Source organism: Nicotiana tomentosiformis, chromosome 11 (assembly GCF_000390325.3).
Source record: "Nicotiana tomentosiformis chromosome 11, ASM39032v3, whole genome shotgun sequence".
Classification (NCBI taxonomy): Eukaryota; Viridiplantae; Streptophyta; class Magnoliopsida; order Solanales; family Solanaceae; genus Nicotiana; species Nicotiana tomentosiformis.
The window spans coordinates 79,408,935-79,481,023 of record NC_090822.1 but is presented as its reverse complement, the minus strand read 5'-3'; the positions used below and the strand labels follow the sequence as shown (position 1 = coordinate 79,481,023).

At 40.1% G+C, this 72,089-nt stretch overlaps 2 protein-coding genes and 1 long non-coding RNA gene across 5 annotated transcripts; all 3 read left to right on the top strand.

The window, feature by feature from the left end:
- Nucleotides 1-38,336: 38,336 nt before the first annotated feature.
- Nucleotides 38,337-39,572, top strand: LOC104111735 (nudix hydrolase 17, mitochondrial). The gene is made up of 5 exons (XM_009621492.4): nt 38,337-38,521; nt 38,603-38,690; nt 38,810-38,893; nt 39,001-39,129; nt 39,234-39,572. Exons 1-5 carry the CDS (start codon nt 38,451-38,453, stop codon nt 39,360-39,362), a joined length of 501 nt encoding a protein of 166 aa, XP_009619787.1. The 5' UTR covers nt 38,337-38,450; the 3' UTR covers nt 39,363-39,572.
- Nucleotides 39,573-50,643: 11,071 nt separating this feature from the next.
- Nucleotides 50,644-57,294, top strand: LOC138900703 (uncharacterized). Its single transcript, XR_011411876.1, has 3 exons — nt 50,644-50,787; nt 51,113-51,214; nt 56,990-57,294. It is a non-coding gene; the product is annotated as an uncharacterized lncRNA (long non-coding RNA).
- Nucleotides 52,027-68,762, top strand: LOC104120967 (uncharacterized). 3 transcript variants are annotated; one of them, XM_070188067.1, is made up of 3 exons: nt 52,027-53,108; nt 53,295-54,365; nt 68,369-68,762. In XM_070188067.1, the coding sequence occupies exons 1-2, from the start codon at nt 52,448-52,450 to the stop codon at nt 53,732-53,734; spliced, it is 1,101 nt and encodes a 366-aa protein (XP_070044168.1). In that variant the 5' UTR covers nt 52,027-52,447; the 3' UTR covers nt 53,735-54,365; nt 68,369-68,762. The 3 variants fall into 3 exon arrangements, 1 of the variants encoding a protein (XP_070044168.1); XR_001966834.3 differs by lacking the exons at nt 52,027-53,108; nt 53,295-54,365 and adding exons at nt 67,169-67,469; nt 67,561-67,805; XR_011411875.1 differs by lacking the exons at nt 52,027-53,108; nt 53,295-54,365 and adding exons at nt 67,169-67,490; nt 67,583-67,805.
- Nucleotides 68,763-72,089: the final 3,327 nt, after the last annotated feature.

Here is a 72,089-nt window from a genome sequence, read left to right as displayed (position 1 = left end):
TTGGGTTTAGAAGTAGTTACGGAAAAATCAGTGCTATTTATTGGTTGCTCATCAACCGAAGATGGAAGAGGCCTGGTACTCAGCCTCACAGTACCGGGAGAAGCGACTAGAACTCGGAAGCGAGAGTTGGCATCTTCTAATATATCACACTCCCAGAGCGCCTGGTCATCGTCCTCAGTTGGTGTAACTAGCTTAGCAGATTGAGCATTTTGTTGAGCTGATGAAGGTCGTCGTATTCTATGTAGAGAAGCCCCTTCATCATTGGCTCCCCCATCATCATCGATCACCATAGTGTCTGCGACTGGCTTGGGTGCGACGCTCTTCACCTTTTTATTTTTACCCTAAACCATAGAGGAACGTCGCCTTTTTTATTACTTGTGCTCTGGTTGGGGACTCCGAGAGGAAGCACTTGCACCGGAAGCAGGTCCGATGGCACCCGTTCGGGCAAAGGCCTCCTGTAGAAACCTCGTCGCGTTTGCGGTATAAGCCAAAACGTCCTCCTCGGGGACGATAACAAAACCCTGAGGAAGACCTGAATTCAACAAAAAGAGAAGTTAGTCAGTTTTCTTATACGCAAGGTAAAAACAAGATTAGTTGGAGAATCAACTTACAATGATATTTGGCCTTCCATCCGTATTTGAGGGACAATTGTTTTCACCGGTGGGTCTCAGGCGTAGTAACATCCAAATTCTTCTTGACCCACTGGTCCAAGCCTTCAAGCCTTGGTGATGTCCATCGAGTTGCTGAAATAGTAAAAAGAAAAGAATCAGTAACAACATGAAGCGATATGTAATCGGAGAGAAGATAGACGTTGAACTTACGTGTACGATTCCATGATTCAGGAAAGGATGGAGTTGTGGCCAGGATGATATCCCTGGTGGCAACTACAATGAACAACTCCATCCATCCACAGTCTTTGTCATCATCTATGCTGGTGAGTAAAGCATGGTGACCACGCTTGTTGAAGTTTATCATTCCCTCACGGAAAATCTTGGCGTGGAACCAGAGATAGACGGAAAGTGAGATAGGTGGGAACCAAGACCGGCGGAAGCAACTTCGGTTGGCACCGGAGAGCCCCCAAAGGGAATATTGCTAATGAAGGCAAACAAGTGTCTGCCACTCGGTAGCATTTAATGAAGAATATTCTACAATATTAAATACATAGTTCGTTATAGAGAATTATGGCATTCATAACCTGCTGTTACACATTCTTTAGTGGCTCACATTATTGTCATTTAAGAGAGGCTTGATCCTTGGACCTTGTTCCCTAGGTGCAACTATAAATAGTGATTTCAACAGCCATTGTAGGGACACGAATTTTCTGATAAACTTATGCTATATACTGTTCAAAAGTTCAATAGTATTCCATTTTTGCTTGTTAATATTGCTATTACTACCTCTAGAAGCTCCGCTCCGGGAATCAGGATATTCACTGTCTTATCTCAATTTCAACGCTAAGTCTTACATTTTTATTTATTTTATTTATCATTTTGGGATCAAATCAATTCGCTTGTCTATAAACCATGTATAAATTCAACTGTACCATTTTACGGGTAAACATAGATGTTATTGATCATTAAAAGATCTGAGAGGCTAGCATTTAAAATTATGTCTTTCTTATATCCTTTAGGCAATCAAATTACTCTATTCTACTATGTTCCTTTCCCATGTCACCAATGACCACTAAGAATTTTGCACTTGACCTATGTCATATAAATATTGTGTGTGAGTTATAACTTACAACATGGGTAAAATTTTGTTCCTTCTAGTATTAAAATTCTAAAGTTCACCAGAAATTTTGTTAAGGGGATTATCGTTTTCATTCAAAGGGTGGATAGAGTATTATTTCCTAATTATGAAAGGTTAAGGGGATTAAGTGAAATTTACTCTTTACATAAATATAAACTATATAAAGATGCTATAAATTCCAGTTTTTATAATTGACATTATTTTAAATATATAAAAAAGGTTAAGAGTCAAAGAGAAGTTGAAGAATAGTGTAGTAAATTTAACATTCTTTGATTTTTTAATTAATAAAATCATAGAAAATTCCAACAAAAATGTTGAAGAATCAAAGTAATCGCGTGCACTGTACGATCAACTGTGTTTTTGTTTGAATTATATATAACGTTAATCGGTTTTGAAAGAATGTAAACATTTATATTAAGCTTAATTAGCTAACATATATTGCTTAAAAAATAGTAACGAGTGTAGTATTATTACTGTTACGCGGCGCCTTCCTGAAGATCCTTGGAAGGGCGACGTAAGACTAAGCAACTGATGTCAGTACGATTGCTGTCCGCCAACTGAGGTCCCCTCCGCACGCTAGACTAGATTGTCAGTGCCGTACGGAAAAACCAATGTTGTGATCAATTGAGAGAGAGAGAGCAGAAAAGAGAATTGAGAATGAAAGAAAGCTTGATTGCATTGAATGAAAGCTATTACAGAAAAATAACACGGTGTCGGGGGGGAGAGACACCAGTACAGAGAATTGTTTGCTTGCTTGGTCCTCCTTAATAATACTTTTAAAAAAATAAACCAAAGTTACATGACAAGACCTATGAAAGCTGGAAAATCACACTTAAAGAGAATGCAGTAAAACTACTCTATATTTACAATGAAAAGGACTTAGTCTTTTACAAAGCAGAAACAAGTCCGTTGGCAGCAACTTTGTCTTTAGCATCAGGGTCTACGCGCGCAGCGCTGTTGGCATCCGCCTGTGGCTGGGCGCTGGTGATGGCTATCGGTGGGGCGACAGAGGCACATGCGCGCTTGTCACTTGGAGCTGCCGAGACCAAGGGGCCGACCGTGGCAATGGGCGTTGGGAGGCTTGCCAGGACACCACGGGGCGCGTCCAAGGGGTCATGGGGCATGGCTGGAAAGCCGCCCATGATATTCTTCCCCACCTGAGTTGGCGACGTCCTCGGCGCCTTCCTTGCACAGTAATCATCAATTAGGTTCTTGTAGGCTTTGAGGTTTGTTCCCCTCTCCCAAGTATTCTCCTCTGCATCACATCCCTGCCATTTCACCAAGAATTCTTGGTAATCTTTTCTTGAGGCGTGAATCACTCGGTCATTAAGAATAGTTTCAGCACGCCTTTTCCCGATTGAATTGGGACCTCGAATACTTGGTATTTTAAGTTGGCTTCGTGAAGGATCCTCCATATATTTCCGAAAAGGTTTCAGGAGACTGACATGGAAAACATGATGGATTTTCCACCAAGCTGGGGTATCAACCCGGTATGTAACTTTCTCAATGCGCCTTTCAATGGACAAGGGTCCAATATATTTTTGCAATAGGCGAGGGTGATGGACCCCTGCAAACAAGTACCGCTTTGGGATTTTGACCATCACTTTGTCTCCCACTTGGTATTCAACAAAGCGTCGATTTTGATCAACATGCCTCTTCATCCGCTTTTGGGCTTTGATAAGATAGCTCCGCACTATCTCCAAATTTTGCTTCCATTCTTTTTAGAAGCTAGCAGCCCGAGGAGATTTTGACATGTTTGGTGCGTTCACAGTGTGTGGGAGTAGCGGTTGCTGTCCGGTAATAATTTCAAAAGCGTTTTTGTTGGTACTTGAGCTCTTTTGTGAATTGAAACACAGTTGAACAGCATCCTGAAGCTTCACCCAGTTCTTCTGCGATCCGGTCACAAAGTGCCAGAGATATTCCTCTAGCATGCCATTGAATCGCTTCGTCTGGCCATCTGGTTGCAGATGAAAACTTAAGCTATGAATCAATATTGACCTGAGACACTTAAAGAGTTGGATCCAAAAATAGCTAGTGAAGCGTGAGTCGCGATCACTAACAATGTCTTTTGGTAGGCCCCAATATTTGACGATATGAGAGAAGAAGAGTCGAGCTGTATCTTCTGCTGATATATATTGTGGGGATACTATAAAGGTAGCATACTTGGAAAACCGATCCACCACAACCAAGATAGTTGTGAGATCTCCGACCTTGGGCAATCCGGTGATGAAGTCCAGGGAAACGCTTTCCCAAGGTCTTTTTGGGATAGCTAGTGGTTCCAAAAGCCCTGCCTGTGTCAAGCGGTCTGACTTATCCTTCTGGCATACTAGGCAAGTCTTCACATACTGAGCGACGGCATCGACCATTTGAGGCCAATAATATGCACGGCGAAGCAATGCCATGGTGCGCTCCTCACCGGGATGACCGGCCCACAAAGTATCATGGCATTCCACCAGAAGAACCCTTCGCATATCTCCTCCTTTAGGAACATAAAGTCGGTTCCCTTTCACTTTCAGGAAGCCATCTTCGGTGTAGAACTGGCGAGTCTTTCCCTGTCCTACCAAATCAACCAAATACTGTGCAGCATGATCCTTAATGAGTAGATCCTGTATCTAGTCTTTTATGGTGGTGGTTACTTCGCTTCCCCTTAGGGCGGCGAGTACACACACCGATTCTAGATCAGCTCCCCGACTGAGCGCATGAGCAACATGATTGGTCTTCCCACTTCGGTACTCCAGGTTGAAGTGAAATTCTGCTAGGAGTTCCTGCCACCTATCTTGTCGACCATTCAGCTTTGGCTGGGTCATGAAATGGCTAATGGCTATGTTGTCTGTCTTGACCGTGAATGCGGCTCCCAGTAGATAATGCCTCCAAAGGCGTAAGAAATGAACGACAACCAATAATTCTTTCTCATGGGCGGCATAGCGCCGCTCTGCATCCTTCAGTTTTCGGCTCTCGTACGCTATGGGATGCCCTTCTTGTAGCAATACTCCACCAAGTGCATAATCGGAGGCATCCGTTTGTACATCGAATGGCTTGGCCATGTCAGGGAGGGCCAAGACTGGGCTACTAGACATGGCCATTTTCAATGCGTTGAAGGCCTCTGCTCGCTTGGGGCCCCAATCCCATGGCGTGACCTTTTTGATAAGTTCTGTTAGCGGCACCGCAATGAGGGAGTAACTTTTCACAAAACGCCGATAGAAGTTGCATAGGCCAAGGAACGACCTCAAGGCGTGGATATCCTTAGGAGGCGGCCATTCTGTGATGGCCTGAATCTTCTGCTGGTCCATCTTGATCCACCCTTCCTCGATGACATATCCGAGGAAGTCAATTTGTTTTGAGCAAAAAAGCACTTGGATAGCTTCGCATATAATTCGTGCTCCCGCAATCGGTCTAGGACCTTCCGCAAGTGCTCCAGGTGTTCTTCCAGTGTCTGGCTATATACCACAATGTCATCCAAATAAACCACAACAAATTCATCAATGTATTCTCGGAAGACTTGGTTCATCAAGGTACAAAATGTGGCTAGCGCATTAGTCAAGACAAAGGGCATAACCAGGAAGTCGTATGACCCATATCTTGTCACACAGGTCGTCTTGTGCTCATCACCCTCTGCAATCCGAACTTGCCAGTAACATGTCCTCAGGTCTATTTTGGTGAATACCGTCGCACCACCCAGCCTATCAAATAAGTCTGCCATTAGCGGAATAGGGTACTTATTTTTCGCGGTGATTTTGTTTAGAGCCCGGTAATCCACGCAGAGTCGTAAACTACCATCATGTTTCTTTTGGAATAGCACAGGGGACCCTTATGGGGACTTGGAGGGCACGATGATCCCTGTGTCTAGCATTTCCGTCAATTGTCTTCGAAGCTCGGTGAGTTCGGGTTGTGACATTCTGTACGGCGACCGGGCTGGTGGCTTCGCATCCGGCACCAACTCAATCTCATGGTCCACAGTTCGCCTAGGCGGAAGACGCTTTGGCATGTCTTATCGCATGATGTATTCAAATTATAGAAGCAACTCCTTCATAGGTGCAGGAATGGGACCCGAGGAGCGTTCTATATTTTCCATGCAGAGGGTAGCCAGGAACGTAGGTTCATGTCTTTTTACCCTCTTCTTCAACTGCAAGGCCGAGATGTTCTCGGCGGCCATCTTCAAGGGAATGCACAGAATAATGCAGGGCTTGGCCCCATTTTCTCCCATCATCAGTAGCAAGTCTGCATACGGTGCGGGCATGGTATTGGTCTGTCTCAGGAATTCCAACCCCACTATCAACTCGAAGTCATCTATGATCACCACGCGCAGGTTGAACTTTCCTTCATAAGGGCCAAGTTTCACCGGTACTTCTTTGGCTATTCCACCCACTGGCTGAGGTGGTGAGTTGATAGCCTTGACACGACCTTTGCCCTTTCCTACAAATAGGCCAAGGCGCTCCACATGAGTTGAGGCTAAGTAGTTATGGGTAGCACCCGTGTCTATCATCACCCGAATGGGCTTTCCATTTACCTTCATGTCAACGAACATTAAGGTCCTGTCTTGATGTGGAGGAGTTCTCTTGTTCGCCTTCTTTTTCCCTTTCTTGGCGATTGGACAGGGGTCTTTCTTCTTACGGATACCAGCACTGGTTCCCACTAGGGGTTCAGAAAAAGAGCCAACAATGGCATTGAATGCACCTACTGGTTCGGTTTGGTCCGCATCATCGGCATCGTCATCCGTCCCATCCTCAAAAACTTGATGGGCGTTCATCTGTGCATGTGAGCATTCATTATTCCAATGTGGTCCACCGCAATGACGGTATCCTGAGGGGGGTTTCCTCCTCCGATCATTGTTGTTAGATGCAGCGCTAGTACTGTCTGAAGAAGGAGCCTTAGATTTGGTTGCACTCCGGTCTCCTCCACTTCTGCTAGGGCCACCAGTGTTCGGCTGGCCTCCTTTGTATCCTCCTCAGACAGGCTGTTGAGGCCTGTCCTTCCGGGCTTCCACTTGATGGCGTATGGCTGCCTTCAGTTCTGCCCATGTCTCGAGGGCATCTTCACCAGCCTTGATGGCTTCGTATTTCACCCACCACCAGAGTTTGGCATCACCCTGAAGATAACTGGCAGCAGTTGCTACCTTCTTAGCTTCTTCTAGGCCCTCCACAACATCGAAGTATTGTTCGATGCTGAAGATGAAGTTTTCCACTTCTTTGACATTCCGAGCTCCACTATATGGCTTTGGCTCAGGAATTTTCAGTTTTTGGGCCACAGGGGTGAGGTTCACAATACCCACGATTTGGTTTCCACCTCCTCGAAGCAAGCCTTGTAAAGCAGCATTGGCAACGTTGAGCTGGCCTGTCAAGTTGTCTATAGTTTATTGCATGGCAGTCACCCTGTCTGCCTCTTGTGCCCTGTTGGCTAAATCCTCGGCGCGCTCTTGTTGGAGGACCTCGAATTTACCAAATATTTTTGTTGCCTCTGTGGCTGCCGTTTGTCGGTCTCCTTCAGAGTCGCGACTGATGTTTTCTATGTGAACTTCACCCTGGATCAGTCTGCGGTCCAGGTCGTCCAACTTTTGTACTAGGCTAGTCTTTAGGTCAGGCACCATTTCCACGATGGGCCGTAATGCGTCAACCGTTCCCTCAAGGGTCGCGATAAGATCCCCATAATTCACCATGGTCAGAAATGGTGGCAATTGCAATGTAATCCCTCATCCGATGTCGAGCCTACGCTCTGATACCAACTGTTACGCGGCACCTTCCTGAAATTCCTTGGAATGGCGACGTAAGGCTAAGCAACCGATGTCAGTGCGATTGTTGTCCGCCAACTGAGGTCCCCTCCGTACGCTAGACTAGATTGTCAGTGCCGTACGGGAAAATCAATGTCGTAATCAATTGAGAGAGAGAGTAGAAAAGAGAATTGAGAATGAAAGAAAGCTTGATTGCATTGAATGAAAGTTATTACAGAAAAACAACACGGTGTCAGGGGGAGAGACACCAGTACAAAGAATTATTTGCTTGCTTGAAAGTTTGATTGCTTGGTCTCCCTTAATACTGCTTAAAAAAATAAACCAAAGTTACATGACTAGACCTATGAAAGCTGAAAAATCACACTTAAAGAAAATACAGTAAAACTACTCTATATTTACAATGAAAAGGATTTAGTCTTCTACAAAGCAGAAACAAGTCTGTTGGCAGCAACTTTGTCTTTAGCATCAGGGTCTGCGCGCGCGGCGCTGTTGGCATCTGTCTGTGGCTGGACGCTGGCAATGGCTATCCGTGGGGCGACAGAGGCACATGCGTACTTGTCACTTGGAGCTGCCGAGACCACAGGGTCGACCGTGACAATAGGCGTTGGGAGGCTTGTCAGGACGCCACGAGCACGTCCAAGGGGTCATGAGGCAGGGTTGGAAAATCGCCCGTGACATTCCGCAATGTGCAGATGTATTCGTATCTAATTGAGTATGTTTTTGGGTCCTTGCCCATCAACTGGTCAAAAACTCTGGTGAGTTTCATCTCGTCTTCACCCATTCTCCTTTTCTATAATTACAACCTTTTCAATTAGTACTTGACATTCTTATAGTTGGTGGCTCAAACATTGTGTCCCTCGTTAGATTTGTGGTTTCTACTTCTTATTAAAACAACAAAGATTTAACCAAAAAATAAAAAGAAAAGAAAGGAAGATAGAGAAAGGAAAAGATAATGAAAAAGCGAGAAGATTGAATCTTGTCACTTCTTGATAAGTCAAATTACATGTCTACGGTCGCGATCACAATAATGTTGGGCTTATGTTACCGAAACGAAATCAGAAAATTCAACAAGAATATTTAAAATTTGAACATCATTTGTCAATGAATTATGCAAGGGTGTTCAAAATTTATTTTAAATCAATAACAAAAAATATTTTACCTTATATATAGTATAATTTTTCGGCGAAGGGTGGTCAAGCCACACATAGCTTCGCCCCTGCTGGATACAGTATTTTAGAATGTAATTGTTTAAAACTTTTATGCTCTTAAACTAAAAAAATGTGTTTAACATATCAAAAATATACTCTGAATATTCTTATAAGGAAGTATCTTAAAAAATAAAGTGAAAATGCTAGAATGTAAGACTTCTATTTATGCAAATGTCACTTTCATTTTTAAAGATTAAAAAGGAAAGTAAAAGTATTATTAAAACGAACGTAGTAGTATTTTATAATTCCTATGCTATTTCACTTTCCACAAAAAAAAAAATATATATTGGGATAGGTTAGACAAATAGTTTATAGTCATGAGAAGACAGAGACATTTTGGTCGTTTTCTGCGCCACGCACGAGCGTAACATCACCCACAGTTGGGGGTATTCCTATTGGCGTCTAACGTGGCCATTAATGTTTATCCTAGATGCTTGATGTCACCTTATAGAATTCTGCTTATTTTGGAATTTTGAAAGTCACAGTAGCCATACAATCCCTATCTTTAACCCTTCTTGAAACACTATGCACTCTTAGTACTTAACTAAAATAATTTGGGAGAATTTGGATCACCTAGCGGATTGTACGGTAATTTTTAAAAATTTGTTGATGGTAGTGGTAAATTTGATCTGATAGTATAACGGTAAGGATAAATTTGACAGGATAGTATAATGAAGATTAGATGTAGACAATATTCATTTAAATTTTTTCGCTAATTATTTTTAAGAAATATAAACATTAATAAAAACACACATCTGTTGCTTCGCACTCGATTACGTAATTTTATGTATTTCGTATTTGTTAAGGAGCAAGTCTTTTAGGTTCTAGCCGATCAATTGGTAAAAACTCAAAAGCAGGTAAATTTTGATGGATTTGAAAAAACCTAGTTCCATGTAGGAGTTGTGGTTTAACTATTTCTTTCAAAAGAAAAAAAAAAGTAAAAAGAGAGATAATGAGAAAGTCAGAATATTGAACCCTTTTACAGACAGCCTTATCACTTCTTGATAACTCATGATCATAATTCAGAAATGATATTGTTTGTGTTTCCTCTGCTCTTTCACTTTATCCACAAAGAAAAGAAAGGATAGTGGACAAGTAGCCATCAGGTATAAGTAGACATTTTGGGTTTTGCCTGAGCTATGCACGAGCAAAATATCGCCCACAGTTTTAGTTTTTTCCTATTGGCATGTTACGTGGCCATAATCTTAATCTCATCTATTTGATGTCACCTTTTTGCTTAGTTTGGACTTTGGAAAAGTAACCAAAGCCACACTAGCCACACTAACCACACAAAAATTCTGTCCACTAGCTTCTAGAAACACTACTCAATCTTACTTGTAATATCATCCATTGCTTAGACTATTGTATATGATTGCGAGCAGAGGATAAATTAATGCAAATAAAAATTCAAAAGACACCACTCGGAAAACAATTAATTCAGAAATTTTTGTCTACAACTTACGCTTAATATTTATCCGTAAAACGGTACAGTTGAATTCATACGTAGTTTCTAGACAAATGAACTAATTTGATTTTGAAATAATACGATAATTGAAGAAATGTACAATATTTAGTCTTAAAATGTAGATGAAACAACAAATATGACAGTTCTGGGAACAAGGTTTCCGAGTACAGCAACGATGAGATCAAAAAGCAGAAAAGTAAGATTATATTAAGCTTTGTATGGAATGTAGTGTAAGTTTAGCCAGAAAATTCCTCCCTTGTACAATGATAATTGTGCTCACTATTTATAGTTGTGTCTAGGGAAGGAGGTCCTAGGATCGTGCCCTCTTTTAGTGTCAATTATGAGGGTCATTGATGAAGATGTAATGGTGAATATAAATGTCAAATTCTCTGTAACGGACCGTCGCTCTTAATGCTGTAGAATATTTATTATCAAATGCTATCAGACGCAGAGCATTTAATACACCTTTATGAACGTTATCCTTTCCGGAGACAAGCGAAATGACTGCGTTCGGTCTTCGGCCATCCCCGTCTAGAGTTCCACGTGTCTTTCCTTTAGATGACCACGTGTCTTTCCTTTAGATGACCACGTGTCATATCATATTTTATCCTATACAGATAGTCCCTCGACTTTCCGGTGACATAACGTTGTGTTACCGGGAAGTTGGTAGAAACACTCTTTTGGCGGGAATTACTATAACTCCATCCGAAGGCTTCTGACGGTTGATTAGACGCACGTCTCTCCGCATTCAATGCCCCGAACACGTGTCATTCCACGATTCAACACAACTTTTGTTATTTATCGAGGCAATCATGACCATGAATTTAGCCGCCAAAAGTTTACTTATACGCACCATTCTTTTCCTTTGCACTTCATAGTTTCTCGAACTTTTGATTTGCATCTTTGTTCTCAATCCTTTATCTAATTCTCTTCAAATACAAACATTTTCCTTCTTCTTAATCAATGGCTTCTTCCTACAAGGGTGCCGGTTCTTCAAAGAACAAGAACAAAGCCGAGGACTCTGCTCCTCCAACGGTGGGTTCCATCATCCCAAGGAGAATCAGCACCACAAAGGACTTAGAAGAGAAATTCCCTACTGCTTACCCTCGTACATGGGCTGTTAGTAGGTACCCTTCTTCCATTCGTCCTTCTAGTATTCCTGTAGTGAAGGAAGACTGACGCTTCCATGAGTCAGATGTCATTGCTCCTGATCTATCAGAGCGAGTGACCCTTCCCAAGGAAGGTTTTATATAGTTTTACACGTATCCCTTTACTTTGGGTGCGTTTTCTTTGAGTGGAGAGCTTGATTCCATGATTGCGGAGTTTTGCCTTCGCTACCAGGTGTGTTTGGCATAGGTAAGTCCTTTAGTGTGGAGGAAGATCGCCTGCCTTCGACACTTACACCAGGATATTGGAGAGGAGCTAACCTTAGCTCATATGATGAATCTCTATTCTCCCAAAATCTTCCGTGGGGGAATCATAAACCTCTGCAAGCGTGACCACCATGCTTTGTTGTCTAGCATGGATGATGACAACGATTGTAGGTGGATGGAACGGTTCGTTACAGTTGCCACCAACGACATCATTCCGGCAACGGCTTCATCCTTTCTAGCAACTTAGAATTGCACTCGTAAGCTCTTTGTTTAGTTTTTCCTTTTACTAAATATTTGCTATAGCCGTATTAATCCCCCATCCTTCATTTGTTTCAGCAACTCAATGGATCCCATCGGTGATATAAGGCTTGGACTGGTAGGTTCAAAAGATTTTGGACGGCACGACGCTCGAAACTTGTTTGTGGAAAGAACTGACCCTTAAATATGGGTGGAAGGACAAATATCATGGTAATTGTAACTTACCTTGCTTCCATTTTGTTTTTGTATATGGAGAACTTGGTTGAAGCCTTCTGACTTATTCACGATATTAGGTCTACCTACGGGCTCTGTTATTATCCCCAAGGAGGACGTCTTGGCTGATCCTGCTGATGCAGCGAGACTGCTTCAGGAGGCACTTACTCGAACAGGTATCTTCGGTCCTGTTTCGGGCGCAAACACTTCTTTATGGAGTCCTCGACCGGAGGATAAACAACCAAAGAGAATACATTCCTTCGAGATCGGCGGGGAAATAATAAGAGGGCAAAGATTGATGCCCCCGAGTCATCTCTGGTAGTGATGGTGACTGGTCCTCCTTTCGAGCCGGCCATAGACATCGTGATGATTGATGATGATGAAGAAACTAGTGATGAGGGAGCTTCTCTACATAGAAGATAATGATCCTCATCATCTCAACATGATGCTCGACATGTTGAGATAGTTACACTAACCTAGGACGATGCCTCGACACTTTGGGGAGAGTTTGATTTGGTAGATAATGTCAACTCTCATTTTCGGGCCCCAATTGTTGTGTCCGGTACTGCGGGGCTGAGTACCTGGTCCTTGCCGTCTTTTGTCGGCTATCATCCAACAACCAACACTGCATTTGATGCAACTGCTTCTCACTCTTCAAATCCATCAGCTTTATCTCCATCTTTATCAATACAAGAAACTGCTACATCAATTCCATCTTCATCCACTCTTCTACCAACAATTGCTACATCACCTCCACTAGCCGTACCTAACTATGAAGAGGGTGCTCCTCTTCCCCAGTCCCCGATTCATGGGAATTTGGGGCAAAATTATGCTGCCCCTTATGAAGATCCACAAAGAAGGAGGAACGCTACTCTTTTGGTCTCTACCGGATGCAATTTGCTATCCCGACCGATGGAGCTTGCTAATTATCTGAAGCCTTTGTCTTCATAGAAAGACTGGGAAAAGATTCAGGCACTCTCGGGAGAGTATTTGTTGAACAACGCCATACACAACATCGCAGTGGTATGTTCCTTTCTTCCTTTGTTATTTCTTCTACTTTTGTATAAAAGTATTCTAAGGTTTACTTCTTCCTGTTTTGTAGGCCAACTTTCTTGCTTCTGAGGGCCTTCAAAAGTTGATTCATGAGAATGAGGAACTTACTTCTGAAAGGAGTCAAGTTTTGGTGGAACGGGACCGAACTGTTCTCCACCTCTCAGAATTGGAAACCAAAGCTACTGAGGTCGTTGTTTTGGAGGCTCCTTTGCAGCAAAGCAAGGAAGAAGTGGTAACCCTTAGCCAAGAATTTGGCCCACTGAGGGTTAGATTTGATAAAGCCAAGTCCAAATGGGTTGAAGTCCAGGATGCCATTCTTGCTGCAACCGAGCGCGAGACTGCCTCCGCTGAAAGATTGATTAACTTAGAGGAAACATTAAACTCCAAAATTAAAGAGCTTGTTGTTGTGGGGGCGAAACATGCCCAGCTAGAAGAGAAATACAGGAAAACTATCGAGCATAATAGGCTCTTTAGTTTAACTATCCGCGACCTTGATGTCATTCTCAAATCTGCTAGGTTTGCCCGGGAAATACTTTCTGCCGAGATAATCTAACTCAAAGAAGAACTCAAGCGCCGAGAGGCTTCCCTCATTGTTGAAAAAACTTACGCCATGTACAACCTGAGGAGAAAAACCTTGGAAGAGGCCAAAGCTGGTGTCATTGACCTTGATACCGAAATTGCTAAGGCACGTGAGCTTGAGTTAGCAGCTAAAAGTAGACTCTTATCGAGGTCTAGCCCTTCTGGTTCTGGTTCCGAGTTTTTGGGAACTGAAGAAGAATCGGAAGATGATGATGCCAAAGGCCAAACTGATGAAGATATTGAGCCACCGGTGGACCCGCCTACTTCTCCCGGGGATGCAGACACTTCTCTTCCTCCTGGTTCCGGAGGCACTGCAGTTTAGCTTTTCTTTTCTTTTTCCCATTTTGTACTTTAACTGTTTTGGAAAGTTCTTGGAAATAATGACATAATTTTTCTCAAGTATTGTTTAAGTCTTACTTCCGTTTGAATATCCATGCAAGTCTTTGACCTTTGCATTTGCTTAAGAATTATGCGCATGTTTTTTTGTTTGCGCTTTACTATGTGTAGTCTCAAATGCATTTTCCTCGAAACACTTTTGGTTTCGAGCATTATCCTTTTACGTGAGGGTTTCTATAAGTATTTGTGCAAGTTTACTTTTTGCGTCCTTTTGTGTATGTCTTCGGGTGCATTTCTCCACGAAGGCATTTCGATTTTGGGCATAAATGCTTCTGAAACCAACCCTTTAATGCGAGGGTTTTCATAAGAGAGGGCCCTCTTATGTTTACGGTGCTCTTGAAGAGGACGTCACATGTTCATTACGGCACTAACATTTGAAGTAGTTGTTTAACTTTCAAATGACAAAGTTAGTTCATCGTTCAAATGAGAAACAAGATAAAAATAAAAAGGATTTCTTTTCATCTAATTCCTTCAATTTTCAAAAGTACACAAACATTTATTATGCTACGAAATTGCCATTACTTGTGGCTAGAATTTATTATGCTAAAACGAAATTGCCATTACCTGTATCTATCTTGTACAACTTATTCTTACGGGGTTGGCTGCGCAGTCCCCGATCTCGATGATACGTTTGGTTTTTGGGTTTTTGTTTCCCGGTTGACGTGGCAGTCGATGTTGCCGTATCCTCATATCATTCCCCCTAATGAATTGCTAGATAATCCTTAACTCGGAAACATACCATACTTCCCCTTAGGAATCCATGCTATCGAGCGAAAGAATATCTAACAATCTTCTAGCGGTTTGTGCTCGTGAACGGTTGGGTAACCTCTGTTCGGTAGCAAACTTAACTTTCCAGTGTGAATTTTCTATCGAACCAAATATTATCTAGTTGTCCCTGAGTGGAAGTTTGTTTGTTTGCCTTGATATCAAAGGTCTTATTGTTGTTGTCTTCGTGGTATGCTTTCTATCTCTACCTCATTAAAATCTTTGCTAGAAAAATCCAATTGGGACAAAAATTGAATAAAGGAAAAAAGAGTGTAGCACATACTTTCCGCTTGAGTAATGTTTATCAACAATTATATCTTTTGAGGTGTGCCACATTCCAGTTGCTAGGCTACTTGTCTCCATTTTGATTCTCCAACTCGTACGAATCTTTCCCAATAATAGCTTAAATCTGGTAAGGACCTTCTCACGTTAGTCCTAGCTTCCTCGCATTGAACTCCCGGGTATTTTGGGTTACTTTCCTCATAACCAAACCTCCTATTTTGAAATAACGGAGGTTGGCTCTTCGATTATAATATCGCTCTATTCTCTACTTTTGAGCTGCCATTCTTACACGCGCCAAGTCCCTGCGTTCCTCGAGCAGTTCCAAGTTGAATAACATTTCTTTGTTTTTCGATTCTTCATCTGCCCGAAAATATCTTAAAGTGGGTTCGCCCACTTCCACCGGGATTAGGGCTTTAACACTGTACACAAGGGAAAAAGAGTTTCTTTCGTGCTTGATTTGGTTGTTGTTCGGTAGGCCCATAGAACTTCGGGCCATTTGCCTTTTGCTGCTTCCAACCTTTTCTTGAGGTTTTGAATAATCACTTTGTTTGTTGACCCCGCTTGACCGTTTGTGCCCGGATGATAAGGAGAAGATGTGATTCTCTTTATCTTCAAATTTTCGAGGAAGTTTGTAACTTTTTCACCGATAAACTGTGGTCCATTGTTGCATGCTATCTCTTTAGGTATTCTGAACCTGCAAATTATATTTTCCCACAGGAAATCCACCATATTGCGTTCTTCGATCTTCTAATAAGGACATGCTTCCACCCATTTAGAAAAATAGTCAGTCAGAATTAAAAGAAACCTTGCCTTTTCGGGAGTCGGTGGCAGTGGTCCGACGATGTCCATCCCCAATTTCATGAACGACCATGGGGATAGTACCGAATGTAAGGGTTCTTCTGGTTAGTGTACTAGTGGTGCGTAGCGTTGGTACTTATCACATTTTCGTACGAAGTCTTTGGCGTCTTGTTCCATGTGAGGCCAGTAATATCCTTCCCCTACAAACTTCAGCACCAAAGAATCTGCGCTCAAGTGATTGCTGCATATCCCTTCGTGGACTTCTCTCATGACATAATTAGCTTTCGACGCTCCCAAGCACCGGACCAGCGGACCTTGGAAGGATTTTCTTTACAATTTGCCTCTCTTGAAGTTATAACGTGCAGCCTTGGCGCGTAATGCCCGTGATGCTTTGGGGTCTTCGGGCAACTTCCCGTGCTCGAGATAGTCGATTATTTCATTTCTCCTGTCCCAGATCAGACTAGTCGAATTTACCTCATAGTAACCATCCATATCCAGGACTAAGTTCATCAGCTGCACTATCGCCCCAACTCCGATCCCTTTATTTCCATCGATGATCCTAAGTTTGCTAATGCATTCGCTTCTGTGTTATCCTCCCTCGGGATATGAGTAATTGACCATTCCCAGAATCGTGCCAAAAGAACCTGGACCTTTACGTCGTATTGTTGCATACATTTTTCTTTGGTATCAAAGATCCCGTAAACTTAATTTACCACCAGCTGCGAGTCATATTTGATTTAGATAACTTCGGAATCAAGTCCCCGGGCTAATTCGAGCCCTGTAATCAAAGCTTTGTACTCTACTTCATTGTTATTTAAAGGGTTCTGATGACTTGCCTTAAGGTTTCCCCTGAAGGTGTGATTAAGACTATTTCGAGTCTGGACCCTTTTATGTTGGAAGCTCCGTCCGTAAATAAGGTCCAAACCCCCGATGTCAATTCCGACGCCATTACTGCCTCTTTGGTTGCCATAGGCAGTAGTGCCGGACTGAAATCATCCAATAAGCCATCCAAGACTTGTGACTTAATTGCAGTCCTTAGTTTATATTCTAAGTTGAACTCACTCATTTCGACGGCCCAATTGGCCAATCTTCCCGAGAGCCCAGGTTTATAAAGGATGTTCCGCAAAGGAAAAGTAGTCACCACAGCTATCGGGGTGTCATTGAAAGTAGGGCCTCAGTTTCCGAGCGACGACTATGAGAGCTAAGGCCAATTTTTCCAAATGTGGGTAGCGATCTTCTACTCCCGTTAAAATTTTTCTAATGTAATAAATGGAAAATTGCGTACCTTCGTCCTTCCGGGTTAAAAGTACACTTACCGCAACTTCTGAAACTGCGAAGTAGACTAGCAATGTTTCACCTTCTTTTGGTTTTGAGAGAAATGGAGGGCTTGATAAGTACTTCTTCAGGTCCTTCAGAGCCTGCTGGCACTCCAGTGTCCATTTGAAATTATTTTTCTTTTTGAGCAGTGTGAAGAAGCGATGACATTTTTTCGACGATCGGGAAAGAAACCTGTTCAAAGCTGCTAATCTTCATGTGAGCCTTTGGATTTTATTTTACATTCGACAATTGATTCGGGATATCCTCTATGGCCTTGATTTTGTCGGGGTTTACCTCAGTTCCCCTTTGTGAGACAAGAAATCCCAGGAACTTACCAGAACTGACCCCGAACATGCACTTCTCGAGATTAAGTTTCATGTTATGCTTCCTCAGGATGTCGAATGTTTCTTGCAAATGCTTAAGGTGGTCACCTACATTCAAAGACTTAACGAGCATATCATCTATATAAGCTTCCATAGTCTTTCCTATTTTCTTTTCAAATATCTTATTTACGAGCCGTTGGTAAGTGGCTCCAGCATTTTTCAACCCGAAGGGCATCACATTGTAACAATATGTACCGAAATTCATTATAAATGAAGTCTTTTCCTGATCTTCTGGGTTCATCTTAATTTGGTTGTACCGGAAATAAGCATCGAGAAAACTCATTAACTCGTGCCCGGCCGTGGAATCAATCATTTGATCAATATTTGGCAGTGGGAACGAGTCTTTTGGGCACGCCTTATTACTGTCTTTATAGTCTACACACATACAAAATTTATTGTTCTTCTTCAGAACTACTACTACATTGGCTAGCCAGTCCGAATAACTTACCTCTCGGATCGAACCGATATTAAGCAAGAGGGCTACATCTTCTTTGATGAATTTATTCCTGGCCTCGGTAATAAGGCGTTTATTTTGTCTTACCGGAGGTATGTTGGGATTCAAACTCAGCTTGTGCACGGCTACTTCCATCGAGATACCTGTGATATCCTCGTGCGACCATGCAAATCAATCGGCATTAAATTGAAGGTATTCAATAAAACTAGACCTGAGCTTCGGGTGCAGTCCTAGCCCCAAATGGAATTTTCTTTATAGGAACTCTTCAAACATTGCAACTTGCTCCAGTTCCTCTGCCGCGGACCTCATTGTATTTGTCTCTTCTGGAACTTGGAAATATCTCGGCACCTGATAATGTTCTGACGACTCTGGTCACGGGCTAACTTCTTCTAGCTCGAGAGTAGGTGTTGGTTAATGTAGTTGCTATGCCGCGTGCTCCTTCCCTTTTTTACTGAAAACTAAAATTGCATTCATCTCCCTTGCTGCCAATTGATCACTTCTTATCTTCTTGATTCCTTTGGGCGCTGGAAACTTCAGCAATTGGTGATATGTTGAAGGTAAAACTTTCATCTCGTGTAACCACAACCCTCCCAGGATGATATTTGTATCCCATGTCACTATCAACTACTTCAAAGAGAGTTATTTTCATTACTCATTCAACATTCGTAAGCAGCAAAAGTTCTCCCCGGGTCGTCACACTCGCGAGGTTGAATCCAGCGAGGAGATTTGTTGCCAGAATAATGCTTCCGGTAAGTTTATCTTGCTCCAATACTCTCCATTTTATGATATTAGCCGAACTTCCTGGATCCACTAGAACACTTTTAATCTTAAAATCCAACACATTTAAAGAAATTACCAGTGCATCATTGTGTGGTAACAACAATCCGTATGCGTCCTCCTCCGTGAAAGTGATATCATCTTCCCGAAGATCATACTAATCCTTTGGCGTGGGGGGTTCTTCTCCTACTTTTAAAGGTTCCACGTTGTCTCTGTTACGACCATAATTATTCTTAGCTCGGCCACTCAAGAATTCTCTGAGGTGATCATTCTTCAATATTGTTGCCACCTCTTCCCGGAGGTATCGTCAGTCCCCTATTTGGTGGCCGTTCATCCCATGGTATTCAAACCATAAGTTGGGATCCCTCTGGCTGGAATTGAATCTCATAGGTCTCGAGAATCGTGCTTCCTTAATGTTTCTCATGGCTGACACCAACTCCACTACATTAACGTTGAAGTTATATTCTGATAACTTGGGGTAAGAAGGATCCCGATACCCCAACGTCTCTTTATCCTGAAGTGATCTATTATTTTGACCACGATCGGTCCCTCTGTCAACGGTGAACTTGTTTGCTGCCTGGAAGTTTCTGCCACGACCTTCGGTCCGCTCGTAAGGCAAAAATCGGCCCCTCGAAGTCTGTTTGTCCGCGTCGTAGTCATCCTTTGATTTTTCTCTGCTCTTCTCTCGTCCCTTGGATGATGATGTAGAACCGACCTGGTCATCTTCGATCCTTATCTTTGACTCGTACCGATTGTGGACATCTGCCCAAGTTGTTGCATGAAACTCAAGCAAGTTCTCCTTCAGCTTCCGGGAAGCGTCTGAGCTTCTCATATTCAATCCTGGGGTGAATGCTTCAGCTGCACATTCACCCGGGTTAGCCGGGACCGACATTCTTTATTTATGGAATCGGGTAACGAACTCTCGTAATAATTCAGATTCTCCCTATGCGATCCTGAATATGCCGGCCTTTCGAGCTTGTACTTTTTTGGCCTCGGCATGAGCCTTGATGAACGAATCCGCGAGCATCTCAAAGGAATCTATGGAATGCTTGGGTAATAATGAGTACCACGTTAGAGCTCCCCTCGTGAGAGTTTCTCCAAATTTCTTTAACAACACATATTCAATTTTGTGAGGAGCTAAATCATTTCCTTTTACCATTGTCGTGTAGGTGGTAATATGCTCTTGTGGGTCTAAAGTCCCATCATACTTTGGCATTTCAGGCATTTTGAACCGCTTTGGGATTAGTTCTGGTGCTACACTCTACTTGTATGATAATTGAGTATACTTCTTCGAGTCCGGGCCTTTCAGTACTGGTGGCGCGCCCGGGATCTGATCCATGTGGGCGTTTACTTTCCTCATAAATCGTAAAAGTTGATTCTTGAATGGTTCGTTCTCGTTGTTGAGACCGGGTCTATCCCCCCAGCCCCATCAGAGGCAACTTCATCCATGTGAGTGTTGTTGTCGACTCTTTGTGTTGTTTGGTTTGCGGGAACATCGGGAGGAATTGGATCTCGTGTGTTTGCATTATTCGAAGCCCCCGATAGCGCCTGCTTCAGCTTCGTCATAACCTTATCCTGCTGCATTAGATGGCTTAGAATGATCGCATGTTGCTCTTGCAAGACCCTCACCGCATCCACGATATGTTTATCATCAGCATCATCGGGAGTTGTCTTCCGAACCTTTCGAGGGTTCTGCCTGTCATACACCGGCGTGGTGTCATTTCCCTCATTGCGGGTATCACTGATCGAATCCTCGAAATGAGGTTGATGCTCTCGAATTTCAGGGTTGTACGTGTTGTTAACAGTGTTATCTGTCATGTTTTTGTGATTTTTCTAAAACAAAATAATCAAATCACGTTAGTAAAAAAGGCAAGGATCAATTTAATTGCATGACTGTCTAAGCCCCACGGTGGACGCCAAACTGTTTACTCGTAAAACGGTACAGTTGAATTTATACATGATTTTTAGATAAGAGAACTAATCTGATTATGAAATAATACAATAATTGAATAAAGGTACAATATTTAGCTTTAAAATGTAGATGAAACAACAAATATGACAGTTCCGGGAACAAGGTTTCCGAGTACAACAATGATGAGATCAAAAAGGAAAAGAAAGATTATATTAAGTTTTGTATGGAATGTAGTGTAAGTTTAGCTAGAAAATTCCTCCCCTTTATAATGATAACTGGGCTCACTATTTATAGTTGTGTTTAGGGAAGGAGGTCCTAGGATCGTGCCCTCTTTTAATGTTAATTATGAGGGTCATTGATGAAGATGTAACGGTGAATATAAATGCCAAATTCTTTATAACGGGTCGTCGCTCTTAATGCTGCAGAATATTCCTTATTAAATGCTACCGGACGCAGAGCATTTTATACACCTTTATGAACGTTATCCTTTCCGGAGACAAGCGAAACGATTGCGTTCGGTCTTCGGCCATCCCCGTCTAGAGTTCCACGTGCCTTTCCTTTAGATGACCACGTGTCATATCATATTTCACCCTATACAATTAGTGCAACTAGTTTCTTTCAATTGATGATTATAGTTCAAATACAAATTAGTTGGGTTACTCAAATTCGCTTCAATGTATGAATCCACTAGTCATTTATTAGAGTATGATATGAACGATTTGTCATTTCAATTAAAACGTGTAAAATTATATATGTTGGTTCAAAAATGTTATAAACATATAGTGATGAGTACTTTAAATCTTGAGCTAGTAAGTCCTAATCTAGTTCTTAGCATCATTTGGGTAAAACAGAACTGTCTCACTTTGTACACTAAATACAACAAGCCTGATCCACATTAATTTGTTTCAATAAAAGAAGCGAAGAAAACTAAAACAAAACAGTATTTGAAGGAAAGGAACAATAACAAACAACTTTTTCTTGTTGACCTAATTCAATAATGGAAATTCAGAAAGGACTATTATCACAATGGACGAGTCTCAACGGAATAGTTTTTCAAAAAAATCGGGAAGGACTTGAAAATAATTAATAGATTTGAGAGGTACACAGGATTTAGTAGGTAAATAAGCAGGTGTATTAGTGTTCACAACAATAGAGAAATTGCCAAAAGATTCAATAATGCAAACTCTGAGAAGACTGTTATACAATGGAAGAGTCCGCAAATGAATCAGTTTAGAAAATGAAAGGGACAAATAAAGTACTTGAAATATCATTAATTACTTTCTTGGTCCCAATTTATGTGGTGGTATTTGATTGGGCACAAAATTAAAAAAAAAAGAAGCAAAACTTGTAAAAGTTGTGATCTAAAACAAGTTATAAATATTTACTTGACTATAAATTATCTATTAAGGATAAAATAGAAATTTTGAAGCCAAAGTGTCTGGATAAGGAAGTATGATAGCCAGCCACCTGTTCTGGAACTTCCAGTTCCAATCGAAGCATATAGATCCGTAAATAGATTTGTATGTATAGCCACTTCAGTCGTGCTAGTCCTTTCTCAAAAGTATTTTTTTTCTGGGAACATGATCAACCAGAAATAATTATGTTCGCGATTCTTCATCCACCGATGAAAAAAATCTCCAGTTTTCCATTCTTTTTCTTATACAGACTTAAAATAAAGTATGATACATATATTAAAATAGGAGGAGCAATAAATTTGAAAGGTACAAAAGTTCTGGAATAAATAGGCAAGTGATTCAGTTTCGTGGCAATTGGGAAATTATTAAGAATTAGTTTTCTAGCATTACGTAGAAGAGGGACAGCCAGCCAAAGATGATGCAGTTGACCTCGAGTCCTCGACTAGCAAAGGAAATTAGTATTACCATTTTCCTAAAGGCTCCATTAGAAATTATTATTTATACAGTGTTATTAGTCAATCTTGCCACACTGCTCCTAGCTCTAACTTTACTCGAGTAGTTTCTTTGAAGTTGTTTGGATTTGGGCATTCTACTTGCACATTTGCCCTTTTTATCACTTTGATTTGACTAGCATCTCGTAAAGGAATAATATTTTCTTAAAGCTGACTTTTTTTATCGAACGGTTTTCTCATAGAGCTGAATTGTGCATGTATTTCTATCGGAGCAAAATATTCATGTGTATACTTGGTATATATATTATCTCATTAATATCTTCCATCAGAACCTTGAATCGCCCGCCAACAAATTAAACATATTATTTATACTTTGCTAGAAATGGTTGAAACTAAAAATAAATGGATAATCAGTTTATACTTTTAAGTTAGTTCAATGATCGGAGCATTTCGTGGTAAATTCTATAGTCAAATTTAGGATATTACTTTCTTGAAATTTCAGTTTGAACCCAATAATTACCTTTTGCTTAGACTTGCAAGAATAATTAAGAGAGAGCATCAACTTGGATAACGCAAAAATGAACCATTCATTATAATTTTATTAAATCAATATTGAGATGCTCTTATATTTATCAGCAAATATTCAATCTCGACTCTTCCAATCGTGGATGTTAAACAGGACAGGACCAAACTGGTTTTTGGTCTGGTCAGTCTGGTCAGGCTGCACCGGCCGTTGCACACCATTGATTATTGGAGTTGGATCTTAATGTTTTATTTTAAATTTTCAAATCTTGATCCACTGATTTTTATGCACCTGATATTCATGTGAAATCAAACTCCCTTCAAAATACAAAATAGTTCTTTTTTCCTTTCATTAATTCGAAAATATATATAAATACATGCTTTTCACTCTATTGCTTTCTGAAAGGACATGCATGTTAGAATAATGCTAAGTTTAAAGTTTAATTTTTATGCTCTGGCAACGAAAAAATTTATGTTGTACGACATAATCCACAGCATATTCGATAACGCATGAAACAAAAAAGGCTGCACATTCTATAATTTGATCCATTCAATTTTGAGTTGCTACTTGCTAGCTTCTTTTAGTTTTGAGCCATGACTCTTTCAGTCTTTCCATTGGCAAAACACGACCTTGAGACACCTTAGGATTAATATAGGCCAAGTCTTCCTTCTTCCTCATCAATATTAGTAAACCCAGTTAATATTCATTGTACCAGAGAAAAATAGTAACTAAAGAGAAAAATAGGAATACTTTTGTTATGCATGAAAGTCTCTAATAAAAATATATGGTGTGCAGAGCGAGGGATGGATAACTTTCCTAGTTTTCCAATGCACGTGCAGTCGACCATATATTTAGTATATATGAGAAAAAGATAAAAGATGATACAAAGGCTTTTTGGAGAAATTTCCGGCCGGTGTTGTCCTCATTCTACTATTCTAGAGTTAGAAATTTTCTAACTTATTTTGGATATATATTGGCTTGGCACCGGGTTGCTATTGTTTGACCGAAAAGTATAACTTTCGGCTAAAACTATTATATTTATGTAATAACAGGTTAAACCTAGTTAGTGATAGTATCTCTATATGCGAATCTTGAAAACGTATGTAAGGTGGATTGATCCGGTAAAAGGCTGACAATAACAAGCAATAAACAATCATAAAGTATAAGCCATAACGAAAGAGTGGCCGATAATAAATAACAATAAATGGCATTTGAGTAAATAGGAGGAGTGATTCACCCAATAAATAATGAGCTAGGTGATTATTCCTTCTCACAATGATGAGTGATAGATAGATCTTAGAACATTCAAAAAAATTTCGGATCTGATGGAAAAGTGTTGGATAATATGAACAAAAACCTTGATAAAAAGGTGTTCTTTGTATCTTTTCAAGAGAGAGAGAGAGAGAGTCTTTTTGCAAAGTTTGCTCTTATCACAATGAATATCACATGCCCCTATTCCTTATCTTTTTTCCTATTTATTTGGGACATACCTCCAATAAATTCTAATAGTACAAATACAAAGAGAATATCCAATGGAATATTCCCTTAATATCCTGCCCTAATAAACTAGGTCTTTTTGTAGTGCTCGACATCGACCATCTTTTGCATCTCGCCCACGGGCTTTGCCATCTCCTGGTCGACCTCGGCTGACTCTTTTCTTGATGTTACCTAGTCCCAAATACTGAGATAGATTTCGACCTATACAGTTAGTCCCTTCGCTTATTAAGACTGACCCCATACGACCTTGATGAGCGGATTCTGTTTATCGCGTTTGGCGAAATTGGGCGAGTAGTGACATTTTAGACGGGATAATGACATGACCTTTCGTGGTCCGCGACTATCAAGGTCACATCGTTTTTATTCCAGAATGACGTCATGACATCATGCGTCATTATAGCGTATTTTCCCGATATTTTGCGTCGTTTCCCGTGCACCTGCCGTTTCGATACTAGCGTTGGGTAATGATGGTCTGCTTTCCTAATTTTGACGCTTTAATTCTTATAAATAGGGAGATGAGGACATTCGTTCGTGTTTTGCATATTCTTCATATTGAATCCCTTTTTTTTCTTCTCCTTAATTTATTGTTGCGTTTCTTCTTTACTAGTCTTAGTGATTCTTGTTGCTTCTAATACTTCCTTGCCTGAATATCCTCTCTAAAAAATATGGCTAATGTATCATCTGCTTCCGGCGTGGGAATTGACCTTATTCCTTTGGCGGTGCTTATGCCCTCTCGCACTGAAAGAGTCTTTGTCGCCGTTGAAGATGTGAATTTTGCTACGGTGCATGAAATAATTCCTCGTAGTGAGAAAGTAAGGTCCGACTTTTTGAAGGTGCCTAAAGGCTAGCTCAAGGTCTCGGATTCAGCGATGAAAGAGGTCGATCTAGCTGTGCTTAGGGCAAATTCAACATTCATGCCCACATCGATCTGGTCCTAGCGGGGTGTGATATGGCACAAATCCACCGCCCCGGGTATTATGCGTTCTACGGATATCCTTTCTATGTTGGCTATACTTTTCCCCTTCTCCCGTTGTTGGAGGAATTTCGCCGCTACTATGGCATTTTCCTGGCCTAACTCTCTCCATACATTTACAAGCTTATTAGGATGCTCACAAAATTTATGGAATTGGTCGGGGTCGAGGTCACGCTCCGCCATCTGATGCATCTCTTCGCCCCTAGTTTCTACAGGAGGGCGATGTTGCACCTTCGCCACCGAGGAAGTAAATTCATGACGGTGAATATGGACGACAAGGCAAATCGTCAGTTCTGGCTCAACTACATTTTTGTCAGAACCGAAGACATGGTGACCAATGTGAACGGCTTCCCTGAGACTTGGAATTATTCTCGTAAGTATCTATATTTTTTTACTAAAATCATTTGATTTGCCTTAGTCGTCAGCTCTAACATTTTGTTTTTTCTTCGTACAACCAATACTACTCCCCATCCTTTGTTCGGGGACATTTCGAACTGGGTTGGCCGGGTTCTCCCTCACATTGCGGGAATTCGTGAATGATTGGGCTTTCTTAATAAGTTCGGGCCTGCTTCTTCTTTGGATGGTGAGTTCATCTGTATAAATTGCTTGCTATCTTGACCTTATGGTCGCTTGCTCGTTGCAGTTTATTCTTGGCGGTGATACCCTTCAATCTTTCTTTTTCAGTTCGAGGATCTTCGAGGAGGCTAAAGGCTCCTCCTCTTGCATTTCATAAGAGGAAGGCTGCCTTTTCTTCGGCGTTTATTCCCATTGAAACCGCGGCTCGGCTTGCCCGGTCGTCTATTTTCGCTCATTCTTTCGTTGTGTCGAGGTCTTCTTGGTCGTTGGTCCCACCTGCTACTTCCTCAGCATCAGTTTCTTCTCCGTCTACAGACATATCGACAACAGAGCTTTCGGTTTCCTCTTTGCATCGTCTAGTGGATGATGAGGAAGAGTCGAGCGGTAGGAATTTGGTTCCCCCTAAGATAAGATCGGTGGACATCAGTGACAGGGTCGCCTGAGCTGTGGATTCAGTAAGGGGTGATTTCGTTATCCGTGAGATGGCGATAATGGTGCTTGAAGATGACATCGAGTAGTCATCTGAAATTCCTCCATCAGATGAGGCCGAAAAGAGTGTGTCCCTTCGCATTGAAGGTCCGTATGCGAGAGTATTTGATATTTTATGCCATGATGATCCATCGACCTCGCGATCAGCTAATGGTCCTTCTTCGTTGGCCGACAAGAAAGGAAATAGCATTGCCGAGGATGGCTATGAGACAAGCTATGATATTGACGCCGATGAGGTGAGGATGACGGGGGAGGGTTTTACCCGACTCGAAGTAAGATTGGAGGGGTCCATGCGGACCAATGCGATCCCATAGATCGAGATTTATTGGTAAATATGGAGAACGTATTTCCTTCCCTTAGTCCCCTATATTCTGTCGTCGAGGGTAAAACACTTGAAAAGCTGGATGACGCTACCTTATCATGGAGCATAGTCGACCTCGCTCTTAGGGTAAGCCTCTCGACTTCTTTCATTTTTGTTTGTCAAGTTCAACGTTTAGGCTTTGTTCTTACTCTCCGTTTTCTTTTTCTCTCTCCTTCAGACTGTGATTTTTTATAATTGAAAGCGCCCGAAGAGAGGAGAGGCATAAGGCCATTTTTCTGAAGATGGAGCGAAAATACCGTGAGTACCATGTCAAGCACCGCGAGATTTGTAGGCGGTTTGGTGAGAGCGACAATTTACAGGCTCTCCGAGATGAACTAAAGGAAATGGATGACGAGATGGAGAGGGTCATCGAAAAATGAAGTGTTCTTGAGGGGGCGCTAAGAGATAAAGAAGATGAGCTTGAGGTTAGTAGGGGGTCGAAGCCCAGTGCGGCAATCTCCAAGCCCAAGTGGTCTCGTTGCGCGTCGAGCTCTAGGAGTGTGAATTCAAAGAGGATTCTTTAAGTGGCGAGGTCACTGAGAAGGCAGTGTATCTTGAGAAGGTGGAGTTATCTCGGTTGGGGGCTATGAGGAAGGCAAAGGCTTTGGAGATCGTAATCCGTGTTCTTTGTTCAGAGCGAGAGTGCTTTGGAGACGGCCAGACTCAAAGAAGAGCGGCTTGATGAATGGATTGGAGAATTAGAGAAAGAGGCTTCTGGTCTTTGTCACCGAGTCGCCGCTCTTGAGGCAGAGAAGGCACAATTACTGGCTCGACCATCCTCTTCCCACACATCTAATTTCCCTGACGTTCCTCGATATTTTGTACGAGGAGTGGATTCACGTCGAGGCCTAGCTGGATATATTTAGAGATCTGACGAGGGCGGGAACCATTTCAAAATCTGTCCTCAAGGATGCTCATGTTGATGCACATGGAGCTCGGGTCGCTTGTGGTTTTGATCCAGTTACATCGGAGGCCAGTGACGATGAGGGGTATGCGGGCGTGGATTTGATTGAAGACGATACCTGGTATGAGGATGAGTATCCTGAGGGCGATGGTGATGGTGAAAGGGTAGATAATGATGGCCTAGGTGATCAGGCCGATGGCGCTGCTGGACTTGGCGGCGATTAGTAGTTTTTCTTTTCCTTATTTTTGTTTTGCCACAAACTTGTGCATTTTTTGTGGGCGTCTTTTTGATCCTTTGTAAAAACTATTCTACGTATAAAATACCAGTTTTGTTATCTGTACCTGATTCTTTTTCTTCGGTTCAATCTTGTAAGCTTTTTGATCTTGTAGCTTGGTTGCCTTGGTTTTCTTAGTCGCAATCACTTAGCTCTAGTAGGTTTGAACATATCTTTAGTTTTATTACGGTCGCGGGTCAAAAGGTGTTAGTTCGATTGAGGTCGAAACAAAATCTTAGTTTGATTATGGCCGAGGGCCAGTAAATGTCAGTTCGAACGAGGTAGATCATATTGTATGTTTAGCTATGGCCCAGAGCCGGTTAGGTGTTGATTCGAACGAGGTCGAATATAACCTATACTCAGTTATGGCCGAGGCCCGGTTAGGTGTTAATTTGAATGAGGTCAAACGTAACCTATACTCAGTTATGGACAAGGGTTGGTTAGGTGTTGATTCGAACGAGGTTGAATGCAACCTATACTCAGTTATGGATGAGGGCCGGTTAGGTGTTGATTCGAATAAGGTCGAACGTAACCTATACTCAGTTATAGCCGAGGAACTATTAAGTGTTGATTCAAAAAAGGTCGAATATAACCTATACTCAGTTATGGACGAGGGCCGGTTAGGTGTTGATTCGAATGAGGTCGAATGTAACCTATACTTAGTTATGGCCGAGGGTCAGTTAGGTGTTGATTCGAACGAGGTCGAATGTAACCTATACTCAGTTATGGCCGAGGGCAGGTTAGGTGTGGCATTTGTCGGCATTGTGATCATTAAGGCAACATTTCTTTGGTTGTTCATTTGGAGAAATAGAAATAAACTTCATGCATTTGTGCTTTGTTCATACACTTGGAGAAATTTACATATTTTTTCGAGCGTTGGCTGGCATTTCAGTCCTAGTCTATCCAGTCCCTTCATTGGTCGATCTTTAGAAGTATTAAGAGGTCGAGCACTAAACTAGCCGGCTTGTGCGCACTTCAACCTGAAGTATCCCCTCTGTCGCCTCATTAAAAACCTCCTTGAGAAAACCCAATTGGGACAAAACTCAAGTGAGGGGAAAAGAGTACAACTTTGAGGAAGCTTTATCTCTCAAAAGTTAAAGTACTTGAGGTGTGCAATGTTCTGGTTGTTTGGTAGTATCTTTCCTTCCATTGTTTCTAGTTGGAAAAACCCTTTGTTCGCTGTTTTGTACGGGCCGTCCAAATTTGTTCCTAGTTTACCTTCTAGTAGGTCTTTGCTCGCTTGTGTTTTAGCTTTAAGCATGTAGTCCCCGACTTTGAGTTGCCTGATCTTTGCCTTTTTTGTTATAATAGCATTCTGCCTGTTGCATTTGGGCGATCATCCTTACATAGACCATATCTCTTCGTTCTTCAACCTCATCAAGCTCCTGCTTTCTGCTTTCATCGTTATTGGATTTTCTTTCATGGGAGTATCTTAGGCTGGGCTCCCCAACTTTGATCGGTTTTACTGCATCAATCCTATAGACCAATGAGTAGGGCATCTCTCTTGTGCTTGTCTTCGGCATTGTTCGGTAGGCCTAGAGTACTTCCGGTATTATTTTTGGCCACAATCCTTTGACGTCTTCGATTTTCTTCTTCATGATGTTCAGTATCGACTTGTTGAAAGATTTCGCTTATCCGTTGCCCACATGGTGGTATGGCATTGAGAGTATTCTTTTGATGTGCAATTTTTTAATAAACTCTGTGACCTTTTCTCCCGCAAATTATGGTCCGTTGTCTTAGTTGTTCTCTTTGGGGAGACCGAAAGGACATATGATGTTTATTCATATAAAGGCAATCACTTCCTGTTCGCGTATTTGGACGAATACTCCCGCTTCTACCCATTTAGAGAAATAGTCTGTTAAAACCAAAAGAAATCGTATGTTACCTCGTCCTACCGGGAGGGGGCCCACGATGTCCATTCCCCATTTGATGAACGGCCAAGGGGAAGTCACTAAGTGTAGGTTTTCGCCTGCTTGGTGAATCATTGGGGCATACTTTTGGCATTGCTCACATTTTTTCACGACACCCGCGACCTCCTTTTTCATGGTGGGCCAGTAATACCCTGCCCGTATGAGGCATCTGACCAAAGCCCGATTGCCGAAATGAGCTCCACAATGGCCTCCGTGTACTTCCTCAAGAACGCGCAACGTCTGATTCGGGCCCATACATTTTTCTAGAGAGCCGCTGCACATCCTCTTGTACAGGTCGTTTTGAATGATGTTGTACCTTGATGCTTGTATCTGTAATTTCTTGGCTTCTATTTTATTTACTGGAAGTATCCCATCCTTCAAGTATGTAACAATACAGTTACGTCAGTCCCAAGTCAGGTTTATGATTCTTACCTCGATTAGGTCTATTCATGAATTGAAAAGATGGACTATGCCTCTATCTCTGGTTGCAATGTTTTTGCTGGTTGCAGCTAATTAGGCGACGCCATCCGCTTCAGTATTCTATGCTCGGGGAATTTTGTCGAGTTGACATTCGTCGAACTCGGGTAGCAGCTTGCAGATTTTTGTCTGGTACTTTTGTAATCTTTGTTCCTTAGTTTAGAAAGTCCATGTGACTTGGTTGACCACGAGTTGAGAATCGCAGCGCCGTCTTAGCCGCTTCGCTCCGTATTTGAGTACTAGTCTTAATCCTACAATTACAGCCTCATACCGGCCTCGTTGTTAGTCTTTTCTGGGCATCTTATCGACTTGCGAATCACTTCGCCCGTTGGGACTTCAAGTACGAATCCCAGCCTGGACCCTGACGCGTTAGACGCATCGTCAGTGTACAGGACCCAAAGGTCTTGTGTTTGGGGAGAAGCATGGATGGCTTCTTTTTTGACTTCGGTCATTATTTTTGTGCTGAAGTAGGCAACGAAATCTGCGAGGACTTGTGGCTTTATCATTGTTCGTGACCGATATGTGATATCGTGCTTGCTCAATTCGATGGCCCATTTGTCCAACCTACCCGATAGCTCGGGTTTATGAAAAATGCTTCTTAGGGGGAAAGCCGCGACGACCGAGAAGGGGTGGCATTAGAAATATGGTCTAAGCTTCCATGAAGCTACGACTAAGGCCAGAGCCAGTTTTTCTAGGTGGGGGTATCTTGTCTCGGCGTCGACTAGTGTTTTGCTAATATAATAGATGTGAGACTATGTACATTTATTTTTCTGGACTAGGACCGCGCTTATTTATACTTCGGACACGGCGAGATAGACGAGGAGGTGCTGCCCCAGTTTTGGTTTTGAAAGCAATGATGGAGATGACAAGTACACCTTTAACTCCTTCAGGACTTGGGCGCACTCAGGGGTCTATTGGAGGTCGTTATCCTTTTTGAGTACGCCGAAGAATTTATGGCACCTATCAGATGATCGTGAAATGAACCTTGAAAGGGAGACGATACAACCAATCAACCTCTGAACCTATTTTTTGGTGGTCAAATGTTCTGGTATCCCTTCGATGGCCTTGATTTGGTCAGGATTGACCTCAATACTTCGTCGTGACACTAGGAAACCTAAGAATTTTCCGGAGGCCATGCCAAATGCACAATTGTGGGGTTCAGTTTCATTCAATATTGCTTGAGTATGCCGAAGGTTTCTCTCAAGTGGTCGATGTGATCTTCTTTCCTTTTGGATTTGACCAGCATGTCATCTATATAGACTTTCATAATTTTACCGAGTTTGTCTTTGAACATCCTCGTCACCAACCTTTGATAAGTCGCCCCTGCAATTTTCAGCCCGAAGGGAATGACCCTGTAGCAGTACGTCCCCTGATGGGTGATGAAGGTGGTTTTTTCCTGATCCCCTTCCTCTATGAGGATCTGATTATAGCCCGAGTAAGTATCCAAGAAGCTTAGTAGTTCATGTCCGGCCGTTGCGTCGATGAGTTGGTTGATATGGGGTAATGGAAATGAATCATTGGGGCATGCTTTGTTCAGGTCAGTGAAGTCTACGCACATCCACCATTTGCCATTCTTCTTTTTCACCATGACCACGTTGGCGACCCATTGGGGGTATTTCGACTCCCTGATGGAGCCATTTTATAATAACTTTTCTACCTATTCGCGTACTGTGTCATTAATTACGGAGTTGAACTTACACCTAACCTACTTTACTGGGGTGGGGGGTAGAATGGATCGACATTCAATTTGTGTGTGGCAATTTCCTTTGGGATACCTGGCATATCTGTATGGCTGAAAGCAAACAAGTCTGCGTTAGCAGTTAAGAATTGATGAAACTTACCCGATTCCTGAAAAAGTTCAGCCGATGTAAGATTTCTTGTTGTGGTTATTGCTGTCTAACTGAACAGGGTCGAGGCCCTCTACTGTTGATTCTGCAACTTCGGTCGTATCGGGGTCTCTGATGAAGTCCTCGCTGCCGTCACACATCAACCTCGACCATATTGATTTCTATGCCTCTTTTTCTTTGTCCTTTGTTTGTTGGGTAGCTGTACAATCTAGGGCGATGAGGTAGCATTCCTAGGATGTGCGTTTTCCCCCTCATATACTGAATATTCCTCATGGAGTTGGGAATTTGATGACTTGGTATAGGCTGGAGGGGATGGCTCTTATGGGGTGTATCCATGGTCACCCTATTATGGCGTTGTACGCCGTGTCTTGGTCCATGATATGGAATGTGATTTCCAGAGTGATGCCACCTGCTAGGACGGGGATTGTGATCTTGCTAGATGTTCGCTCAACTGCATTGTTAAAGCCCGTTAGTGTGATGCAGCGCGACACTATCTTATCCTCGAGTTTCATTTGTGCAAGTACTCAAGGGTGGATAATGCATGCGCCACTCCCATCGTCTACCATAATGCGCCTCACATCGGTATCAAAAATTCGTAAAGTGATAACAATAGCATCATAGTGAGGGAAAACCAAACCGTTGGTATCTGACTTATGAAAGATGATACTTTCTTCGAGTTCATCGTACCGTTCGTGGATAATCGACCGTTTGAGCTTGTGGGTTATGGTGAACTTCACACTGTTGATGGAAGCATCGTCGTCGCCACCAATGATCATGTGGATGGTACGAGTCTGCGAGGGTGGTTTCGGCAGTCCTTGATGTTGTTCACATCCTCTAGCAAAGTTGGTCCTTCCCCTGTCGCTCAACAACTCTTTAAGGTGTCGTAGAATGTTTACGACATCCTGTCTTAAGGTGATGCAATCTTTTGTTTTATGTCCTCGCTCTTGATGGAACTCGTAAAGGGCGTATAATTTTCTGGTATTCGGGTATGACCTCATCTTTTGTGGCCACTTCACCTTCGGTCCGAGCTTCTCCAAGGCATAGACTATTTCTGTAGGTGACACACAAAAATTGTGTGCGGATAATAAATGGGGCATACCTCTATCGTTCCGGTGAGTCCCTGTTTTTGATCGGGGTGGCCCTTCTTTGCGGCGGAATGAGGACGCAGTGGTGGTTCTGACATATGGTAGATGTCGTTCCCGGTTGGGTTGCGAGGCTGCGAGATCTCTTCTGATATGATTTCTTCGATCTTTCATGGATTCTGCTTGACCGTGATCAGCCGATGGGTCGGCCCATTGAGGTCATCCTCGTCTTCTCGGACTTCGGCGCAATATGTGTTGTGTGTCTCATCCCAAGTAGTTGGGGGAGGGGGGTACTTCATAATCCGACTTAATAGTTTTCTTGTTGCCCTCGAACCTTTTCTGCTCATCCCGTTTTGAAAATATACAACTGCCATCCCCTCTGATACATTCGGCAAGATCATTCTTACCCGATTGAACCGGGCGAGGAAGTCCCTCAGTCCTTCTCCCGGAGACTGTTTGATAGCAAATAAGTCGTTTACTCACGCTTCAGCCTTTTTTGCCCCAGCATGGACCGTTACGAACTTATCGGCCATTTATTCGAAGGTTTCAATAGAACGCGCAGGTAATTGTGAATACCAAGTTAATGCTCCTCCTGTGAGGGTCTCATCAAATATTTTTAACAGAATGAAGGATACTTGTTCCTTGGCGAGGTCATTGCCTTTCACGGTGGTGATGTAGTAAGTTACATGGTCTTCGAGGTTGGTCGCGCCATCATATATTTTCAGATAAGGCGGCATTTTAAAGGTCTTTGGTATGACATGTGGGACGACATCATCACTGTATGGTTGCTCGACAAACCGGCCGGCATCTCTCTTCGGTAAGAGCTTGGGTCGCCCGGTATCTTATCGACCCTTTATTGGTGTTCTCTCATTTGGTCCCGAAGCGCGTTCTTCTCATTTTTCATTTCCTCCACTCTTTTCAAAATGGCCGCGAGGATGTCGTCACTTGGACTATTAATGATATTGTGAGTAATACATGTCATTGGAAGAGGAGGAGGAAATTGATCATGTTGCTCGTCCGCTGGTGGTATAATGCAGGTCCTTGCATTTTCTGTAGCCGAATCCCGGGCGGGCTTATGGATGACGCTGGTTAGCGTATCAGTTAGCCAGGCCTCTAGGAGCTTTTTTAGTGCTGGTGGCGCCTCCTTACCACGGATGTGAAGGCTCCCTTATCAAGAGATTTTGTGATGCTATCATGGGGAGGGGGTGACCCACCTCGCTTGGGGGAGGTATTGGGCATTGCGTCCTCGTCCACTGCTTAAGAGCCCTCATTGATGATGTTCATGAGGTTGGTTGGGAGGTTACTCATTATTCTCATTTTTTCCTCTCTGTTACCTGCCATATTAGATCTATGTATGCAGAGAGAAAAAGGCTATTGTTCTCATTTTTTTTATTACGCTAATAATCAGTGTCAGTTGTAGATCCAGAAGAAACTAAAAGATTTAACTAGATAATCCTCACAGACGACGCCAAATTATATGACCGAAAAGTATAACTTTCTGCTAAAACTTTCGGCTCAATATTGGAGAAAAGATGTATTTCTATTAATTTGGGCGTCATGTTGTTTGGCTTCTGATTTAGGCATCATGTATAAGTAGTGAAATACGAATTCAGATGTAAAAAGGCAAGGACTCTTAGGTTCCATTTAGCTTTTTACAGCTGAAAATGTCTAAAGCTGTCATTAGATCACATCCTATGACCTAGTCCCTAAATCATGTAATTTATATATGTAGAGAAAAATCTAGTACCTTAATCTTTAAATAGTATCATAACATGTGCTCCAATGGTTCCATTATTCCTAACCACTAGGAAAAGTCTCACCAAATGCAGATCACTCGGTTGGAGATTGGATCCAGTCCACTTAATTATTAAAGTCAATCACATTAATTTCGTGAGGAAATACAAAGATTCTTTTGATATTATTAATTTTTAGTTATTAGAGTACTTGTCCCTGTTCTATCTAGTTGTAGGAGGAAAATGAGACCTTTTTACGAAAAGTCGATTATTATACTTGTCTAATTCTATTATTAGTGAAACAAATGATTCCTAAAAACAAAAAGCAAGGTGAGATGGATTGAAGTATGATAGCATAATTCAGAAGAAAAGGTAAAAAGTGGTGATGAGTTCTGCAATTATTATTTATATTAGTAACTAGAAGTAATGTTTTTGGATGATTTTGTGTTGTTAGTTTGGATATACTAGAATATTTTTGATAAAAGAAAAGTCATTTTCTGGACTCATTGAAATACTACCTTCGATCCCAACTATTAATTACTCCAGTTGTTTCGATATATTGAATATGTATCAATATCTTAATTTGACATATTAAAAAATACAGTATTAGTTTTTTATTCAAATTTAAATTGCGGCTCAAATAAGTGGAGCGACGATGAAGTAAGACATCTAGTAGAAAGATAAAGGCTAGTTTATGCTAATATTACTCTTATGATTAAAGCTTTACATGTCTTTGTGCAGGAACAAATATAATATAGACAAGATCAGAAGTACCAAATTAATATTCATCATTAAAGTCCAATAATATACGTCGTTATCATTAATTACTAAAATAACTGGCCGGTGGAAGTTGACTTTCTATTTACATCGAAATAATTGTGTCAAAGGACCAAGTAAGCCTAAGAACAGTTAACTAATCGTAAGAACAACGACTATTGTGAAAAAGACATCTTAAAAATGATAATTCTAATCGGAAAGCAATCAGTAATGTAAAAAATGCCAAATTGCTTAATAGTAACATCTCGGTATAAGGTTATTATTATCATATTTTCACATCTGTGGATTCATTTAATTTCTTACGAAAATGAGAAGCACCGGTGGTGAATTTATTAGTTATAATAAAGTTACCTGAGGAAACTGGTTGCTGTTTACATTAAAAATTTATTATTATTACACATGCAGTTTTTTGTATAAAATTAGGAAAATCAATCGAAAAGAAAGAAAAAAAGTTATTTACTGACACTTATTAAGTATTATTGAGAGTATAACTTATATACATGGTCAATATAAAAATATTTACACAACCAAGTTACTTTTACCTGTTATAACTAGTTTATTTTAAGATTTACAAATCCTCATTTTATGGAAGAACATTACGTATAACTAATCTTTTGGGTGATCTAATAATTTAAAATTTTAAAATATTAAATAGAGTATACTTTTATTTAGTTATTTATATCTTAAATATGGTCTTTAACATGCAGGTTAGACTTTATATATGCGCCAACCGTTGAAAAGATTTGTTTAATAATGCGTGATGTTTGCCCTTTAAAAAACAAAACTTACATTTGTCTTTTATAACAATTTAAATTTGTTTGATGATCACAATTTGATTTAGTTTTATCCTAGAGTTAATGAAATCAAGCCGTGTATATACCACTTAACATGTCGTAGATAAAATTAACAAGATTATAAGTTACGCAACTGCTGGAAAGAACTGAATTTAGGATAAAGAAGTCCATCAATTTTCAACCATTCTGCCTTCTAACATATTCAAAAGATACCTTGTAAGCATCACTAACTAAACGAAAGAAATGCTAAGTACTATTCACAAACAAATGAAATAACAATTTTCTTAATCTAATGTAAACATGATTTGCCAAAGGAGTAAAGCTTGTTAAAAAGGAAATAATATAAAGTACAGAATAAACTTAATGCACTGAAAGACCACGTAGGAGACACGTTGGGTAACTAATTAAATAATATTCTTTCCCGATCGCATTTTTAAAAAAATACTCCCTCCGTTTCAATTTCAATTTATGTTAACACATTTAAGGACACGGAGTTTAAGAAAAAAGAAAAGACTTTTGAATTTGTGATGTAAAATGAGACACATATATTTTGTGTGGCTATAAATCATTGCATAAAGTTAAATTGTTTCCAATTAAAAAAAGTGGTCATTTTTTTTGGCACGAACTAAAAAAAAAATTGGTTCACATAAATTGAAACGGAAGAAATATTCTTTTTCTAGAATGAGACACATGAACCATTCTGTAGTTATAAAGTCAAAAATCCCAGCCCAGTAAGATCCAGCAGGAATCAGGATATTAGTTTAATGATACCTATTAACAAAAGATATTCCAAAACATGAATAAAAAATTATTGCATTTAATTACTTCTCCGCATCAAACAACTTCTCTTGTGTTTCTTCTTCTTCTTTTTTTTACCTTTTATTTGAGAGTTACGACTAAGCTATGGTTTATTTTTCCAATGCCGAATTAAGTTATTCCAAATGATTCGCGAGAAGAAAAATTAATTGCTCCTTAAAATAGTGGAGTACTAAATAAATCTATATAGCAACATTGTCATTAACCAATCATTAATGCCCCTAATAATTACAAGACAAATAATAGAGAGTAAACTAATAATAATAAAAAGAAAAGAACTAATTTAAGTTTTGTACATTAACAAACATAGAAAATTTATTACTATCATGACATGTTGATCTACTATAACAAGGACCTCTTTATATTAAATTTAATATTGTTAGCGAGAGAATAAAATAATAGCATAGAGAAAAAAAATAATAGCTTATTATAATTGATTAAATTACAGTGATAGTTTAATTTTTTTTATGGTATACTACTCTCTTTGTTCTAAATTAGGTTATATTCTTTTCACTTTAGTCATCCTAATAAGGCTTAAGAAAGTTACAAAGATGGAAGGCGACGTGAGTATGGTGACACGCTTCTACTTCATATAACACGCATCCGCGGTTTTCGTCAGCTAACACAAACAAATAATTAATTTTATTTTTATTTTTTTGAGAGGGGTCCGCTGGTTTTGCCATATGTATGCTCTCTATTTAAAGCCCTTAGACAAATCCAACTTCATGAATTCTTTTCTCTTCCATTTCATAAATCTTCTCTATATATCTATATATTTTTTGTGTAAACAGTAAACACCTTTGTTCAATTCTTATAAGGCTTGTCTGAATTTTTGTGGGAAAAATGGTTTGTATGGTTTCTCGTACAGGAAGGCAATTGCAGAGGTACAATAAAGGCCGCCGCCTTGTTGTTGGGTAGGTCTTCGTTTGACGTAGATTTTCTGTTTGGCGTTTTTGGGTGTTAATATTAATTCTGCAAATTTTCCATTGTTGCAGATGTATTCCATATAGATTTACAAGAAATGGTGAATTTGAGGTCCTTGTAGTTAGTTCTCAGAAGGGTCATTCAATGATGTTTCCCAAGGTACATACTCATTTAATTATCACTCTGAATTAGTTTTCATTCATATTTCATTTTTTATATAGTATATATTTACTTTGGATCATCGCCTATTAATAACACAAATATATGTGAATTTGCAGGGAGGATGGGAGCTAGATGAATCTGTTGAAGAAGCAGCTTCTCGTGAATCCCTCGAAGAAGCTGGTGTTCTTGGCATTGTTCAGGTCTTTATCATATTTCTATTTTTTCATCATGTTTTTAATTATGTATTAATTTTTAATAAAAATATATATAATAAGAATTATTAATAAAGTGTTTGCTTCTGATTCAGTGTGAATTAGGAAAGTGGAGATTCAAGAGCAAGAGTCAAGCCATCTATCATGAAGGTTACATGTTTCCAATGCTTGTTACAGAACAACTTTCTCTTTGGCCTGAGCAAAATGTGAGAAGAAGAGCATGGGTAAGTATTTAAAAGAAATATAAGTACTACTTATCATTGAAAAATCAAGATTTTAAAGTTGAAACTGAAGTCACTTACAATTTTTGTTTAATTATATCATGCAGATGAATGTGGAAGAAGCAAGTGAATCTTGTCAACAATGGTGGATGAAAGAAGCCCTTGAGAGATTAGTTGAAAGGCTGAATTCATCAGATATTGACAAAGAAGCTGTTCTTTCAAGTTCTCTTAGCTAGAAAAATAAAAATAAAAATTCATTTTCTTTAGGATTTTGTAAATAGAGCTATAGAGAAACAAAAAAGTCCAAGGATCATCATAACTGATGGATGCTCAAAGGGACTCCACAACTGTATCATTATCACATTCTGACAGATTTGGAAAATAACTGTATGATTATGATTCGGACAGATTCGGGGTTTGAAAAAACAAAATCCACTTTCTCTCTCCATCTGTTGATGTAGATTTTCAAGTAAATTTTCAAAGGAAACCTATCATTAGAAGTTGTTGAACAATTTGTATTTTTTTTAATGGTTCGTAGAAGGGGCAAAATTGTCCTTAAACTATTAAAAATAGCTCAATTTTACTTGCATATTTGTTTGGTTTCGATGTCCGAGGTGTTCGGGATTGATTTGGAAAAGTGATTATCAATTTAGAAGCTTTAAGTTGGAAGAATTAACTAAGGATTGACTTCTGGGTAAATGACCTCGGATCAACTGTAACGGCCCGGCCAGTTGTTTTGAGAATTTAAGTCCCGTTCGGCGGCATAATGCCCTGAGAAGCTTCGTATTATGTGTATTGACTTGCGTGCGTGGTTGAATTCAGTTACCGGATGATTCGGAGTGATTTGGGACACTTAGTCCCTAAAACGGAAGCTTAAGTTTTAGGATTTTGACCGTAGTTGGAATTGTATGAAGACGACTCCGGAATGGAGTTCCAGCGGTTCCGTTAGCTCCGTTGGGTGATTTTGGACTTAGGAGCGTGTCCGGACGTTGAATTTGAGGTATGTAGCTAATTTATGCTTGAAATGGCGAAAGTCAAACTTTCGGAGATTTTGACCGGAAGTGAACCTTTGGATATTGGGGTCAGATGCGATTCTGAGAGTTGGAGCAACTCTGTTATGTTATTTGGGACTTGCCTGTAAAATTTGACGTCATTCCGGGTTGATTTGATAGGTTTCGGCACTAGTTTTAAAAGTTGGAAGATTTGAAAGTTCATAAGTTTGATTCTTGGTGCGATTCATAGTTTCGACGTTGTTTGACATGATTTGAGACCCCGAGCGAGTCCGTGTTAAGTTATGGAACTTGTTGGTATGTTTAGACGGGGTCTTGGGGGCCTCGGGTGTGTTTCGGATGGGCTACGGGCCATTTTCTTCTATTTTTGAACTGTTGTTTCTGTCTTCTGGTGTTCTTCTTCGCAATCGCGAAGTGCCTTTCGCGTTCGCGAAGTGTTATTGCTGAGCACCTCATAATTCTTTTTCGCGTTCGCGTTCAACCTCTCACATTCGCGAAGGTTTGCCTTTCCCTTCACCGCGTTCGTGTTTAGTCACCCGCGTTCGCGAAGCACTTCCTCGCAGCCTCACATTCCTTTTTCGTGTTCACATCCATCCTTCCGCATTTGCGTAGGTCATCGTTCCCTCTTCTTCGCGTTCGCATCACTTCTTTCGCGTTCGCGAAGGGTTTTCTTGGCAGCCTTAATTTTCTTCTTCGCGAACACGACCCTTTCTCCGCGTTCGTGATGCATAAAGACCTGGGCAGAATATAAGATCTTCAAATCGAGGGTTAGACCATTTTTATCATATCTTGACTTGTAGAGCTCGATTTTGAGCGATTCTTTGTGAATTTTTCAATCAAATCGATTGGGTAAGTGTTCTTCACCTAGAATTTATTTTATTTCATGATTTTATCTTTATTTTTATCATTTAATTTGTGTTTTGAGTCGAGGAAAATGGAGGTTTTTGAAGAAAAATTTCAAATGAGAAATCATGATTAGAGGGACGAAATGGTATCAGAATTTGATAAATTTAGTATGGTTGAACTCGTCTCAGAATGAGCGTTCGGGTTTTGTGAAATTTGTCGGGTTTCGAGGTGCGGGCCTGGGGGCCGACTTTTGGGTCGATTTTTAGATTTCGAAAAATATAGAGGCTTTATGATCCAGAATAGTTTCTTATGAGTTTTATTTGTGCTTTGAAGTTATTTTGGTTAGATTTGAGCCGTCCGGAGGTCATTTCACCCGAGAAGTTCATTTTAGAGTATCGGTTTGTCTACTTTGAGGTAAGTATCTTGCCTAACTTCGTGTGGGGGAACTACCCCTTATGATTTGAGTTTTCTATGATAATTGTAGTCCGTGTACGCGAGGTGACGAGTACGTGCTCGGACTTATTTGTGAAAAATTGGCCTTTTAAGGTTCTTAGGCCCTTGTATTCACTGAATATGCAGTTGTTCTTGTTATGATTACGCTTCTTAATTACTAGTTTCACCTCTACCTGCTTAATTAGAATTGATTGCTTCATGATTCACTCTTATTGCTTATTTTATTCGTATGTGCCTTAACTGAAATTATTACCTTTCTATTGCCATGTTATCCTTTCCCTAACTGCTTATCTTTAATTGAAATTTTTACTATCTCTTCTGTAAATGTTCAGCCTTAATTGAGGTTATGGTTACCCTTCCGCTGCTTCTTCTTAGCTGAATTTGTTGTATCTCTTTCCTAATTGCCCAGCCTTAAAAGAAGTTAGATATCCTATATTTTGGTTCACTTGTCCTTATTTGGAATTATTCAAATTGTGTTAGCTTTCTCGTTGTCGAACTGTATATGTGGACCATTGTTACATAGTATTTCCTTTCTTATTGAGATGTTCTTATTATGACTAGCATTACCCAATTGTGGCTACTCCTTGTGAATTATTTCCTCTGTTTCTTTAAGTTCTGGAATCTCTGAGTTGACTTGTTTGTTGTACCCTTGTATTATTGTCATTGTTGTTGTTGTTCTTGTTTTTAGGTTGCACAGGGTTTCTTCCATGCTATTGTTACTATTGATATTTGCACATATGGCGTGACAAGGCGAGATATATATATGTGGGTTGCGCATGTGGCGAAATAAGGTGGGAACATTATTATGCATGTGTGGCGAGACAAGGCGGGCATTTATTTTATTATTGCACACGTGGCGAGACAAGGTGGGTTATGTCAGGATTGATTTGTGATGACTTGTGATGGCCTGGGGAAATTCTTGTTGTTGATACTTGTGTAGTGGTACACTTACCTGTGTGAGCTTTATCTTGTGGAAAGTTGTGTGAAAACATTCTATGTGCTTTCCATTTCTTTTCCTGTACTTACTAGCTGGCATGAACTTTGTTAGGACACTTGCACAAGCATACACGTAGTTGAGCACTCTTATCGGTTAAGAAGTTTTCTTGATATTGTTAAGTATAGATAAACACCTTTGTTTACTTGCCTTCTATGTGAAAATGGCTTTATTTGGCACATGAGTCGTCAGTGCGGTTATGAAGTGTAATGAGAGCATAGTATGCTAAGTGTTAGGGTTCAGGTATTGAAAACCCGTGAGTTGTGAATAGTATGAGGTTCGGTACCTCGTGGAGTTTATTGACTAAAGCCCGGTGTGAAAGCTGTCGTATTGTTGAGTTTTTACTTGTCCTTTCTTTATCTGTGAGTATCGGACTTAGGTTGTGTTCCCATTCATTCTTCTATGTCATTATTATTTTGTTTCGCTGATAGTTATTGTTTTCCTTCCCTATTGCAATTACCGTATTAATTGCCACTTCACGTAGTTTTTATGTAGATATCATACTCTGTTGTTTCTATACTTATACTTGTTCAGGTTATTTAGTCTAGTAGGTGTCTTGACTGTTACTCGTCTCTACTCTACTGAGGTTAATCTTGATACTTGTTGGGTACCGCCATGGTAAACTCATACTACACTTCTAAATATTTTTGTGCAAATCCAGGTATTTCGAAGTCAGTTGATCATTAGCTAGCTATGCGGACTATTGTTGTGGAGACTCAAGGTAAATATGATGCTGCGTTCGCAGGCTTCAGAGTCACTTTCTGATTTGTATTCATACTGTTACTTTATTTCAAATAGTTGTATTTAGAAACTTGTAGCAAACTCTATAGATCTTATGACTTGTACTACCAGTTTTGGGAATTGTAAATTTTATAGAGATTTCTATTTCAAAAATTGTTAGATATTATTTAATTATTGTTGTTATTCACTAAATATTAGGCTTACCTAGTCCCTAAGACTAGGTGCCATCACGATACCCAATGGAGGAAAAATTGGGTCGTGACAGTTGGTATCAAAGCTCTAGGTTCATAGGTGCTACGAGTCATAAGCGAGTTTAGTAGAGTCTTGTGGATCGGTACGGAGACGCCTGTACTCATCTTCGAGAGGCTACAAAACTATTAGGACAGTTTCACTTCCTTCATTCCTATCGTGCGAGTTCATTGGTCTCGAAGTTTGAACTTTTATCATTCCATTCTCTCACAAATGGTGATGACACGAGCTGCAGTTGCTGATGACGTTACCCCCAGAGCAGATGTCGCTAGGGGCAGATGCAGAGGCCGACGAGGAGCACGTGCCGCACTTAGGGCACCTACCAGAACAGCAGTTGAGGAGCCGCCAGTAGTTCCAGTTGGGGGCAGGTATCGGAGGTGCCTGCTGTTACCCCGGACTTCAGGAGACCTTAGCACAGTTCCTGAGCATGTTTGGCACATTGGCTCCGGCGGGGTTGATTCCGATTGCACCAGCTATTTCACAGACCGGGGGAGGAGCTCAGACTTCCGCCGCCCATACTCCAGAGTAGAGAGTTTATGTTGGTCAGGTTTCAGGTGTTATGGCGACACAACCTGTGGTCCCAGTTCAGCCCGTGGTTAGGGCAGCAACATCTGAGGAAGAACAGCTTAGACTTGAGAGGTACAAGAAGTACCACCCTCCTACCTTCAGTGGATTGGCGACAGACGATGCCCGGGGTTTCCTGGAGGAGTGCCATCGCATTCTTCGTACTATGGGTATTGTGGAGAGGAGCGGGGTTGATTTTGTTACGTTCTAGCTCAGGGGAATGACTTATCAGTGGTGTCGGGCGTATAAGTTGGGTAGCCCGGACGAGTCAGCTTCACTTTCATGGGTTTAGTTTTCAGATATGTTCCTGAGAGAGTTTGTACCTAAGTCCTTTCCAGATGCATGGTGCATAGAGTTTGAGCAGTTGCGCTAGGGCACTATGTCAGTATCAGAATATGCCGTTAGATTCAGTGATTTGGCCAGACATGTACCTGCTTTGGTCGCTACAGTTAGAGAGCATGTATGTAGATTCATTGAGGGGCTCATGCATGATATTCGGTTCAACATGGCTCGGAGTTGGAGTCGAATGTTTCACTTCAGCAGGTGGTAGGGATCACTCACCGGATAGAGGGCATGTGGGATCAGGAGAGAGAGGACAGACGAGGCCAGGAGAGAGAGGGCAGGCGAAGTTAGGAGAGAGAGAGAGGACAGGGAGGCGAGGAGGCCTCGTAGACCGGAGAGATCTACTGGTCCTTATTTTGGAGGCTGGGTATGACATGGTAGAGGTTTTGTGGGTCAGCCAGTTTAGTTTGCACTTCAGGCTTCGCACAGTATTTCAGGTGCTCATGGGTCTCAGAGTACCCGTACCGCACAGTTCCCATAGCCACGTCAGCAGATAGGTTGCTTCGAGTGTGGAGATACCAGCCATAGGGTGAGAGATTGTCCTAGACTCCGGACATGTGTGTCGCAGTGGAGTATTCAGGCGAGTAGAGGGCGCCCAGGAGGGAAGGCCCGACCCGTTGATGTGTTTCATATAGTAGGCTTAAGGCTGTTACACCAGATGATGCCTTACATGTATGCTTTTGATTTGTTATAGAGGGGTACCATTTGTATTTTGTTTCAATTTTGCTTATCGGGGTAAGTCCCCTATTTGTTGCTCCACCTATGGGTGAGTTCATGACTTAGTATTCTGTATATGTGTTTGCCCCTGTTGGGAGAATCTATGAGTGGTAGCCCGCGTCTATCGTTTGTTTCTATTCATTATTGAGAGTTTTGAGGCTAGAAGTGAATTCCTGTTGTCCATTATGGTAGGTTTGATGTGATTCCTGATTAATTTGGTTACGATTTGTGATTTGATATTCTACCGGGGTAAGAGTTTAGTAAGTATTGTGATTTTATTGGCAGAATTGAGTTAGTGGAAGATTTCCATTGGTATGATGTGTATTCGACTTATAATTCCGAGTTGAGGGTGAGACCCTCGCGATTCCATGTGATTTGATATGTTTGAGTCAGGCTGCATGCCGCGATGGAAGTTATATCGGGATGAGATCCTTGTGATTTGTTCATATACCTTGATTCTTCCTTTTTAAAATTGATTCGTAGTATGGTACTGATAGAGAGTTGTTCCTGTCGGGCTTGTTTGATATTTCTCTTATGTGTTTCTCTTTACATATTCAGTCATTTTTGTTCTGTGCTTCTTGAGTTTTAGCTTGCGGGGTGCGTGCCCGGTGGTGTTAGTTGTGACTTGTTGATTCGGGTGTATAGTTAAGAGGTCTTCATGTTTCTTTCATCATTGTCAGTGTTGTGGAGGTTTGAAATAGGGTTCTAACGGATATGAGGCTAATTGTCGGTGCTGGTTTTGATTACGGGTAGCTATTATGATCAGAAATGTTATTATGGGCCTATGTGTTGTGTGTCATGTTGAGTGGTCGTACCTTGTGGGTGTAGGCATGAGTTGTTGCAGCTGGTTGAGACTGATACCGGGTATGGATTTAGAATTGGGTCTTTTGGATATGAACGGAAGGTGAGAATTTTGGCTCTAAGGCTTATCGGTGTTTGTAGAAAGGATAAATTACAGTTGAGATGGTGTCGTCAGGCTTATATGGATTGGGGTGGCGTGGGGTCACCCGTAGGTGTATGTTCGATATGTGCTCTTAGTGATTTGAAGACTTCGAGGCGATTCTTGGCACGTTCGAGGACGAACATTTGTTTAAGAGGGGAAGGATGTAACGACCCGGTCGGTCGTTTTGAGAATTTAAGTTCCATTCGGCGGGATAAGGCCCTGAACAGCTTCGTATTATGTGTATTGACTTGCGTGCATGGTTGAATTCAGTTACCAGATGATTCACAGTGATTTGGGACACTTAGTCCCTAAAATAGAAGTTTAAGTCTTAGGATTTTGACCGTAGTTGGAACTGGGTGAAGACGACTCTGGAATGGAGTTCTGGCAGTTTCGTTAGCTCTGTTAGGTGATTTTGGACTTAGGAGCGTGTCCGGACGGTGAATTTGAGGTCTGTAGCTGATTTAGGTTTGAAATGGCGAAAGTCGAATTTTCGGAGATTTTGACCGGAAGTGGACTTTTTGATATAGGGGTCGGAATGCAATTCTGAGAGTTAGAGCAACTCCGTTATGTTATTTGGAACTTGCCTGCAAAATTTGACATCATTCCGGGTTGATTTGATAGGTTTCGGGACGAGTTTTAGAAGTTGTAAGATTTGAAAGTTCATAAGTTTGATTCTTGATGTGATTCGTAGTTTCGATGTTGTTTGACATGATTTGAGACCCCGAGCGAGTCCGTGTTAAGTATGAAACTTGTTGGTATGTTTAGACGGGGTCACGGGGGCCTCGGGTGTTTTTCAGATAGACTACAAACCATTTTCTTGTATTTTTGAACTGCTGTTTCTGTCTTCTAGTGTTCTTCTTCACAATCGCTAAGTGCCTTTCGTGTTCGCGAAGTGTTACTGTTGACCACCTCATCATTTTTCTTCGCGTTCGCGAAGGTTTGCCTTTACCTTCGCGTTAGTGAAGCACTTCCTGGCAGCTTCACTCTATTCTAATTGCAGTCCCTGTACGCGAGGTGACAAGTACGTGCTCGAACTTATTTGTGAAAAATTGGCCTTTTAGGGTTCTTAGGCCATTGTATTCACTGAATATGTAGTTGTTCTTGTTATGATTACTCTTCTTAATTACCAGTTTCACCTCTACCTGCTTAATTAGAATTGATTGCTTCATGATTCACTCTTATTGCTTATTTGATTCGTATGTGCCTTAACTAAAATTGTTACCTTTCTATTGCCATGTTATCCTTTCCCTAACTTCTTATCTTTAATCAAAAATTTTACTATCTCTTCTGTAATTGTTCAACCTTAATTGAGGTTATGGTTACCCTTCCGCTTCTTCTTCTTAGCTGAATTTGTTGTATCTCTTTCCTAATTGCCCAACCTTAAAAGAAGTTAGATATCCTATATTTTGGTTGACTTGTCCTTATTTGGAATTATTCGACTTGTGTTAGCTTCCCCGTTGTCGAACTGTATATTGTGGACCATTGTTACATAGTATTTCCTTTCTTGTTGAGATGTTCTTATTTGTCGTACCCTTGTATTATTATCATTGTTGTTGTTGTACTTATTATTGGGTTGCATGAGGTTTCTGTCGTACTATTATTACTATTGATATTTGCACATGCGGCGTGACAAGGCGGGATATATATATGTGGGTTGCGCATGTGACGAGACAAGGCGGCTATTTATTTTACTATTGCACACGTGGCGAGACAAGGTGGGCTGTGTCAATGATTGATTTGTGATGACTTGTGAGGGCCTGGGGGCATTCTTGTTGTTGATACTTGTGTAGTGGTACACTTACCTGTGTGAGCTTTATCTTGTGGAAAGTTGTGTGAAAACATTCTACGTGCTGTCCATTTCTTTTCTTGTACTTACTAGCTGGCATGAACTATGTTAGGACACTTGCACAAGCATACACGTAGTTGAGCACTCTTATCGGTTAAGAAGTTTTCTTGATATTGTTGAGTATAGATGAACACCCTTGTTTACTTGCCTTCTATGTGATAATGACTCTATTTGGCACATGAGTCGTCAGTGCGGTTATGAAGTGTAATGAGAGCATAGTATGCTAAGTGTTAGGGTTCAGGTATTGAAAACCCGTAAGTTGTGAATAGTATGAGGTTTGGTACCTCGTGGAGTTTATTGACTAAAACCCGGTGTGAAATCTGTCGTATTGTTGAGTTGTTACTTGTCCTTTCTTTATCTGTGATTATCAGTCTTAGCCTGTGTTCCCATTCATTCTTCTATGTCACTATTATGGTGTTCCGCTGATAGTTGTTGATTTCCTTCCCTATTGCAATTACCGTATTAATTTTCATTTTGCGTAGTCTTTATGTAGATATCATACTCTGTTATTTCTATACTTATACTTGTTTAGGTTATTTAGTCTAGTAGGTGTCTTGACTGTTTCTTGTCACTACTCCACTGAGGTTAGTCTTTATACTTGCTGGGTCCCACCGTGGTGTACTCATACTACACTTATGTATATTTTTGTGCAGATCCAGGTATTTCGAAGTCAGTTGATCATTAGCTAGTTGTGCGGATTGTTGCTGTGGAGACTCAAGGTAAACCTGTTGTTGCGTTCGCAGGCTTCAGAGTCACCTTCTGATTTGTATTCGTACGGCTACTTTATTTCAAAGTGTTGTATTAAGAAAATTGTAGCAAACTCTGTAGAGCTTATGACTTGTACTACTGGTTTTGGGAATTTTAAATTTTATAAAAATTTTCATTTCAAAAATTGTTAGATATTATTTAATTGTTGTTGTTAATCAGTAAATGTTAGGCTTGCCTATTCCCTAAGACTATGTGCCATCACGATACCCAACAGAGGGAAAACTGGGTCGTGACATCAATATTATTATGGTTCCATTGATCCGGATGGTGATCTTGGACTTGGCCATATACCCGAATTTGATTTCTGAGGTTCATAGGTGATTTTGAGGATAGCTGTCAAAAGTTGGAATTTTGAAGGTGTTGGAATTGGCTTAGTTTGACATAGAGTGGACTTTGAGTCTATTGGATCCCGTTTGGTATTCTGAGCCTTGGGGAAGGTTCGTGTTGTCACATTGGACTTGTATGTGAAATTTGGTTCCATTATGAGATGTTTAAAAGTGATTCAGACACTTGAGTTTCATACGAGTTAAGCTTAAGAATTTGAATAGACCACGATCAAATATTTGACTTAACGAGTTCGGATTCATGATGTAAAACTTTCAGCATGTTTATACTATGATTTTTGACTTGTCCGCAAGTTTTGGTTAGATTCGGATGAGTTTCAGATAGATTTGGGTTGTGTCGCGCTCTTAATTGATATTTTAGAATTATATTTTTGGGAATAAAGGGTACCATATTAATAAAATAACCTATAAATTGTGTTTTAACTTAACATTAGATTCATATCGTGATTTCGGAACCATAGCAACAAGAATCGTCGAATTCCGAGGTCGTATGAGAGAGTTATGCCCATTTTTGTATCACGAGAGATTGCTGGTTTCTGGTGCAAACTTATGTTCTTCGCGAACGCAAGGAGGGTCCTGAGAAGGCAAAAAAGGAATTATGGGTTGATAAGACAATGCAAAAAATTTCTCTTCGCGAAGGCGATGATTATGAAATCACCTGGACAGTATTTTAAATTTGCAAATTGAACGTTGTAGTATTTAGAGCATATTTTAAATTCTATAGCTCCGTTTAAGGTGATTTTCACGATGTTCTTCTCAATTTCGAAAGGGGTAAGTATCTAACCTTTATTTTAATATTTTTTTGTGATTATTTTTGTTGGTAATCATTTTTATCCAAGGTTGAGTTTGGTAAATCCTTGATATGAGGGCCTATTCATGGACGAAATTGGATCATTTTATGAAAATAGACTACATAAGTTATGAGTAATTTTATTTTTTAATCTACTTCGAAATCTGGTGCGTTGGCCCGGGGTTTACTTTTGTTGACTTTCTTACGGGGTTGAGAATTTGCTTCTAATTGATAAATTATGGGTTCTTAAGTATATTTTGACTAGTTTGCACGTTCTTTGACTAATTTCGGCTTGTTCGGCATTGCTTTGAGGTGTTAGAGCATGTTGGCGCCGGTTATCATATTTCGAAGCGAGGTAAGTCTCTTGTCTAATCTTGTAAGAGGAAATATCCCTGTAGGTATTCTATATGGTATATGCTTTGTGTTATGGGAGCTGCGTACGTACGAGGTGACGAGCGTCCGTACTTATGTTAGATTTTTTTATTTGTCCGGGTAGACTTACATATATTCCATGCTTTAAGTGCACTACTTGAGTTAATATTGCGCGTTTAAATGCTTTATTTCATGATTTAGCTTGAGAGTCACTACAAGAAATTAGATTATTAGTGGCAACATATAGCAGCGACCCTCTAGGTTGCTATAATAGCTATATTAGCAGCGACATCTAAAGTCGTTGCAGAAGGATAATTTTAAGCAGAGACTTATTTTAGGTTACCTCTGATATGGCTGAAATTTTCAGTCCCGCTAGAAATAAAATTTTGGCTCCATAATATTTGTGGCGACTTTGGCAAAGTTGCCGCTAAAACTCTCTTGCAGCGACTCGGTCGCTCCTATACCCTAAATTTTTACTTTTAAAATAATAAAAAAATAAAAATTAAATATCCTAATTAAGACTTGTTTGGAACAGAATCCCACAAAGCTAGTGAAAGAATAGAAGAGTACAAAACTCTCTCTAGAATCGGCGCTCTCTCTCTCTCTCTAAAAATCAGATCTTCATCTAAAATTTCATCCAAATTAAAACCCCTCAGACCAAAATGTTAATCTCATTTGTCAGGTATATTCAAATCCCTAATCTTTTCGTTTTATTTTTGGGAAAGAAGTTTCTAATCGATCGATTTCGTGAAGGAAGAATCAAAGAAACGACTTCTGTTCCTAATCGATTTCGTGCATTCTTTCCTTCTTATTTGTTACTATCTCATATCTAAATAAAACCCCATAAAATTTATATAAGATATATTTATATTTGGGTATTTTTGTATAATAAATCTATAAGACAAAAGTTTCAATATGCAGTTAGGGATAATTATTTTTTCAGCACTTTCACTTTTGTATTCTCAGATTTCATCTCGAATTTCTCTGAGCCATTTGATAATCTACAGGAATACCAAAAAAATCATACAGAAAAAATCAGTTGAAGTATATTTGGTATTTTTATTGTCGATTCTCTGTCTTGACAAAATCTCAGCTATCTCTTTTCCTAGGTAAGCTAAGATCTTCTTCTTGAGAGACCTTTTACATGTCAGCATTCTATTTAGTTTGAATTATTATATGAGCTTCGTAGGTTCTTTCAGTTATGTCCCCTTACCAGTTAGATCTCGACTTTGATATCGCAGCAGTGTAATTTTCTCTTCTTAGGATTTGAAAGGGAATTATTTTCAGTCCTTGCTATAGTTATGTTGTTATTGCATTTGATATGAAGTCTGAAAGGAGCACTCTATTTCTGGTTATTTTAAATCCTTTTGTCCTACATTTGTTATCAAGAATCCATACGGACGAAGCTATTTTGTCCACCTAAAATATTTATGATGTTGTATTCTAAGAAAAATATTTAACTTATTATTCAGGACATCAAACCCCAGCCTATTTTAGAAAAGTTTGAAGCTTCATGGATTCTGTTCATATTCATTTTTATCTGATCTTTACTACTCTTCATGATTTGTGATTTTTTTTATTAAATGTCTTTCTTGAATTCTTAAAGCTTCTTATTTCGTAGTATCTGTTATATATAGTCTTATTTTCATCAACAATATGTAGTCTCATGCTCACAGAAGGTATAGTCTCATGCTCACAGAAGCACTACAGGTTAAAACGATTGAATTGAACTAAAAATAAGATTCATGACACTTTGAGTCTAGTTGGGTAAGATATGTTACATCTGTTTATCATTAAAGTGTTTATATTATATGATAGTGTATAAATTCTTTTTATGAAACTATTTATTTTTCTTGTTAATCAAAAGGTGTGTAAGAGGAAAACATTGCTGCAATATTTCTTATTTTATTTATAAGTGATTTGATTTGTTCATCTTTCTTTGGTATGTTAGTTATTAGAGATATTTTGATTATTATCATCCTTCCACTTTTAATTAGTTAATTCATTCATTTATTTTTTAAAATAGATATGTTGGATAAAAGTTGGTTGAATATTAGGAATATAGTCCACCAAAGATATAGAGATGGAGTAGATAATTTTCTTAATTGGGCATTCAGTCAACCAACTGTGAACACTATGATTCGGTGTCCTTGTAAAGGGTGTATGAATACCGTATTCAAGCTAAGGGTTGGTGTAAGAGGAGATTTATTGAGGAAGGGTTTCGGGATTCTTATAAAGTGTGGGACTTGCATGGAGAAGTATTAGTTAGAGTTGAAACTTCTAATACTGCAGTTAGTGATGAAGCACAAGACGATAGCATTGAAGAGAATAATATTACTCAAATGATTCACGATGCTTGTGGATATACGAATGTGAAGGATAATAATAGTAATAATTCAGTGGACAATGAAAAGCCAAATGTACATGCAACAAAGTTCTACAAATTGTTAGAAGATGCTGAGACGGAACTTTATCCTGGTTGTAAAAAAGTCTCAAAGTTGTCTTTTGTTGTTAAACTACTTCACTTGAAGTGTCTTAACCATTGGAGAAATATATGGATGGATGCATTGTTGAGATTCTTTAGAGAAGTTATTCCCGAGGGGTCATTTGTGCCAATTTTTTTCTATGAAGCAAAGAAAGTTTTTTGTGACCTCGGCTTGGGATACACCAAAATAGATGCATGTCAGAAAGATTGTATTTTATATTGGCGTGATTATACCGATGTCCAAGCATGTCCTAAGTGTGGTAAGTCTAGATGGAAGTCCAAAGAACACGGAGTAAAGAAAGTAGCTCATAAAATCTTGCCGCATTTTTCAATCAAACCAAGGCTTCAAAGATTATACATGGCAAGAGAATCAACTAAAAAGATGAGGTGGAACAAGGAGAAAAGTATGGATGATGGTGTCTTGCGATATCCGTCTGACTCAGTAGCATATAAATCCTTTGATGCAAGACATCCCACCTTTTCAGCTGAGTTAAGAAATGTTCGATTAGGTTTGGCGAGTGACGGGTTCCAACCTTATCGGAACATGAGTTCTAATCATAGTATTTGGCCAGTCATACTAGCTACGTATAACTTGCCAACATGGGATTGCATGAAAAATATATATTTCATGATGACACTTCTTATTCTAGGCCCCAAGTGTCCAAGCAATGATATCGATGTATATTTACAACCAATGGTTGAAGAGTTGAAAGAATTATGGGACAGGGTGGAGACTTATGATGCACACTCAAAATCTAATTTTATGATGCGTGTGGCTATCATGTGGACGATCAATGACTTTCCTGCATATGGAAATTTTTCAGGATGGTCAACTAAAGGCAAGCTTGCATGCCCTTGTTGCCATAAAGATACACAATCGACTTCCTTGCGTAGTAAGTTGTGTTATATGGGTCATCGTCACTTCCTTCCCATGGACCATCCATGGAGGAGAAGTAGGACGTTATTTGATGGGAAAGTTGAAATGGGAGTTGCACCTAACCCTTTAAGAGGTGATGAAGCACTTGTGCAATTACAAGCTTTGGGTAATGTAACTTTTAGTAAAGGACAAAAGAGAAAGCGTGATTTTCATAGCAATGCTTACAATTGGAAGAAGAAAAGTATCTTTTTCCAATTGCCTTATTGAAAGAGTATTATGTTATGATATAACCTTGATGTGATACACATCGAAAGAAATGTGTCTGACAATATTATATCAATTGTCATGAATATGGTTGGAAAGATAAAAGATACATTGAAAAGTAGATATGACTTAATGGACCTTGAAATCAGACAAAGGTTGCATCTAATTGAGGATGGGAATAATATTTTGTTACCGACAGCATGCTATGCATTGTCCCCGGAAGAGAAACTGAAGGTATGCAGTTTCTTAGCTAATCTGAAGGTTCCTGATGCCTTTTCCTCAAACATTTCAAGGTGTGTCAACGTACAGGAGAAAAAGATACATGGATTGAATGTCATGATCATCATGTATTGTTGCAAGATATTTTTCTATTAGCTATAAGTGGTTTGCTACCCAAGAAAGTGTGTGATCCAATTATAGCCTTAGGAAAATATTTCAAGAACATATACTCTAACTGCTTGACGATTGAAGATCTTGATATCCTAGAGGTAGAAATTCCTATTATTTTGACCAAACTTCAACATGTTTTCCCTCCGGCGTTCTTTGATGTCATGGTTCATTTGCCAATTCACTTGCCAAGTGAGGCAAAGCTTGGTGGACCACCTCAATATCGGAATATGTATCCTATGGAGAGGTAATTTATTGTTGAATAATTTTGATGCTATAGTTTTAGAATGACACACTATATTAATGAGTCATTTTATATAAGTATCTACAAACACTTAATGTGATGACCCAAAATATCATCTTTAAATTTAATAAGTAATTCTATATTCTAAGACCTCAAAAAGTATTATTTATTATTTCTCGACTTGCGTGCGCAGTCTGTAAAATTTTCTGGAAAGTTTTCATGTGAAAAATAAATTAAAATATAAAATAGAGTTGTAAAATTCAAGTGAGTTGACTTTGGTCAATATTTTTAGCAAACAGAACCGGATCAATATTTTGATAGTTCCGGTAGCTCCGTATCGTGATTTGGGACTTAGACGTATGCCCGAAATTTAATTTGGAGGTCCCTAGCTCAAGTTATGATCATTTAACGGAACTAGCAATTTAAAGGCTAAATATTCCAAGTTTGACCACGGGGTTGACTTTTTGATATCGGAGCCGGAATCTGATTTTGGAAATTTGAACAGCTCCATTATGTCATTTATGACTTGTGTGCCAAATTTGAAGTCATTCCGGATTTATTTAATATGTTTTGGCACGAGATTTGCAAATTTAAAGGTTTAAAACTCAAAGTTTGACTCAGGGTGTGAATTATAATTTCAGCGTTGTTTGACGTTATACGAGACCCCGAGTAAGTCCGTATTATGTTGTTGGACTTGTAGGTATATTCATACAGGGTCCCGAGTACCCCGAGAGTGAAACGGATTGAAATCAGATCAAGAATTGGACTTAAGCAAAATCTGTATTTCTGCCTTCTGTTATAATCGCACCTGCGGATTTTTTGACCGCAGGTGCGAGCTCACAGAAGCGAGACTTCTATCGTAGATGCAGCCTTTGCAGGTGCGGCCCTTGTGCGCAGATGCGGATGTCGCAGATATGACTTTTTGTCCGCAGATGCGGAATCTCGCCTGGCAGCCCCTTTTCGCAGATGCGAGATTTTTCTCGCAGATGCGAGCTCGCATGTGCGAGCCCAGGCACCGCAGAAGCGAAAATGCTGGGCATAATACATAAAATCGGGTCTTGGCCATTTTTACTCATTTTTGAGTTTTAAGTCTCGGATTTGGGTGATTTCAAGGGGGATTTTTACGACTTTGAACTGGGTAAGTATTCTTTATCATAATGTTATAATATTTCATATATCCATGTCTATATTGATCATTTATTTCTGATTTAGATGGAATAAATTGAAATTTTTGTAAAACTTTCCAAAAACAAAAATTTAAGATTTGAAGGTCCATTTGATATTGGAATTGGACAAATTTGGTATGGTTGAACTCGTATCGGAACGGGTGTTCGGATTTCACAAGTTTTTTCGAGATTTGAGACGTGGGTCCCACTGCCGAATATTTTAATAAATTTCAAATTTTTATCCGGAAAATTTATAAATTCATATGGAATTAATTCCTATGATTCGTATTGAATATATCGAATTGTTTGTGAATAGATTTGAAGCTTTCGGAGGTAAATTTAAAAGGAAAAGCTGTGGTTGAATAATTGATTGGAATTTACAAAGCGAGATAAGTGTCGGGGTTAACCTTAATTTGAGGGAATAGAACACTTAAATTGTTTGTTATGTGAATTGCATGTAAACGACATATTGGTGAGGTGACGAGTGTCTATACGTCGTCAAATTAATTGTTTGCCTGCTTACTTAAAAAATCATAAATTAATTATTATAATAATTGTTTCTCACTTATTCTTTGCAAATATGAATTCTCGAATTCCTGCATTAACTGTTACATGTTATTTGAATTATGTGCCTTAATTGTTATTTGACATTTAGCATATTAAATATTAAACTACCTATTTGCTCCCTGATTTTCATAATAATTTGCTATTTGTCATTGTTTGCTTCATAATTAAACCATAATTATTGTATGCTTGTTGTCTTGTAATTTTATATTAATTGTTACATTTATTGGGAAGATTTCTTTTATAAGAATTGGTAAATAAAAATATTGGAAGATCGGGTTGCGCGCCGCAACAGACTTATTAAAAGTCAATATTGGAGGATCGGGTTGCACGCCGCAACAGACTTATAAAAAGTCAATATTGGAGAATCGGGTTGCACGCCGTAACAGACTTATTAAAAGTCAATATTGGAGGATCGGGTTGCACGCCGCAACAGACTTATTAAAAGTCAATATTGGAGGATCGGGTTGCACGCCGCAATAGATTTGATAAAAAGTTAATATTGGAGGATCGGGTTGCACGCCACAACAGACTTGTTAAAGAGTTAATATTGGAGGATCGGGTTGCATGCCGCAACAGACTTGATTAAAATGAATATGTTGGAGGAGCGGGTTGCTCGCCGCAACATAACTGAATGTGGATATATTGTGAGAGCGGGTTGCACGCTGCAACAAAAATAATGGAAATGATAATTGGTTATGACTGCTGAATTGCCTTCAATTATTATAAATGAATTACCTAATTTATTCCTATTATTGTTGTTGTTACTAATATTGCGTACAGGTTAATGTAAGTGAACCGCCTTAGCCTCGTCACTACTTCGTCGAGATTAGGCTCAGCACTTACCAGTACATGGGGTCGATTGTACTGATACTACACTCTGCACTTCTTGTGCAGATTTTGGAGTTGGTCCCAGCGGCGTGCCATAGTTTTGCTCGGATTTCAGCTACTCGGAGGAGACTTGAGGTATAACTGCATGGCGTCCGCAGTTCTGAAGTCCCCGTCTATTTCACTTTAGTTGTGTGTTCATTTCCAGATAACTTTACTTTATTCAGACCTTTAATTGTATTTATTCTAGAAGCTCGTGCACTTGTGATACTAATTCTGGGATGGTATTTAGACACCGTTATTATTATGGATTATTTCAAAATTGGTTCGGCATTTGTTTTCTTATTATTAATACATTTAAAAATTATTTTAAAATGGATAATATTATTCTAACGTTGGCTTGCCTAGCAAGTGAAATGTTAGGCGCCATCACGGTCCGAAGGTGGGAATTTCGGGTCGTGACAGTTGGTATTAGAGCTTTAGGTTACATAGGTATCACGAGTCACGAGCAAGCTTAGTAGAGTCTGAAGGATCGGTTCGAAGACGTCTGTACTTATCTCTCAGAGGCTATGTAGTTTAGGAACAATAACACTTATTTCTTTTTCTGTCATGCGATTTTATTCTATCATCGACGATTGAACCATTCTACTCTTATTCTCTCGTAGAGGGTGAGAACGCGTAATACTTCTACCGATGGACAGGGACCAGAACCCCCGGTGGTAACTCTGGCTAGGGGTAGAGGTCGAGGTCGTGGTAGAGGCCGAGGTAGAGGCCGAGCTAGAGCTCAGTCTAGAGCTCTAGCAGCTGCACCTGTTGTAGAACCTAAGATAGACCTTCAGGAGGAGGTCCCAGTTCAGAATGTACCAGTTGGACCAGTTCAGGTCCCGGAAGGATTCATAGCCACTCCAGTGCTTCAGGATGCTCTAGTCCGATTGGTGAGTCTTATGGAGGGTGTGGCCCAGAATGGTACATTTTCAGTGGCACCACCCGTCTCACAGGCTGGGGGAGGAGCACAAACTCCCACTACTCCCGCCCCGGAGCAGATGGCTAATCAGGCTCCAGCAGCCCCGCCAGTTGAGGTAGTTCAGCCAGTTATTGCAGCACAGACAGGTGATAGGCCCGCCATGTCTTTGGAGGCCTTATTAAGACTGGATAAGTTCATTAAACTCTTTTCAGTTCACTTTAGTGGTACACCTTCTGAGGACCCACAGGATTATCTTGAACGCTGCCATGAGGTGCTGCGAAACATGGGTATAGTTGAGATCAATGGGGTTGATTTTGCTGTATTCCAGATGATGGGTTCTGCCAAGAGGTGGTGGAGAGATTACACATTGACCCGACCAGTCGGATCGCCTGCACTTATCTGGGAGCAGTTCTCTCAACTATTTATGGAGAAGTTCCTCCCTATCACACTGAGAGAGGAATTTCGCAAGCAATTCGAGCGTCTAAAGCAGGGCAGTATGACTGTTACTCAGTATGGTCTCATTTTGTGGATTTGGCCCATCATGCTCTCCCTTTACTACCTACGGAGGGAGAGAGAGTGAGGAGGTTCATTGAGGGACTCACACACCCTATCAGACTTCAGATGGCCAAGGAGACCAGAGGTGAGATTTCTTTTCAGGCGGCTGCTAATGTCACAAGGAGGATCGAGATGGTTCTTGCACAGGAAAGAGGACAGAGGTCCGATAAGAGGCCTCGTCAGTTCGGTGGTTACAGTGGTGCCTCATCTGGAGGCCGGGGTAATTTTGGTAGGGGTCATCCTCCCAGACCGTTTCATTCAGCACTTCATGTATCTCCCGATGCTTCAGGGAGTCACGATCCTATTATGCCTTACTCTGGGCAGCTAGTATTCAGTGCACATTCAGCTCCTATCAGTGCACCACCACTCCAGAGTTACTAAATTGGTTATCCGGCCCATCTGGGTCAGCTTCAACTTCAGCAGACATAGCATCAGGATGGGTGTTATGAGTGTGGGAACATTGGTCACATCAGGAGCTATTGCCCTAGATTGGCGAGTAACAGATCTCGGCAAGATTCCCGTGCCATCATACTAGCACCGGTTGCTTCACCGCCTGCTCAGCCAGCTAGAGGTAGGGGTCAGGCAGTTAGAGGTGGAGGTCAGGCCATTAGAGGTGGAGGTCAGGCCATTAGAGGTGGAGGTCAGAACGTTAGAGGTGGAGGCCAGCCAATTAGAGGCCGTCCCAGAGATGTAGTTCAGAGTGGTGGGGCTCAGCCCCGATTTTATGCTTTTCCTGCTAGGCCTGAGGCCGAGTCATCTGATGCTGTGATCACATGTATTATTCCAGTTTGCCATAGAGATGCTTCAGTTCTATTTGATCCAGGATCTACTTATTCCTATGTGTCCTCCTATTTTGCTTCATATTTGGTTGTGCCTTGTGATTCTCTAAGTGCTTCTGTATGTGTATCTACACCGGTGGGAGACTCTGTTGTAGTAGATCATGTCTACCATTCGTGTGTGGTTACAATTGGTAATCTTGAAACTAGTGTGGATCTTCTACTTCTTGATATGGTAGATTTTGATGTCATCTTGGGTATGGATTGGCTGTCTCCTTATCATGCTATATTGGACTATCATGCCAAGATAGTGACCCTAGCTATGTAGGGGTTACCTCGATTAGAGTGAAAAGGAACTCCTGGCCATTCTACCAGCAGAGTTATTCCTTATATGAAAGCTCGACATATGGTAGAGAAAGGATGTCTAGCCTATTTGGCTTATATTCGCGATCCAAGTGTGGATGTCCCTTCTATGGACTCAGTACCAGTTGTTCGTGAATTTTCAGAAGTATTTCCCGCAGATCTGTCGGGGATGCCACCCGACAGAGATATTGACTTCTGTATTGATTTGGCTCCAGGCACTCAGCCCATCTTTATTCCACCATACCGTATGGCCCTGCCAGAGTTGAAAGAATTGAAAGAGCAGTTGCAAGACTTGCTTGATCAAGGATTCATTAGACCCAGTGTCTCGCCCTGGGGTGCACCAGTATTATTTGTAAAGAAGAAAGATGGCTCGATGCAGATGTGTATAGACTATCGGCAGTTGAACAAGGCCACTCTCAAAAACAAATATCCGCTGCCAAGAATTGATGACTTATTTAATCAGCTTCAGGGTGCCAAGGTATTTTCGAAAATTGATTTGAGATCTGGTTACCATCAGTTGAAGATTAGGGCATCTAATGTCCCTAAGACAGCTTTTCGAACTCGGTATGGGCATTACGAGTTCCTAGTGATGTCATTTGGGTTGACAAATGCTCCAGCAGCATTTATGGATTTGATGAATCGGGTGTTCAAGCCTTATTTGGATTCTTTTGTGGTTGTATTCATTGATGATATCTTGATTTACTCTAGCAGTCGAGAGGAGCATGAGCGGCATCTTCGAAGTATGCTTCACACCTTGAAGAATAATCAGTTATATGCCAAATTTTCAAAATGTGAGGTTTGGTTAGACTCAGTTGCCTTTTTGGGACATGTTGTATCGACAAAAGGCATAAAGATGGATCCTAAGAAGATTGAGGCTGTTCAGAATTGGCCTAGACCTATTTCAGTTACAGAGATCCAGAGTTTCTTGGGTTTAGCAGGTTATTATCGTCGGTTCGTGGAAGGGTTTTCATATATAGCAAGCACATTGACCAGACTAACCCAGAAAGGTATCCCATTCAGATGGTCAGACGAGTGTGAGTTGAGCTTTCAGAAGCTCAAGACTGCTTTGACTACGGCGCCAGTATTGGTATTACCCACAGGCTCAGGATCGTATACGGTATATTGTGACGCATCTCACATTGGGCTTGGTGCAGTATTAATGCAAGATGTCAAGGTAATTACATATGCGCCGCGTCAGTTAAAAGTTCACGAGAAGAATTATCTTGTTCATGACCTAGAATTGGCAGCCATTGTTCATGCGCTGAAGACTTGGAGGCATTACTTCCACGGTGTCTCGTGTGAGGTATTTATTGATCATCGTAGCCTTCAGTATCTGTTCAAATAAAAAGATCTTAATTTGAGTCAAAGAAGATGGATGTAGTTGTTGAAAGACTATGATATCACCATTTTGTATCACCCCGGAAAGGCCAATGTGGTGGCCGATGCCTTGAGTAGGAAGGCTGTGAGTATGGGCAGTCTTGCGTATATTCCGGTTGGTGAGAGGCCATTAGCTGTAGATGTTCAGACTTTGGCTAATCAGTTCATGAGGTTAGATATTTCAGAACCCAGTCGGGTTCTAGCTTGCACAGTCGCTCGGTCTTCTTTATATGAGCGCATCAGAGAAAGGCAGTATGATGATCCTCACTTACTTGTCCTCAAGGACACGGTGTGGCACGGTGATGCCAAACAGGTTGCTATGGGGGAAGATGGGGTTCTACGAATGCAGGGTCGTATTTGTGTGCCAAATGTGGATGGGCTTCGTGAATTAATTCTTAAAGAAGCACACAGTTCCAAGTATTCTATTCATCCAGGTACCGCTAAAATGTATCAAGATTTGCGGAAACATTATTGGTGGAGGAGAATGAAAAAGGATATAGTTGCATACGTAGCTCGGTGTCTGAATTGTCAGCAAGTTAAGTACGAGCATCAGAGGCCTGGTGTTTTACTTCAGAAGTTAGAAATTCCTAAGTGGAAGTGGGAGTGTATCACTATGGATTATATTGTTGGGCTCCCACGGACTCAGAGAAAATTTGACTCAGTTTGGGTCATTATGAACAGGCTGACCAAGTCAGCACATTTCATTCCAGTGACAGTTACCTATTCTTCAGAAAGGTTAGCTGAAATTTATATTCATGAGATTGTCCACCTTCACGGTGTGCGCGTGTCTATTATTTCAGATCGAGGTACACAGTTTACCTCACATTTTTGGTGGGCTGCACGTCGTGTTAGGCACGCAGGTGGAGTTGAGTACAACATTTCATCCACAGACAGACGGACAGTCAGAGCACACTATTCAGATATTGGAAGATATGCTCTGCGCTTGTGTTATAGACTTTGGAGGTTCTTGGGATCATTTCTTTCCACTTGCGGAGTTTGCTTATAATAATAGCTACCAGTCGAGCATTCAGATGGCTCTATATGAGGCATTATACGGAAGGCGATGTCGATCGCCAGTTGGTTAGTTTGAACCGGGAGAGGCTCGGTTGTTGGGTACCGATTTGGTACAGGATGCCTTGGATAAGGTAAAGATTATTCAGGATCGACTTCGCACAGCTCAGTCTAGGAAAAAGAGTTATGCCGACCGTAAAATTCTTGTTATTGCATTCATGGTAGGAGAAAGAATATTGCTCCGGGTTTCACCTATGAAAGGTGTAATGAGGTTCGGAAAGAAGGGCAAGTTGAGCCCTAGGTATATCGGACCCTTTGAAATTCTTGAAAGGGTGGGTGAAAAAGCCTACAGCCTTGCATTACCACCTAGTTTATCAGCGGTTCATCCGTTGTTCCATGTGTCTATGCTCCGGAAATATCATGGTGATTCGTCCCATGTGTTAGATTTCAGCTCAGTCCAATTGGACAAATATTTGACTTACGAGGAGGAGCCGGTGGCTATTCTAGCCCGACAGGTCCGGCAGTTGAGGTCAAAGAGTTATCCTTCAGTTCAGGTGCAACGGAGAGGTCTGCCGGTAGAGGCATCTACCTGGGAGTCCGAGTCAGACATGCGGAGTAAATATGCACACCTTTTCTCCAACTCAGGTACTTTTTCTAACTCCGTTCGAGGACGAACGTTTGTTTTAGAGGTGGAGAATGTGATGACCCAAAATATCATCTTTAAATTTAATAAGTAATTTTATGTTCTAAGACCTCGAAAAGCACCATTTATTATTCCTCAACTTGTGTGCGCAGTTTGTAAAATTTTCTGGAAAGTTTTTATGTGAAAAATGAATTAAAATATGAAATAGAGCTGTAAAATTCAAGTGAGTTGACTTTCGTCAACTTTTTCGCAAATGGACCCGAATCAGTGTTTGACAGTTTTGGTAGCTTTGTATCATGATTTGGGATTTCGGCGTATGCCCGGAATTTAATTTGGAGGTCCCTAGCTCAAGTTATGACCATTTAACGGAACTAGCAATTTAAAGGCTAAATATTCCAAGTTTGACCACGGGGTTGACTTTTTGATATCGGAGCCGGAATCTGATTCTGGAAATTTGAACAGTTCCGTTATGTCATTTATGACTTTTGTGCCAAATTTGAAGTCATTCTGAATTTATTAAATATGTTTTGACACGAGATTTGTAAATTTAAAGGTTTAAAACTCAAAGTTTGAATCGGGGTGTGAATTATAATTTAAACGTTGTTTGACGTTATACGAGACCCCGAGTAAGTCCGTATTATGTTATTGGACTTGTAGGTATATTCGTACGGGGTCCAGAGTATCCCGAGAGTAAAACGGATTGAAATCGGATCAAGAATTGGACTTAAGCAAAATCTGTATTTCTGCCTTCTGTTATAATCGCACCTGCGGATTTTTGACCGCAGGTGCGAGCTCGCAGAAGAGAGACTTCCATCGCAGATGCGGCCTTCGCAGGTGCCGTCCTTGTGCGCAGATGCGGACGTCGCAAGTGCGACATTTTGTCTGCAGATGCGAACCTCGCCTGGCAGCCCTTTTTCGCAGATGCGAGCTCGCATGTGCGAGCCCAGGCACCGCAGATGCGAAAATGCTGGGCAGATTACATAAAATCGGATCTTGGCCATTTTTACTCATTTTTGAGTTTTAAGTCTCGGATTTGGGCGATTTCAAAGGGAATTTTCACGACTTTGTATTGGGTAAGTGTTCTTTATCATAAAGTGATTATATTTCACAAATCCATGTCTATATTCATCATTTATTTCAGATTTAGATGGAAGATTTGAAGGCCCATTTGATATCGGAATTGGATAAATTTGGTATGGTTGAACTCGTATCAGAACGAGTGTTCGGAGTTCGTGAGTTTTTCCGGGATTTGAGATGTGGGTCCCACTGCAGAATATTTTAATGAATTTTGAATTTTTATCAGGAAAATTTGTAAATTCATATGGAATTAATTCCTATGATTCGTATTGAATATATCGAATTGTTTGTAAATAGATTTGAAGCTTTCAGAGGCAAATTTAAAAGGGAAAGCTGTGGTTGAATAATTGATTGGAGTTTACAAAGCGAGGTAAGTATCTGGGTTAACCTTGACTTGAGGGAATAGAGCCTTTAAATTGTTTGTTATATGAATTGCATGTAAACGACGTATAGGCGAGGTGACGAGTGTCTATACATCGTCAAATTAATTGTTTGTCTGCTTACTTGAAAAATCATAAATTATTTTTAATCATAAATTAATTATTATAAGAATTGTTTCTCACTTATTCTTTGCAAATATAAATTCTTGAATCCCTGCATTAATTGTTACATGCTATTTGAATTATGTGCCTTAATTGTTATTTGACATTTAGCATATTAAATATTAAACTGCCTATTTGCTCCTTGATTTCCATAATAATTTACTATTTGTCATTATTTGCTTCATAATTAAACCATAATTATTGTATGCTTGTTGTATTGTAATTTTATATTAATTGTTATATTTATTGGAAAAATATTTTCTATAAGAATTGGTAAATGAAAATATTGGAGGATCGGGTTGCACGCCGCAACAGGCTTATTAAAAGTCAATATTGGAGGATCGGGTTGCACGCCGCAACAGACTTATTAAAAGTCAATATTGGAGGATCGGGTTGCACACCGCAACAGATTTGATAAAAAGTTAATATTGGAGGATCGGGTTGCACGCCACAACAGACTTGTTAAAAAGTTAATATTGGAGGATCAGGTTGCATGCCGCAACAGACTTGATTAAAATGAATATGTTGGAGGAGCGGGTTGCTCGCCGCAACACAACTGAATGTGGATACATTGTGAGAGTGGGTTGCACGCTGCAACAAAAATAATGGAAATGATAATTGGTTATGACTGCTGAGTTGCCTTCAATTATTATAAATGAATTACTTGATTTATTCCTATTATTGTTGTTGTTACTAATATTGCGTACAGGTTAAAGTAAGTGAACCGCCTTAGCCTCGTCACTACTTCGTCGAGGTTAGGCTCAGCACTTACCAGTACATGGGGTCGGTTGTACTGATACTACACTCTGCACTTCTTATGCAGATTTTGGAGTTGGTCCCAACGACGTGCCATAGTTTTGCTCGGATTTCAGCTACTCGGAGGAGACTTGAGGTATAACTGCATGGCGTCCGCAGTTCTGAAGTCCCCGTCTATTTCACTTTAGTTGTCTGTTCATTTCCAGACAACTTTACTTTATTCAGACCTTTAATTGTATTTATTCTAGAAGCTCGTGTACTTGTGATACTAATTCTGGGATGGTATTTAGGCACTGTTATTATTATGAATTATTTCAAAATTGGTTCCGTATTTATTTTCTTATTATTAATACATTTAAAAATTATTTTAAAATAAATAATATTATTCTAACATTGGCTTGCCTAGCAAGTGAAATATTAGGCGCCATCACGGTTTGAAGGTGGGAATTTCGGGTTATGACACTTAAGTCATATGTTCGCAACAAAAATCGTCCAGAAGGTTCAATTGCAGAAGGTTATTTGGCAGAGGAAAGCCTTACATTTTGCTTACGATACTTGAAGAATATCTCAACCAAGTTCAATAAACCAACTAGGAATGACGATGGATCTGCATCAAATGATGAGATGTCTATCTTTAAAAAAAGTGGACAAACAAAAGGTGCCTCAGAAGGCATCAGGCTATCTCATGATGAGTTTAAACAAGCATGTATGTATATGCTTCAAAATTGTGAAGAGATTTCGCATTTCATGGAGTAAGTCTCTTATTAACTATAAGATAGTTTCACATTGAGATAATCCGAATTATCTTAACTAACTTAAAATGTAGGGAATATATTGAAAGCCAAAGTTCAATGAAAGCTCATAAAAATGCATTTCTTGATTGGTTTCGCGCACGTGTAGGTGTCTACTTAAATGATAATATTGATATTAGTTTAATCATCCCATCATATTATTGGTCATAACAATGTTGTTCGTCTTTGTAGATATTTGTACTACCATTATAAGGACGCACAAATGATGAGCTCATAAGCTTAGCCATCGGTCCTACACTATTAGTACATTGATATTCAACATTTATGGTGAATGGATTTAGATTCCATACAAAAGAGCTTGCATTGAGAAGAAAAACGCAGAATAGTGGTGTTCTTGTGAGAGGAGATGATTCATACTCTTATACAGAGTATTATGGTGTATTAAAGGACATTTATGAGTTATCTTATGTGGAAAACAGAAAAGTGTACTTATTCAAGTGTCATTGGTGGGATGTGGCTCGCTTAGGAAAATGATATAAGATTGACAGATATGGCTTCACAAGTGTGAATATTCGGTGTGCCTTTAATACAAATGAGCCATTTATGTTGGCATCTCAGTCGGAACAAGTTTTTTACTTAGACGACATGGTCGATAATGATTGGCTTGTTGTTGTGAAGACAAATCCTCACGACATTTTCAAAATGCCTGATAATGATGATAATTGTGTAGAAATTGAAGATGAACAATTACTGAATGAAGTGGTTTATCAACAAGAGTAAGCTGAATTTAATACTTCGTGCACCAATGACCAAGAAAATATTATTGAGGTGTCTCTACATAGGGATAATATTGAACCACAAAGTATTAACTACGATCATGCAAGTACGCAAGCTCAAAACAATGTGCATAATGAGGAAGATGATTTCATTAATGACAATCATATTGAAATATCAGAGAGTGAAGATAGAGAAGAAGAGTTATTTGATGATGATGGTGGGGAGGACACTGATACATCCTTTTGAAGACGAAGAAGCAAAAGACTGATGATATAGATGTTACATCATATTTTGAAAATTCTCTTTATTTTTGTCCATATTAAACTAACAATGAAATTAGTTCTTGATGCTTGAAGCTTTATGTTTATATCTTATTTTGAAAGTTCCCTGTATGTTTGTCCGTATTAGACTTACAATGAAATTAGTTTGTGATGCTTGTAGCTTTATGTCTACATCTTATTTTGAAAAGTTCTCTGTATTTTTGTCCTAATTAGACTGAATAAAATTAATTCGTAATGTTTGAAGCTTTAATTTCATAACAGAATCAGTGGTGAAGTAAAATTAGTGCTTTACTGCAACATTTAATCAATTAATTGATTTTCATTCCCTGCTATTTGAAATAATATTTTCTCTAGTCTGATCAATCATTTTTTTTGTGATGTTGTAGGAAATGAAAGGAACTGGACGAGGAAAAAGTGGGAGAGGTGGGACGAGCTGTGGTCGTGAAAACTTTCAAGGACGTGGCAATTTTGGAGCGACGTCTCAGCCATACACACAGACCGGACGAGTATCTGGTACATCTGTAGAGATAGGACAACCATGTAACCTGAGTCAAGGACCTTTATAGACCGGACGAGTATCTAGTAACTCTCTCCAAAGATCTTCTTTAGAAACACAATCATCACGAAATGAAGAAGAAACTGTGCATCGCTCTTCAGAGGCTGAAAATTGTGCAAGTTAGTTTTCTATTTTTTTGTGTTTTGTGAAAATTATTTTTACTTATTGTGAGGAACTACTAATGAACAATATTATCTTTTTACTTTTCAGTTTTTTCCAGCAATAAAAAAAGAAGAAGAGGAAAATACAAATCTAAAAGTTTAGATATAAAAACTAAGTATGGTGGCAAAATTAAAATTATGATTCCAGATGATATTGATAGAGCAGTAGGTGATGGGGCTAGAGATGTTGTTAATTACTGCTGTTTGATCATGAAGAGCACTATCTCGTTCCAAGATAGAAATTGAAAAAAAATAGTTCTGAAACACGGAGAATCAATGTGGTTGAAGATCGAGGTAATAAATTACTTTCAAGTTATTACTTCTGTAGAAAGTATTGGCTCCCATCTGATTAAAAAAAGGAGAAAGTATCGGCTTCCACTTTGTGTTCTCCATTTCCCTTTCCATTCCGCAGATACCACTAATTTAGTTTTTAAAAAAAATAAGAAAAAGTTGATCCTGTTTATGTGAACCAGAAAAGTCATTTGGAAGAGACGTTACAGAACTGATACATCTTAGTAATTACTCCTGCCACTTCTAATGTTCCGTATTTAGCCCATCATGGCTTGATACTTGGCTGTACAGAATTCTGTCCTATGTGATCTCGTGACACATCTTAACCTTCACTTTACAAAGTGTTTCAGTAATCACCAATGAGTTATGGTTGTGCCATATTTTGGAATCACATATCAACTGCTATCAGTTATACAATGATGTGATAATAGGCTTTTTCAGGAATCTTGGTACTTCTTAAAATTACTGCTTCTCTATAGTTGAAGTTCATATAAGATATAAAGTTTCATTTGTACTTTTTTTTTATGTGGTTAGGATATCGAATATAATGTTACATTTATTATCAGGATAAATTTGAAGTTTGCAGCAGGCTGCGAGAGCATAGGTTTCAAGGCTTTGTAATTAGCATTATGCAAAGGCTTTTTAGAGCATGGAAAGCTCAACTCAGATGAGATTTTATCCTCCGTTCTTGGTGAGAGAACATGCTATGTTCGTAGAAAAGGATACGAAAAGAAGCCTCTTTAAAAGAGTAACATGTAGTAGGCAAACATAGAGTCCAGTGTGTCTTCCGCTATCAAAATTATGCGTCAAGAGATACAAACCGAGATGGATAGGAAGTTGCAAGAAGAACGCCGCTGAGTTGAAAAGAAATATGAAATTTGAGTTGGAAAGGAAGTTGGCAGAGGAGCGTGAACACGCAAATGTAGAAGTAGACAAGAGGATCCATCTAGAAGTGGACAAGAGGATGCATGAACAATTTACTAGTTTCATGACCAGAATACAACATGTACTTGCTCTGCTCCTTCTTAACAATTCTTCTTCCTTCTCGGCATTTCTTCTTCCTTCCTTCTGGACGATTCTTCTTTCTTGATAATTCTTTTGTCACTTTCTCCCTATTTTCTTTTCAACTTCTCCTTATTTAACTTTCATTCTCTTGATAATAGACTATTAGGCTTAACAATGACGGCCTCTGTTTAAAACAACTGCTTTCTTATCAACTTAAAAAAGACAATACCATTCTCTAACAGTAGAGTTATGACTACTTGAGCTGGTTCCCAACCATTAAATGGTCACAAAATTGAAAAAGAAGTATGATCTTGAAGCTTATAAGCACCATAAAATCTAAGCCGTCCTCCATTGTCAGTTTGCTCCTTCGGTCTTCATATTGTGCTCCTAACTGTCACAACAATTCACTTTTGGTGAAGGAGTGGTTGCCTATTTTACACTTGCCATACCATTGTTTGCCTTGGTTAAAACTCTGCCTTTTTAGCCCGTCGCTACTAAAATCTCCTTATCCAGACGAGATTACCTATTCCTACACTACCTGCATAACACTTAACCAGTTTTATTAATTAAGATAATCTGTGAATGAAACTGAAAAGTTTGCTATTAAATCTTACCAATTATAAAGTCTCGAGACAAACTTACCATTCTCAGCACCCTATGCAAGTACACATGAGGTTGCACAATAAAATTTATACCTTTGTAAATTCTTGCGCATATAGTATTAACATTGTTCAAAAACTCCAAGCCAGTACATCAGCAAAAGTCTCAGAAGTAACAGAAGCCTATTTATAGTAAAGTGTGGAGGTCACATGGTGTCCGCGTGGTGATATTGATATTCGGATCATCTTATTACATAGTAATGTAATGAAAATTCGTTGTACGGTTAGCTATTCCCAATGCATTAGTAATATTATCATAACAAGCTATGCAAACTTTATATGGGCGGGCAATGTTCTTTAGCCACTTGACCACTTCCCGCTGATACATTCATAGGGAATAAAAAATACTGCATTTTTTATTGAGCTTTGTGATCAAAACCATGTGAGGTACAGAGGATTGCAGAGTTGGGATTTTTGACAATTGAAGTAGTGCTGACGATCTTAAGAAAAGTGTAATCATTAGATATGATTATTCTTAGATGTAATATAGGAAAGAAATGAGCTACAGAAAATGCAATATTCTGCTGCTCTTTGTGATGGAGGGTCTCCAAATGTCCTATATCTATAATTCAAATATCTTGTAACATGAGTAAACCTACAATTATTGATACCCATAGATTAATTAGTAGAAAGATTATACTTACCGTGCAATCCAATTTTCAGTCCACAAAGGAGGTCTGTTGGGACCATTGGGACCTTTGAAAGTATCTGCATAATGCCTTTCTTTGCATGTGTGGATCTTGAGAAATAATGGAAAAAACTATAGTTGCTTCAGGCACTGCTGCTGCTGTTGTTTCTGCTACTTCACTCCTACCTATGAGATATCATAATCACTGTTTCAATTTGTAGTTGCTTATACATATAACAGCTTCTTTTAGTATTGTTTACCCTAAAATTCGAGTAACAATTAAACTTATTTAGTAGTTTTAAAAATACGTGATTTAATCCAATACCAATTGATAAACAAGGAATTGAATAGATAATCTGAATAATAAAATAAATCAAACCAATATTCTAGCAGTGCTTTCGACCTCGATTCGATATGGTCTCGAGGTTGGGTAACAAGAACAGTGAAGAACAGAAAATAAACAATGATGAACAGTAATGGATAGCAAGTGAAATAGAGAGCAGAGTTTGTGTATATTCTTCTTAGTCAAATCCCCTTACAAATGAATGGGTCCCTCTTTATATAGTAGAAGAATCCTAAATAAGGTACAATTATAATAACGGAAACAAATCCCATGATTGGTGTCAATAACCGCTTGATTCGATATGTTTCGGGATTTTTGCCGAGATATTCGATCGGTTGCTAATATCTCTCCATTCCGTTATGATGCTCGGTCTCGATCTTCAGCGAGTACTTCGATCTTCATGATCCATACTCTGCCATTGAGCTCAAGCCTGGTCTATTATGAGCTTATTCTCGAGGCAGCTCCTCGTGCCTATAAAATCAGGCATGCCCGATTTTGACCGTATACAGATAATCCGCGCGTTTCTTGGAATAAAATAATAAGAAACAGTTTAAGCCTCGATTTTCTGAAACCTCGATCGTGACGTCGTCCTCATGATGTATGCGACAGATGTGACTGAAACGTCCCGTCGGTTCAGTTCCCCAAATTATTAATGCCTGTTAGTTAGCGGTCGGCCACTAGCGCTACCAAACCGTCGCCGTGAGCCTATAAATATCCGCTCCTTCATTGAATCAAACTTTACTTTTGCTCTAATCAAACCGCTAAGTCTTCTCACTCTTTTCATCTCCTCTTTTTCGCCGTCTGTAGAGCCACCTTCGTTAGTACCGAAACCACCAGTTTTTAATCTTCCTCCGCCCTTCTTTACTTATACCAATGGCAAAAACCTCATCGACCATACCGCAGAAGGAGAAAGCTTCTTGCTCGTCTTCCCGGCCGTCCAGCGATAAGGTGCCGATGGAGCCACATCCCCACGAGTACGTTCCCGGCCCGTGTACTCTAAAATACGACTTCAAGGTTGAAAACCCTTCATAAATCCTGGGCCGATGCGAGCATGTGTCAATGTACATGTGCTCGATAATGAAGAGCCACCTCGAGGCCATGAAGAGGGACTGCAACTGGGGTTCCAAGGTCGTGGTGCAAATTCCTGCTCCTTAAGAGAGCATCACCGCTTATGTGGAGGGGTTTCTAAGTGTTTACACTTACCCCTTCAAATTGGGTCCCCTCGACCCAGTGATTATTGATCTCTGTAAAAGATATCAGGTCACCCTCGGCCAAATTCACCCTTATTTATGGCGCATAGTAATCATGTTGCGCTTCTTTTCTAGCAAGGCCGAGGTGCTGGAGTTTACTTTAAATCACCTCATGCGGTTGTACCGGCCTCGAATCTATCAAGGACTAATCAGGCTCCAATGGCGGGCAACGAAGGCCTTGTTCTCGAGCATCGACAATGACAAGGATCGGGGTTGGATGAGCCGTTTTATACGGGTGAGGACCCGCGACATTATCCCGGAGGAGAATATGTCGTTCCCTGAGGAGTGGAACTTCGACCGCAAGTGATATTTTAAACTTTGTTCTTCGTACCTTCTTCGACTTCGCCTAATATCCCCTTTCAACATGTAGCTATTCCTTGAATGCCTCAAGCGGTGCCTGAC

What these genes read in the sequence shown, in the direction of transcription:
- LOC104120967 (XM_070188067.1), top strand. Translation starts at nt 52,448, where the DNA reads ATGATTCACGATGCTTGTGGATATACGAATGTGAAGGATAATAATAGT. An exon ending in TGTTCGATTAGGTTTGGCGA is followed by an intron (nt 53,109 to 53,294) that starts GTGACGGGTTCC and finishes CAATGGTTGAAG; the next exon opens with AGTTGAAAGAATTATGGGAC.
- LOC104111735 (XM_009621492.4), top strand. Translation starts at nt 38,451, where the DNA reads ATGGTTTGTATGGTTTCTCGTACAGGAAGGCAATTGCAGAGGTACAAT. An exon ending in GGCCGCCGCCTTGTTGTTGG is followed by an intron (nt 38,522 to 38,602) that starts GTAGGTCTTCGT and finishes CCATTGTTGCAG; the next exon opens with ATGTATTCCATATAGATTTA. An exon ending in ATTCAATGATGTTTCCCAAG is followed by an intron (nt 38,691 to 38,809) that starts GTACATACTCAT and finishes GTGAATTTGCAG; the next exon opens with GGAGGATGGGAGCTAGATGA.